The sequence below is a fragment of the Juglans microcarpa x Juglans regia genome, chromosome 5S, assembly GCF_004785595.1.
Source record: "Juglans microcarpa x Juglans regia isolate MS1-56 chromosome 5S, Jm3101_v1.0, whole genome shotgun sequence".
Classification (NCBI taxonomy): Eukaryota; Viridiplantae; Streptophyta; class Magnoliopsida; order Fagales; family Juglandaceae; genus Juglans; species Juglans microcarpa x Juglans regia.
In genome coordinates this window covers 21,432,280-21,504,368 of record NC_054603.1, presented here as the reverse complement: position 1 = coordinate 21,504,368, position 72,089 = coordinate 21,432,280, and the positions used below count along the sequence as shown (strand labels likewise).

The following is a 72,089-nucleotide window of genomic DNA, read 5'->3' as shown; positions in this document are numbered from 1 at the left end:
TCCTTTTAGTAATGATGGCCATTGTTATAAAGTTTGTAAAATCATCACTTGTCCTAAAAACTTAAGCTGATAGGAAAATATAGATTTTTATTATTTATTTTATATCTTAACACTCTCACTCACGTGTGGGTCAGACTCTCCCTCAATGGGTGACCCAACATGTGGAATATTTAATTAAATGGAATAGAGTTTAGAGTCAGGATTCGAACTCAGAATCTCTACTCTAATATCATATGAAATCACCACTTATCTCAAAAACTTAAGCTGATAGGAAAAAGTAGATATTATTATTTATTTTATATCTTAACAAATTTCACCTCTTTCTTCGGAGTAAAGGACACACAATGTCATCCTCTTGCACCAAGTTCACAGTACTAATCACATGATCAAGGTCACATCTTGAGGTGAGAGTCTTGGATGTTTGAAGATCTTTGTGCCCGTCTGATTCGTGGGAATGTGCATGCAGGTCGATCAATAGTAACCCACCCAAATTAAGGATCTTATCCGCGGCCAAGGCCAATGGCCCTAGCTAGTTGTATTTTGTATTCTTTCATGGATTTCTTTCGTACATAGTTTGCCTTTGGGAGCTAAGAGATACAAAACGAGCGTGAGGGCTAAGCTTCGATGATACAAGACCCCATTCACCATGGTGTATTTTCTAGGTTATAACCTTCTTGACTTCACTCAATCTATGGGCAGCATTCTCACAAGTATTCATTCACGAGTGGCTAGGCTAGGTGATCTTTAACTCAAGCTGGCTTCTCTCCTTATCTTAGGATAGAGAATTGAATTGGGGAGAGAAAGATGGAGAACGTATATGTATTCAATTATTTAGTTATAATACGAATTAAAGTTCTACATTTTGCAACTAATAATTACTAATGCCTCTTAAGACATCTACATTTCCTATATTCACGTACATGCATGCTTGCATGCATGCACCATCATTTATATTTAGGGGTTTTGATCTTCATGATTTTAGGAAGTTTTTCAATAGTGTGAGTGAAACTTTGTGTATTGGCCTGGTGTGCTATGTCTATTAAGCAAGCACCACATATTTAACCAAATTTGTTACTGTTCGTAGCCTTTCAATAAACCTATATATGCATACACACATAAATATAAATGTATGTTGTAGTATGTGGCTCATATTGAGTGGAACACGTATATAGAGAAAGCAGGTAGATGTCGAGAGTGAAGCGGAGTGGAGCGAGTGGAGCGTAGGATGTAATTTACTGTTTTATTGCTAGGGATGATTAATAGGTTGGGGGTGTGGGGGGCAACACCCCCTTGTACGGTACAGAGGTATTATTGAAATTTTCTAATATCTTTGTACAGCTAGAGTTAGTATAAAAACAACATTATGTAACCCTAATTTGACAGTTAGTGAAAATTTAACCATCACTCCTGTGGATGTAGGCATACTGCCGAACCACATTAAATCTATGTTTTTTTGTTTTATCTTTTCCGTACTATTCATCATAATTGCCGCACGTAGCACAGCAATGTCTCTTATAGATGTTAAATTGTTTAATCTCATGTCATTTTCTTTTTCACAGACAACTTATGAGAATTTTCGGTACCGCTATGATAAGAACGAAAACCCTTTCACCATGGGTGTAATACAGAACTTAAAAGAGGTCTTCTTTTCTAAGATCCCACCTTCAATGATCAATTTTCGAGCTTGGGTGTCTGAAGATGATGATGTAGCGATGGGATCTTTTAGTTTGGAGCTAATTAATGGTGGTCGAGCCTTCGACGATAGATCATCAAAAGAGAAATTTGATATCCAAGCTGGAAACAAGTTTGAAAATGTTGGAAGTTTGAGGGTTGTAGATATTTTACAGAATTTGGATTACAGTGGTATTGATGATAATTTGAAGCAAAAGATGGAAGATGGAGATCATACTGCTTGATCATGATTTGATCCATTTTTCCATAGCTACTGACTCAGTATATAGTCAGGAACAAAGATATTCACAATGAACCTCCAGTACTGTTGGAGATACCATTAATATTGGTAAGATCTTGTCTTAGTGGATTCTATTGAATTACGTACGTCACTAACTTCAGATCGATCGGATACCAAGCTAGCACTGCTTTCTCTTTGTTTTCCGAACTTTGTATAAATGTCATGTTATTATTTAAATAGATGTAACAGATAACAATACTTTTGCATGAGGCGTAATGTAGTTAGTAAGGAAAATATTTGTAGTTTGGTAAGAATATCGAATTGTCACTAATCATTTTAAAGTCATAAAAGCCATCTCAAATTATGTCAAAATTACTGTTGAAGAAAATGCACCCCATTTTAGAAGAATGATTAAATTGCAAACTTAGACTATATTTTCTTCTATCAATTAGAATTGGAAAAAAAATGAACTAATATTGAAACCTTGTATACATACTACAACATGAGGAAAGGCATTTTCCGACCATTATTTGCAACGAGATTTTTTTCCTCGCTAATAATAGCCTTTTTTGCAACGGTCATGCGCCCATTCCTCTTGCAAATATATGTAATTGCAAAGAAATAATTTTTTTGCAAAATATTCATTGCAATTAACATCAGATCTAGTATGAGAATTTATTTAGCAGTGATTTTGAGATAATAGCAACAACATATATGCGTTGTAAAATGTTTCTAGATGCCAACCGCAAAAAGATGACAAATACTCAATAGCAATGGTATAATTTCATTGCAAATATATATATTTCCTCATTAGCAACGATTTGAGATTCCTTGCAAACTAAAAAATGTATTTTATATAACTTCCTACAATTACCAACGAATATATATATATATATATATATATATATATATATATATCATTACCATTGAAAGTGAATCACTACAAATATATCTTCCCTCATTAGCAACGATTTGAAATTCGATGCTAATTAAAATTAATTTTATATAAATTTGGTCAATTTACCAACGATTTGGACTCCTTTGCAAATCAATTCCAATGGTATAGTTTGGTTGCAAATATATTTTCTGTGATGACCCAGACTTAGCCAATGAGGACTACTCTTAGAACCATGGGTCTTATTCTTGTCCATAGTGCATTGTTGTCCACGCCCAAATGGCCCATAGGGTTTTCCGGCCACTAGAAGGGACTAGGGTTGAGAAGGGAGGCGACACGTGGTGGGGGAAGACCTTTTCGTTTCCCTAGAAGCTCATCATTTGAAGACCTAGGGAAGTGGTACCTTGATTGGCACACAAATGACACTTGTCCAACATACACCTAAGGTTCTAGAAAAAGAATATAGATTGGGAGAAGAGAGAAGGCGAGAAGGCTTAGTCGCACACCATTCTCACCAACCCCATGTCACGTGTCTCACATGCACAACTCACCTCTAGGTTTCTTTGCATTTGGAAGTAAAAATGGGTAAGGGGAGTGAGAGAGTTTAGGGTTTCGATAACCTTGAAAGACCCACACGCCTCCCATAGAATTTTGGTAAGTTCCAAGAAGAAGGTGCAATGATTTGAGAAAGGGAAGGGGTGCATGGGAACACTACAAATTAGAGGCACAAGTCTCCAAGAGACTTCTAGGGCTTCAGCCATAGGGTTTGCATGCTAAACATGGAAAAGCCAACAACTCTTTTGACACTTGTCACACATGGAGGGAAAGTGATGAGAGATTTTGGAAGAGGCACATGGGGAAGAGTAAGAGACGCATGGGGAAGGCACATGCACACACTTACCAAGATTCTAGAAGAATCTTTGTGAGTCGAAGAGTAAGAGGTAAGCAGCTATGGCAACTTGCCACATGGCAAGCATGCACATGCTTAAGAGGACCTAGTCTAGAATTAGGGTTTCATGAAAAGACAAATATGCCCCAAAGGTTCAATGAACCTGGACCACATAAAGAAACACACCCTAAGGGCATTTATGGTTTTGGATTTTTTAAGCAAGAGGACAAGTCACTTGTCACTCATGTGTGAGGGTTACTTGGATTTCTTAAGGAAGAACAATCATGAAGGAGAAGGGGAAGGGGGTTCGGCCAAGCTTAGAGGACTTGTGACACACGGCACTCATGCATTCAAACTCTTGAGATTCTTTATGTCATAGGAAGGTGGGGCTAGCATGGGAACTCGAGGAATTATATAAAGGGGAGCTTAAGGGCTGGCACCTAAGGGGCACACCAAGGGGTCACTCTGCCATTTTTCATTTTCAGATTTACTTCTCTCTCTCTCTCTCTCACACACACACACACATAACCACCCAGGAAGGAATGCCACTTTCTCATTCTCTCACTTTTTCTCACCAACCAAACACAATGAATGTCTAACCCATCCAACCAACACACACACCTGAAAGGAGGAAGCTAAGAATTCATCCAAGGAGAAGGAGCTCACACGGTAAGAACCACTCGAACCTCTACTTTGACCATTTCACCTTCATACATACACAACTACATGGAATGGAGGGTGAAGAGGGGCTCGGATTTTGAGTGTCTCACCATGAATTTGAAAATGGTGTATGGTTAAATCCATGTGTTAACTTGCACAAGACATGTTCGGGAAACTAGGGTTTTCACAAGAAGGGGAACCGAACCTTCACTAGCCAAACACGAGCGAAAAGGGACCTTAAAGAGGATGAGAGAACCAACCACTGTTAGGGTTGAGTTAGGATTTTCTTTTGAAAATGCTTCAGCTAAGAGAAGAAACACCATGCATGACGCTACACACACATACACCCACACATTATGCACAATTAGTGAAACACCATGACCAAGCCTTGTAAAGGAGGGGTGAACATCATTCGGCCTATGCCAACTTCTCTTAGGCTGAGCATGTGGAGAGCCATTCTAGCCACGGGAAAAGCTTTACAACCGTAAATGAGTAAACCCTAAACATGTCACACACACATACTCGGACTAAGGTTTTGTGTTGCCACTAAGTCTAATAGTTTAAACTACATTTTCAGCTTGCTTGGTCTTTTTGCTTCGGAATTTTGTATGTTGACTCTTGACCTACTCTCGGATAATATTTGTATATGACATGTGAACTTTGCATTGTTTATTTGTATAGTGTAAACTTGGCATTACTTGTTAAATCAAATAAATGAAGAGATATTTGGTATAGCATGCTTTGTATTCGGTTTCATGTGATTCTTGCCTTGTCTACATGCTTGAAATGTTTCGGCTACGTATAGTTGCCATGATTAGGAAATTGTCTCTTGCCATGATAAGCATCAATTGTTATTGCCCATGTTTTTGTGATAAGTAAATTGTAAGTTCTAATGCTTTGAATTCGTAATGGGAGATGTTTTGACGTGTTGTTTAATAACATGACATGATTACATAATGCATGGCATCTATATGTTCAAGTTACATATGAAAGAAAAGAGTCCCAGGTACATGTCACATGCATTTCGGGTTGTGCATAGTTTTCAAAAGAAAAGTTTGTTACACGATTTGTCATGACCCCAAATGTTAAGACGGAGTAATGTTCTAGTAGAACTCCTCTGTCCACTCTGGAGTGCATAAATTGGAAGTGGTAACCGCTGGGTTGATGAAACACAATTGGCAGACCTTGAATGGGTTCTTTTTAAAGGACTACAGAGCAAGGTAGAACCTAACTCTAGTGTGTGCCATAAGATGGATGCAGTGAAGGCGAAATGCAAATTGCCGCATAATGATAAGAACTCTGACGTAGTCACCATGGTCAAGTGGGTTGGGAATGATGCGGTAACTAGCACGGAGCCCACGATGTGTAAGGGAGCCATGAGATGTCCACTTATATGTTACAAGAACTATATGGCTATAAATAATATATGTTATGAAAAGAAGAAAAGTTTCTCTCCGAAACGTCTAGCATGATTTTCTGTAACATGATTTTCTGTCACATAAATGCATAGGTCAAGCTTTCATGTAACACCTGGGTCCAACAAGAAATTTGTGGCCAAATTTTTTTTTTTTTAATATGGATGAAAAGCCCACTTGGGTTTTAACAAGTAGTTTTGAGAATAGGTTACGAGCCCGAAAAATTTATTTCAGCGATTTATGAGTTTTTATATTTTATTTGGTTTTCGGTCCGACAAGTTATGTAATGAGTAGGCTAGTTGAAATATGAGTCGAGGCTAGTAGTATTTAGAATATATTCAATCGATAGAAATACGAATAAGCTACGAAGATGCTTTGGACTACTTTAGCTTGTCAAAACCAAGTTTTGTTAAGCCCCATGACATGCACGTTTTCTTTCTATTTCTTTTTCCTAGGGTTTCAACCACCTATTTAGGCATCATCTCATGCACGTAGAACCTCCCTCAACTAGGTTCACTCTTGACGTCAGTTTCTCCACGGCATGCACGTTCCGATCCCCACGACATTCACGGCAATAGCTTGCATTAGGAGTTATACTTTAACATTATACAGTTTTTCTCCCTCTTTTTTTCTCTAGGGTTTCTAGTCATATAGATATAATATAAGTGGGGATCCTCTTCATAGCATATAGAAGATAGCCCACGACTCCTCCGTCGCTACACCTGGATGGACCAAAAAAAAAGGAAGATAAGCCACATTCAACGTTGCACCACAGCCCCTCCCTCCATCGTAAAGGAGCAACACCAAAGCCCAAGACCACCACCGTTCCAACCGCCAAAAGTTTTGAGAGAGTACTCTGCTTTTGCTTCACCGAAATAGAGGAAGTGATCTTTCCCACCGTGAGCCTCAAGTCATCCACCCACACCGCTAGCCGCCACTCCGTCATCCCCTCACGACACACAAAAAGTGCCACCCGACACCTCTCGCCACCCTAAGTCGCCACCCCAAGTCACGTCGTGCCACGTTTCCTCTCTGATCTCTCTCACCATTTTTCAGACTCTCTCTCCCACCACTCTCTCTCTCGCTCATCACTCTCTATCTCTATCTCTTAATGCTCTGCCACCATGTGGACCACCTGCGACATCCGCCCAGCCCTGCTGTTGCGTCCCTCCTTCCTCCTTGGTAAGCATGGCCACTGTTACATGTTTGTAAATCCCACCTTTTGTTTTCAAAGAGCCATGCAGGTTATGTTTTCTTTTTTTTCCAAAAATGCCCTTGAATGGGTACTTATTGAACATGTTTTTATAAACATGTTGTGCGTAGTATTTGTTTGTAGTATAAGATTTTATATAGAAAATATTTTAGGAGTCTAGATGTGATATCTCGTATTTTAGTGAAGGACTATTTTAATTAATTTAAATATTAGTTCTCTTATTTTAAATTTATCAGATTTCTCGTTGAATTTATTTTATAATTCTTAATTTGTGAAATTTACTTTGATGTGCTTTCTTGATATTAATTAGTGTTTGCATTTAAATTGCTCTTTGCTTTAATGAATAATTTTATTTTTGGACTTTAATTATTTTATTTTATTAATATTGAGTTGCAGTGTTTTTATTTGACTCTTATTTATTTTTATTGTGCCTTTTTCTTTTGTTGTACTTTTCTATTTTCGGATTGAGCTTATTTGGGTGTGTTTTATTTTTTTTTCTTTTCTTTTGGGCCTAGCCCATTTGGTCCCCAACCCAACCCGTGAGCCTTCAACCCAGCCCACTTTTCCCCCCCAAACGGCGTCGTTTGGTCCAGCCCTTAGGGCTTCTTCATCTATTTTTTTTCCTTCTCCTGTATCGTTGCTCTTCACCTTTCCATTTCATATTTCATTTCCCCTTTCTTCAATCCATGCGGCTGCTGCTTCTCCTCTTCTCCTTCATTTTATGTCATTCTTTCCTCTATTTTTCATTGAGTTGCCGTCTACAGTGTTCCTTCTTCCTCTCCATCTTATTTTTGAATCTTCCCCTCTGCAAGTCAGCAAACGCCACCACGCATTCCTCCATCTTCGGCTGGTAATGTTTCCTTTTCCATCTCATTAATTTTTGGTTTCCCTTTTTGCTGTAAAACCATGCATATCTATTCCACTTTAGCATATATTTTTCATCTATTTTTCTCTCCATTTGCAGTTCAGTCCATGAGCCTCCATTGTTGTGCTTTCTCTTAAATCTTCCTTACTAATTTCGTGGCTCATCCTCATGATTTATTCTCATTGCATTCCCTTTTTGTTTGGTCTTTAACTACTCTGTTTTGCCTTTTTTCCGTGCCCTGTTTTTGCCATAAAAGCAATGAGCTTCACTCGTTTCTTGGTGATTTTGGTGCTTGCCGTGAGTGCATCTTCTACCTTGCCTCTCAGTTTTCCTTGGGTAAGTCTTTGCCGCTGCTCATCTCCTGATTTTCTTTTGTTTTGTGGTAGTTTTCTTAAGAAGGAAATATACATATGTTTGTGTATCTCAGTTACTCTAATAATATTAGGTGTTTTTACCATTTTGCCTTCTTTGAAACACATGAGTTAATATTATGTTTATTGAATCTGAAAGCTTGACTTTTGTTTTACGTGGGTTATAGTCTATTTTGGGCGTAGATGTATGGGCTTATAAACTAAGTCAGTATACTGGTGCTTTTAACAAAATATTTATAAGTTGATCATATTGTAGTTTTTATATGTTAAATTCACTTTGTATGAGTTTTGTTTTAAATACAAATTAAATAAATATTTGAAAGATAATATAAGTATTAATATTTTTAAAAGTACATAGTAGTGCAAGATTTTTATTTTGAACTCTTTAAAGAGATACTAATTAGTCTATTTTTATTAAATGAAATATTTGCCCTCCTACTTTAATCAATTTTGTTTTAATGAGCCTTTAAACCAGAAATGTATTTTACGACATAATTGTATCTATTACTAATATTATTATGCAATTTTAGAAATATTCTGAGTTTTATAGTTATGTGGATATTGAGGAATTTAGGAAGTGATAGTATTTTAGAATTAAGAGAAATTTTAAGTTTTTGAGGAATTAAAATAGGTACTTTAGGTGTAATATGAGATTTATCTGTTCATTGGAGATATATTTAAGTTACATGAATTTTTATAGGTGAAGATTGGCAATTGTTCAATACTATTGTGGAGAATTTTTGAATAAGCTAAGAAGCTCAGGTAAGCGGGGTTCCTATGCTAGGTTTTATACGAATTATTAAGACTGAGGTTGACTTTCTAAAAACTTTGCACATTTTGTGATGAAATGAAAACTTGGGAAAAACCAACATCAGTCTTTTATTTGCATTACTCATGAAATCTATACGAAAAAGAGAAAATATTTTCTGACATGCATTGTGTAGACATGAGCTAAATTTTGTCATGCAGTCTTTGAAATCTGAAAAAGAACAATATTGAGAATACGAAAAATTGTGCATTGATTTAGAAAGACGCTCCAACATTTGTTTCAGTATGTGAGAATGATCTGAATTTCAGTATTCTGTTTTGATATGATGTGGCATCCGAAAAACCTTTGGCATGACTTTTTGATTCTATTCTGACTTTGATTCTGATTCTAATTCTATTTTGCTCTGATATGTGGCCCTGTCACGGGATATAAAAGTAACCTTTAGCCCTGTCACGGGATATAATAGTGACCTCTGGCCCTGTCACGAGATATAATAGTGACCTCTGGCCCTACCACGAGATATTATAGTGGATTTCTGTTCTGAGTGCAATCGCTTTGATATTCATGGTGATTTATGTTCTGCTTGGCTTTCCGCAGAATGCACAACTCTACCACGGGGATTAAACATGGTCTTTATTCTGATATGATATGATAAGATGAAGATGTTCAGTCATGTTGTGCCAAAGGAGTCTTTGAATAAGAAAAGTTGTTTTCTGAATATGAAATGTTTGAAATATCGCTCTGAATTTATGATCATATGTATTTTTGAGATTTTCATATTAAAAACTGAAATGTTTTGTTTCTGCATTCTGAACTCTGTGAAAATGTTCGTGTTTACATACTAGCATATTTTCTCTGCTTACTGAGTTGTTGATAACTCACCATTTATCTCCATAACATTTTAAAGATATTTTTATGGTCCAGCTAGAGAACAAGAGTAGGAAGTATTGGAAAAATCTGATGATCATAGATGAATGAGTGCTAAGGGTACAAGATTTTGGAGGATCATATTTAGTAGTTTTATCTCTGGCAGTTATTTTGGTACGTCAAGTTATGAATAATTTGAGTTTTTGTGGAGATGTTATTTGTTTTATTGTGGTTTTTCGTTTAGTATTTCTGTGGAAGGACACTGGTTTTTGGATCAAACAAATAAGTTAAGTATTTTGTGGAGTTTCTGTTTATTTATTATTAATTATTGGAGATATTCTTGAGTAATAAGAGCTAACTCTCCAGACCTCCTGGAACGGAGCGTTACACTAGATTAATGAATTAATTATTTTTTTACAACTAATTTCAGTAAGTAAATAGTAAGTATGAAATTTTTATGTTAACCCTTTAATAAACTAATTAGTCTATTTTTATTAAATGAAATGTTTGCCCTTCTACTTGAATCAGGTTTGTTATAATGAGTCTTTAAACCAGAATTATATTTTGTGGCTCAATTGAATTTATTACTAATGTTATTATACAGTTTTAGAAAATGTCTTAGAATTTAATAGCTTAGTCCGAGCATTTTAAGTAGTTATTGATGGATTTGGAGAAGTGATGGTATTTCAGGATTATAGGGTTTGAGGAATTAAAATATGTTATTTTAGCATCTTATGCTTAAATTTTAATACTCGGGCCCAAGGCCCAGGCCCACAAAATTGTTTTTCTTTTTCAGCTTTTGAAGACCTAGGATACGGTGTCGTTGAGGTGAGTGGTCTTCCCTTTTCTAGTTTTTTTTTCCTACTTTCCCAAATAGCCCTTCCCCACACCCAGAATCCTTATTCCTTCTCCCTCTATCAATTTCTTCAAGCGGAAAATCACTCCACCCCGATCTCCATCTTCCCAACGTCCACATGATTCTGATTTTCTTCTCTTCTTCAGTTACTCAAATCCCTCTCACTAATGCCTATTCATTTTTTTTGGCAGTTTGTATTTTTTCCACCCTCACAAAGCCCGTCCTTGCTGTTATGAGGCCCAAGAGGAAAATGCAAATCAGTTGAGAGCCAAGTACTTTACTACAATATCGGCCCATTACCTTAAACCTTGGTGGCAAAACGTAGCGTGGAAGGAGATTGGATAAGTGACGTGCTGAGAGAATGGATCATTGTGTTTAATCTTTTAAGTGTTCTATAAGCTAGTTAGTTATTTTCAAAATATTACTTAGTTACCAGTTTGCCTTTTTGTAATTCAATATTTTACAGTACTCGTGTCTTTTATTAATTAGTCTAGGTTGTTATTCTTGAAAAGTATAATAGGAGGGAAAAGAGGTTGAATGGGGAATCTGAAGATTATTGCTGAACCAGTTTGTATTTTCATTTGGGAGGAATTGGGGACCTCGAATACCCCAAGGTGTAACCATTTCCATCTTCATTTTCTTTGTGACTATCTTGTTCATTTTATCAAACAACAAGCATTAATTCATTATCCTACCATTCCTTATTACAACACAGTATAGATTTACTAGGTCCACTACACTTGCAGAGCAGCATCACCCTCTCACCCTGTTGCACACCATCACCACCAAGGCACCGTCACAAGTGGCCCTTGTCGACACCGTTGCATGTTGGTCAGTCTGCCAAGGCTTCCCTCAGACAAAGCCAAAACTTGGGGCCAAGTGCAGCGAACACTGCACCATAGCTAGTAACCACCACGATCCCAACGTGAGGTACCTTGCTCCTTCACAGCAGCCAACTTCCGGAAACCACTTCCCACAGGCATGGCAAACAGCAACCCACAGTTTTGCCAAGCCAAAACACCCCTGTTTTACTGCACCCGAAACAAAGCTTCTGCCAATGCCATAACTGAGAAGCCAGCAAACCTAGGTTGCCTTTGCACCATCCCGAGCAACCATGCCCAACCTCCACCATGATCAAGTGACAGTTTTCTCTCCATCTCCCTCTCCCAATGCCATGCTACCGTGCTGACCACCTTTGACCTCCACCCACCACACTGCCCGTCATGCCTCTCCTTCTCTCTCAGTGAGTAGAGACTTTCCTCTGTAGTCTGTCGCACGATTTTGGTCTGGAAGTGTGAAAACCTTAGATTTCTTTTTGTTTCCTTGTTCTATTTATGGATTTTTCCCAAAACACCCTTCTTATTTAGATGGTTTCATGATATTTATAAAGAAATTGTTTTAAGTATATTTATATTACTGCATCTAGTTTATAAGACAATATGCTTTCTTTCCATTTGATGTTTATTTTGATATTGAGTTTGGTTTATATGAGATGTTTCTTGAAAGTACATATCCATGCATACATCCTCATGGTTTGCCGTTATATCTGATATTACTTGCTTGTATGTTATGTGTTAACTTAGTTTTTTGAAATCTCACTATGGTAGTTTATACTTTCATTTCCCACTCGAAATGGTAAAAGTTGTGACATGTCAAGAAATTGATCATAGGGAAAAGCAAGAAGCCAGATCCCCCGCAGTTAAAGAGGCCCCGAAGAGCCCTAACTGCTTGATGGAGCCATCTTTGGAGGATAAGCTAGAGGCAGCCAATCAGTTCGTCTGTGAAGTGCTTAAGTTGTTTGAAGACTTGCAAAAGATTATCAACAAGGACAAGGCGAAATAGGCTCAAGAGAAGGGCTTGTAGGGATAAAATAAAAAATAAAAAATAAAAAAAAAAAAGATGGGAAACGGTTTATTTTGTTTTGAACCCTCTTGTATTTGGGAGGTTTGAACAGCGATGTTATTTTGGGATCTATAGTTTTAAATGGTACCATGATACTTTTAAAAATTGCTTATAATCTTACTTACATTTGTGAATTATTGCATACTACTAGAAATACACTAGGTCCATTACATCTTAATTGTCATGTACTGGGGTATGTAGCCCTGAGTTACATGTGTTGACACTTTAATCACTATCCAATCCCAAGTAGGGGCTAAGGGTGTCACAGATGGTGGTATCAGAGCAATTACGGCTCTGGGTAAACCCACATGTTATTCTAGGGAAACATGGTACCAAATGCTAGGCTTGAATTCTCTAGCTATAGGCTTGAATCCTCGTAGTATATAGTGTGGAAAGGCGTGTGTTATGGGCCAAGAAGCGAAGCTAAGCTTTACCTTATCATTGGAATAGGATTGATAAGCATTGGCTTTATGCGTTTTAGGAGGAAACGACTTCATGGCATGTGGAAAACATAAGGAAGTCTCTCCGAGATCAAGGGATCAGGAGGGAAGGAGCCCTCCGTTGTAAGGAGGAAAAGCAATCGCGAAAGTAATCCTTCAAATGACGAAGATCGTATAGCATCAAATAGTGCAAGTGGAGAATGTTAGACAAGAACTACCTAGAGGAGAGAATTGTAGACTCCCGTTTGAGGGATTCTTAGTATATTGGTACCCAAACTTTATGGGCACGAAAGAAGCCCTGAGGACCAATAAGTGGCCTATCGATTTGAAAATGAACTTTGATATTAATTGGTGTACTGAAGAACAGAAGGTCTTGTATGCCAAACATGAGGATGTATGCATGGATATGTACTTACAAGAAACATCTCAAACTCTACCATGACTAAGTAGTTAGTTCTGATTTGAAACCCTAGATCACCTTAGTTATCTTGATAGGTAAGGTTAAATTGTAGCAATGCATGGCTTGTGCTTTGTTTGATTCTAGAGCATCACAGTCTTTCGTGTCTTCTAATTGTGTACCGATGTGGGTTGAATGTGTTGCCTTGACCTCAGAAGGTTCTGGTAGCTATTCTGGATGGGAAGATAGTTGGTTATACCCACATAGTTAAGGATTGTCCTTTGGAGGTAGCAGGCCTAATGCTGAAGGCTGACCTGATCGTTTTCCATTTGATGGAATTCGACTTGATCCTAGGAATGGATTTTTAGGCATTATGCCAAGATAGATTATTGAATGAAGAAGGTGGTATTTGACCCACGTACCAAAGATAGGATTTGTTATGTGGGGGAGGCGATCAAGTTAGCTCCATTGGTAGCCACGACCTGCCAAATTAAGAAGAGCATGTTGAAAGGTGCTACCACATATCTTTTGGTTGCGATGGAAAAGATAGAGGAGCCAAGGGGAGTATAGGGAATACCTGTGATAGAGGATTTTCCTAAAATATTTGCCAATGAGTTGCCCGGATGACCCCCGGACTGGGAGACAGATCTCGAAAGGTATTCCCTGTACTCCGCATGGGAACTGAGGGACCTATGAAAGCTAACAACTGGCTATTAGATCTCGACAGGACCTTCGAGATCAGCGATTGTACTGAGGAACAAAAGGTACAGTACATGGGGCACCTACTACATGGTGAAGCTGGAATTTGGTGGGACACCAAGAGGCAACTTCTAATTAGAGAATTAGGAAATATCACCATTTTGACCTGGGAGAGGTTTAATGAGGAATTTGACAATCATTCCTTCCTAGAGTCAATGAAGACTCAGAAGACCCAGGAGTTTGCCATGTTGATACAAGACAATCTCACTGTTGAGCAGTACGTTGCAAAGTTTATGGAGCTAGGAAGGTTAGCCTCACACTTGATTGCTACTTAGAAAATGCAAGCCCAGAATTTTCAATCTGGGCTAAATCCTAGAATTTGCAGTTATGTGGCTGGATTCCGCATCCACAACTTCTAAGAGTTGGTTAATGTGGCTGTAATAGCGGAGGCGAAACAACGAAGTTTGACAGCTCAGATCAACCTTGAGAGGAAGAGGGCTTCTACCTTCACTGCTGGCGGGAATAATGCTAAGAAGAGGATTATTCAAGGAGCTAACAAGGGAAAAGGCATTATAATAGCTCCACCTGTCACCTGCAAGAAATGTGGAAAGAACCATAATGGTGAATGTCGTGTGGGCCTAGGAGTGTATACCGATGCGGACAGTCAGGGCATATGATTCGGGAATTCCCACAGAATGTTCAAAGAGGAAAGAACATTCCTAACAAATGACCCAATCAGAAGCTTCCTGCTCAAGCCCGCATTTATGCCATCACCCCTGGTGATATCAGTGAGGAAATCCCCAAGGACAAGGAAACATATGTTATCACTACTATTTTCTTTCAACACCCCTCTTTAGAAATTAGCTTTTTAAATAGTTGCTTAATAATTAGTAGTTGATTACACCTTAAGAAAAATCGCGTTATACGAATATACGGCATGCGCTTTATTTGACTCCGGTGCCACAAAATCATTTGTATCCGCGACGTTTCCGCGTACATGTAACCTGCCGACTCAGACACTACCTCAAGCTGTAATAGTGTCTATAACAATCCGCTAGAAATTCACTGGTGGAATTTCTATTGACTTTAGGAACCTCGTAAAAACTATGGAGGTTTTACGAATTGACCAATCGCACAGATTTTAGTCTGTCAACATAGTCAGCGTTGTCACTCACTATGGTGCTAGAAATATGAGTTTGATTATTTGAGGTAGTTAGAAGGGTCAGAATGTGTTTTGGTCTATGCCATTAGACTTAGTTGATTATTTAGGATTTTATGACGCAATAGCCTATTTTCATAATTTCGGGCGAAACGCTTGTTCGAAATTGTAAAATTATTTTCTAGGAGCACTTCAGGGTTGAATTTCTGTAAACAATTTTCACTATAGGTTAATATGAATATTTAGAATTTTTCAGTACTAAGGTTATTATGCATTTTTTGGAGTAAATAGTAACTTCGATAAACACACCCAGTGTAGTGTTTTCAAAATTACAGTGTGGAATGTCCAAATTAGGTTAGAGAAGTTTAATTTGGACACCTGGAAAGATCTTAACGACGCATAGTGAATAGTATTACACACTTGGCCATGAGGAACCATTGGATGCATTTGTGAAGGAAATCATTGTGTGAGATCATGTCATCCAAGCAAAACTTTGTTTCATCTAATTAACCAAATTGTACCAGACCAAAGAGGGTTTCAATCCCAGCGAAACCCTAAATGGTTGGAATTCAATTGAAACCTCCAAAACTTGATTTAAGCCGAAACCATAAACGGTTTCCCCAAACCCTAAAGTTGGCCTCCAAACCTTTTTTAATCCGATTTCTAGCATTATGTTTTATCACTTGATTAAATCACTTCCATATGCTATTAATTAATCAAATCCTTGTTATGACATCATTATCCAACCTTTTAAACCTTGAAAATTTGATTGGGGCAAGAAAAAAATTAGATTTGGGCTTGATAACACCTCAAACCCTAACCTAAACCCCAAATTGAAGCCCACTTGATTGAGGCCCACCATTGCCCACGAATTTGGCCATCTTAGCAAAGTTTCTTGAAAAAGTTTCCTCCCCCACATGGCAAACCATTCACTACCATTGGCTGCACCCAATAGTGCCTTGATGTGAAGGAGAGATCCACCCCATCAACCTCCATATCTCACAGCTGCTGTAGGCAGTCCTTGCTCCTCTCTATTCTCCATTTTATGTCACATAGCCACCTCCAATCAAGGGTCATTCAAGCCCATAACTTCCCCCTCCAGAAGTCTATAGTCGTGCAAGGCACATTTCACTCTCTTTAACCACTTCTTCACCCCGTTCTTAGAGAAAGACAAAAAAGAGCTCTCTTGAGCAGATTCTTGGGTCTTATTGCATAGAGATTTTAGATCCCTTGTAAGTATTTTCGCATGATGAATCCTCTGAAAAGATGTTTTTCTTTGAGTTTAGTTTCCATGGATATCTTATTAGTCTCATTCCATACTTATTTGATCGGTCAAAAGTATTTTTAACCATGGAAAGGTCATTCTAGGAGTGAAACTGGAGAGTATGTTATCTTTTGGGATTTTTTACCAAGCTAATGAACATATCTTGGTCCAACAATTTTATGGAGTACTGTTAGCATGTGTTTATAAATTTTTATTGGGTTTTTTTTGCATGAATAAAACTTTTGATGATAGATTTCCTTAGATTTAGAAACTTGAAAACTAGAAGTGGAAAAACAGTTTTTGTTTTTTTGTGAAAGTTGAAATATTTCATGGTTTAATCTTATTCCAATGGCTTTAATATTTTTATTTGATGATCCTAAGCCTCTATATACATGTTAGGATATTATTTTAAAGATATTTAGTATTAGTTTTAAAGATATGATTTTTCTATGCAAGAGGGTTTCGGTTAGGCTAAAGATTTGATATTTTTGGGTTAGATCCATGTTTTAATAAGTTTCAGCCATGTGATTTTAAGTTTGATGACTGGAGCCTCTTTAGGACACATTTTCTAAACCATGTGTTGTTGTAGTTTGAAGATCACATGTCTTTAAGCCATGGAGCAAAAGATTAATTGAAGTTAGTTGAGAGAAAAGTTTATGTTTTTTACTAAGTGTAAAACCAAAAACTCCAAGTCTTGTTTTGTGGTTTTTGGTGACTTTTGTTTGATGATTTAAAGCATGGTTGATCTTAGGATGATTTTATGAATATGTTAGATTTGATGTTTTTGGAATTCTTGGAGATGATTTTATTAAAGTCAAAACTTGTGATTTAAGGGTTTACATTTTATTAAAAAGTTTGGGTCTTTTTACAAAAAGTTTGGTGTTGATGATTAGTTTTTTCTTAATAGATATTTTAAATGTGTTTTTAAACTTAGGATAGGAAGATCTTTGTTACAAAATTTTAGTTTAATCATGGGTTTTGAAGATGGAAGAAATTGCAACCAAAATCAAGAGAAATGGCCTATGAATGTGGTTTTAAATTTTTCTTAGTTGATATTTGAGTCTAGGTTTTGGTAATTTTTTTAGTTAGGATATGAAATTCTTATGTTAGGGGTAAAATACTCATTTTCCCACATGTGGAGGGTAAAATACTCTAAGTTGTTCATTTTCACATTTCTAATTATTAGTTTTAAATTTTTAACTTTTAGATTACCCTCTTACAGTTTCTCGTGTTTCGCACTTTATTCTCGTAGAACGTGACGATCGAGGTAAGTTAGCTCTTAACATACTATCAATTTACTATGGATAAGGGAACTACAGTTTATGTTCATATATTGTTATATATGTCATGTCATACCATGTCTTCACATGTTTATCTATTACACCAATTATTTTGACATGAAAATCTTATCTGTTACATAATATATTCTATCTCATATTACTATCTGTTGCAAGTATGTCACATTATGTATGTCGTCTGTTACATGTATATCATGTCATGTAATATTCACTATCACATATTACGCCATGTTATGAAATGTTGTTTTTTACATGGTATGCCATGTTACAAAATATTGTTTGTTACATGTATGCCATGTTATGGAATGTTGTCCGTTACATTTATGTCTCAAAGTTTGTCATGTCTATCTTCTTACGTTCATGTCACATTACGCTATGTCAAGACTTTTGTCTTTTATGTCACGTTCATGTCACGTCACGTTATGAAATGTCATGTATGCCAGTTAAGTTATTCTTGTCAATCACGACCCTAAGCGCTAGGATAGGGTAATATCCTAGTGGAGCTCCTTTGTTCATGCTGGAGTGTCTAAATATGTGTGAAATTCCCTGGGTTGACAAAGTACAGTCAACAAGTTGCAAATGAGGCCTAACTAGCTGGTCACCGGAGTGTGCCAGGCACTAACACCGATGGGGCCACACTTTATGTTACTTGTGTTCACAGCAAGTGTGACACAAGCAATTCATGGGGTCACAACAACTGTGCAGCATGAAGTATGAGGCCATAACAACTGTGAAGCATACACTACGTGAGACATAACGATTGTTACACATAGAATACGTGGGGTCACAACAACTGTGGAGTACGTATTAACACACTCACAGGTGGTATGCACACTTGTGTTATGATGCGGTAATCGGCAGGGACACTGCGCTCAAGGGGACCCGTGTAGCACCCATATGGTCACTTTATTAATTAAGTCTATTGAATTAGATTCCAAGTTCATGTATTTCACATTCAAGTCATGTTTCACATTATATTATGTTTAAGTTCACGTTCATGCTATGTTTCAAGTCTATATCATGTTTCAAGTTCACGTTCATGTTATGTCACGTTCACATTCATGCTATGTTTCAAGTTCACGTTTATGTTATGTTATACTCAAGTCATGTTATGTTCAAGTTCATGTTCAAATTATGTATGTTCACGTTCATGCTATGTTTCAAGTCCATGTTATGTTTCAAGTTCACTTTCAAGCTATGTTGCTAGTCCATCTTATATTTTAAGTTCACGTGCATGCCATGTCACATCAAGCTAAGTTTCAGTTTCAGTTCAAATTATGTCATTTATGTCATGCTATATATCAAGTTATGCTATGCTTACTTATGACTTTGATTATGCATTCATGCATTTACTGCCATGCATGCATCATTAACCTGTTTAGAAGTTTCCTATTAACTTACTGAGATTTGTAATCAAATCTCACCGTGGTAGTCTCAACTACCATTAGCCTCAAATGATAGGAGATGTGTCAGGATCAGAGTAAGGAGCAGAGACTAGCAGACTGGAGGAGGTTAACTAGACGACGTAGATACAACACGGAGCTTGCTGCCCAGCCTCCATTGTTAGGTCTTTGGATAGTATTCTGGAATCATTAGTCGAGTTACGCGAGTTACTCAACGAACTAGCCCAATAGTGTATTTTGGCAATGTAATTATGGTGGCAGGTCTTCGTTGTTTTGAGATTACAGTCTTCTGAGACCCGTGCTGTAATCGTGAATGTTTATTTTGTTAAGTATGCATGGATTATATTTTAACTATTTGGGATATTATAAATTTGGTGCAAAGTATTACTAAAAAAAAAAAATTATCTGCTGCGAATATTGCATATTGTTATATGCATGTTAGGAACATTGCATCTTATATGTCATGAACGGGGGCAGGTAACCTTGTGTTGCATGTTCCGACGCTTCGGATGTCCGTCCGATCTCAAGCGGAATCTGGGGGCGTTGCAGGATGGTATCAGAGCAATACGTCTCTGGGTTTAAATCCACATGTCCTTAGGAAATGCACCAAATATTAGGCTTGAAATTTTAGTCTTCATTAGACTTGAATTTTTTGAAGTATGGAGATAGTACATGGTTGTAATACGGGTACTCGTGTGTTTCAGGAAGTGAGACATGACTCACGGTAGGATACCTCGAGACCCTGATGGAGCCATAAATCATGAGAACCAGAATCCCCTGACAGATGGAGGATTAGCTGAAGATGTACGTCTGCTGGCTGATATGCTTAGACAACAGCAACAGCAGCAAGTGCACGTACCCAAACCTAAAGTCAGGGATTGTCTATATGAGAAGTTCTTGGTCCATCATTATCCAAACTTTTCTAGTAATGATGAGCCACTGAAAGCTGAGAAATGAATTATGGATCTCGAAAGGACATATGAGATCTATGGATGTACTAAGGACCAGAAGGTTCTATTTGCTGGATTCCTATTCCAACGAGAAACTGGAATATGGTGGGATATTAGGGAACTTGGAAGTTTGGTTGTACTGTCTTGGGAAAGATTTAAGGAAGAGGCCAACAACAAATTCTTTCCAGATTCTATCAAACAGCTAAAGGCACAGGAGTTCGCGACTTTAACTTAAGGCAATTTGACCGTAGAGCAGTACGCCGCTAAGTTTATGGCGTTAGGAAGGTTTGCACCACACTTGATTTCTACTCAAAGGATGCAAGCACGAAATTTCCAAGCTGGACTTCAGCCAAGGATCCATAGCCAAGTAGTTTGCCTAAGAATAGAGAATTACCAAGAGTTGGTAAACGTGGCCACGATAGTAGAGACAGACCAGAAGGGTTTAACTGCCCTGATCATTTCAGAAAGAAAGAGGACTTCATCATATACTGCTGTAGAAAGTTTGGAAAGGAAAAAGATATTTACTAGATCAGATAAAGGAAAAGGCATTGAGACTGGGAGCTCAATGTCGATCACATCTCCACCTAGTGGAGAGTGTAGTAAACACCATGGAGACAAGTGTAGAATCGCATTAGGAACTTGTTTCTGGTGTGACCAACTGGATCATATGATCAAAAACTGCCCCAGTATTGCTTTGAGGAATGAAAAAAATGGGGTTTCTCTCAACAGTGGCTACAAACCAAAGCTGAGGCAGCACGTGCCCATGAGAATGTATACTGTCACTCAGGGAGATGCAGATGCTGACACCCCAGGAAGTGAAGAAGCTTGCACCGTCACTAATATTTTTCTAAGACCTAGGTATTGTTAAGCTTTTGTAAGGTTGATTTGATTGCAATTGATTGTATTGTTGCATTATTGTTATTTTGGGGAATGTCAAGTCATTGAAGTTTGTAACTTATATGATATTGATTCAAGTTAGTCCCTATTTTTAGTGATTGTGGTATTATACAAGAGTTTAGTTCGGAAGTCTAATTGTTACCTAGGTGGTAAGAGTAATAATTCTCATTAAAAGTATTATTGTTCATAACAGTGTAGATATAGAATACCCTTTAGCAGTTGAAGAAAGGATATTGAAGGCTGATAAATTAGTATTCTGCATATTTGGAGTTGTTTTGATTTTGAGGATCCAAAGGAATTTATGTTTGGAAGATTAAGGTGTTTGGGAGAGGCTTTGGCCATAGTAGGATTCCCTTGTGATGGTAGTTTTATCGAGCTGCCATAAAGTGTCTTTGGCAAAGCATTGTGTTTGTGGAAAACGTAGATTGCCATTATATTGAAGACTTTTATATGGGTAGTAAATATTGGTCTTGAGGACTTACATGAACAGTAGGAAGAATCCTTTCGTTTAGAGTCAGAATAAGAGGCGGCTCATGATGGATAGGAGAGTTATGCCAATCATAAGAGAGAAAGTCTTGAGTTGAGGTTATTAGTCGATCGTTTATCGAGGTACCACCTAGGAGGAGGAATGATTTGTTGTGATTGTGAAGGAGTAAGCTAGTCCTAGGTAGATAGAATTCCTTGAGAAAATAGAGAAAGTGAATTCAATTGTGTATGGATTAAATTCTTCCAGATTGAACTGTGTGAATACTTGAAGTTTTAGATTTAGAGAGTATGCTAGTACGACTTGACCTATTTTGAGGAAGGATTCCATTACAAATTGATATGATTTGAGAGAGAGAGAGAAAGTTAGAATGGTAGATATATATACCTTGTGGATAATTCTTTGAATAGTAAAAAGAATAGTGATTTTATTTAAGCAAGGATTCAGTATCCTAGAAGGTCAGCCTAGAAGTCATTAAGTTTAGGCAGTAACCTTTGGGAGTATTATACCCTTATGTTATAGTAGTATTTAGTTTGTGTAACCATGTGATGGTTATAGTTATAGATAAGAATAGTGTTGACTACAAGAGGAAGGCACTACCTCAAGAAGAACGTTACCTACCCCTTGAGCATGATGAGGCATCCAATGATAGACAGTTAGTTGGTAAACAACTTCTTCTTTTGAGCGTGTTTTATGTTTGTACTTGTGTTGATTTCGATGACGAAATCTTTTTCTAGGAGGGGAGGATGTAACAGCCCGCTAGATATTCACTGGTAGAATTTCTGTTGACTTTAGGAATCCACCAATCGCACAGGTTTTGGTCTGTCAACATAGTCAATGTTATCACTCACTATCGTGCTAAAAATATGAATTTAACTATTTGAAGTAGTTAGAAGTATCAGAATGTGTTTAGGATTTTCTGGCGACTAGCCCAATTTCATAATTTCGGGCAAAACGCTTGTTCGAAATTGAGAAATTATTTTCTAGGGGCACTTCGGGGTTGAATTTCGGTAAACGATTTTCACTATAGATTAATATGAATATTTAGAATTTTTCAGTACTAACGTTATTATCCATTTTTTTGGAGTGAATAGTAACCTTGATAAGCGCACCTAGTGCAGTGTTTTCAAAATCACAGTGTGAAACGTCAAAATTAGGTTAGAGAAGTTTTATTTGGACACTTGGAAAGATCTTAACTACACATAATGAATAGTATTACACACTTGGCACCATAAGGAACCATTAGATGGATTTGTGAAGAAAATCAAGGTGTGAGATCATGTCATCCAAGAAAAACTTTGTTTCATCTGATCAACCAAATTGTGCTAGACCAAAGAGGGTTTCAATTCTAGCGAAATCCTAAATGATTGGAATCCAATTGAAACCCCAAAAATTTGGTTGAAACTAAAACCCTAATCGGTTTCCCCAAACCCTAAAGTTGGCCTCGAAACCCTTTTTAATCTAATTTCTAGCATTGTGTTTAATCACTTGATTAAATCACTTCCATATACTATTAATTAATCAAAACCTTATTATGGCATCATTGTACAACCTTTTAAACCTTGGAAATTTGATTGGGCTAAGAAAAATTGGATTTGGACTTGATAACACCTCAAACTCTAACCAAACCCTCTTTAGACTCCAAATTGAAGCCCACTTAGTTGAGGCCCACCAAGGTCCACGAATTTGGCCACCTTGGCAAAGCTTCTTAAAGAAGTTTCCACCCCCACATGGCAGACCATACACTGTCATTGGATGCAGCCAATAGTGCCTTGATGTGAAGGAGAGATCCACCCCCATCAACCTCCATATCTCACAGCTGCTGCAAGCAGTCCTTGCTCCTCTCTTTTCTCCACTTTATGTCATATAGCCACCTCCAATCAAGGGTCATTCAAGTCCATAACTTCCCCCTCTAGAAGTGTAAAGTTGTGCAGGACACATTTCACTCCCTTTAACCACTTCTTGACCTCGTTCTTAGAGAGAGACTCAAAAGAGCTCTCTCGGGCAGATTCTTCGGTCTTATTGCGTGGAAATTTTAGACCCTTGTATGTATTTTTGCACAATGACTCCTTCATAAAATTTGTTTTTCTTTGAGTGTAATTTCCGTGGATATCTTATTAGTCTCATTTCATGCTCATTTGATCAGTCGAAAGTAGTTTTACCATGGAAAGGTCATTCTGGGAATGAAACTGGAGAGTATGTTATCTTTTGGGCTTTTTGACCAAGCTAATGGACATATCTTCGTCCAAAAATTTTATGGAGTGTTGTTAGCATGTGTTTATGAATTTTTATTGAGGTTTTGTTGTATGAATAAAGCTTTTGATGATAGATTTTCTTAGATTTAGAAACTTGGAAACTGGAAGTAGAAAAATAGTTTTTGTTTTGTGAAAGTTGAAATATTTCGTGGTTTAATCTTATTCCAAAGGCTTTGATATTTTTATTTGATGATCCTAAGCCTCTATATACGTGTTAGGGTGCTATTTTGAAGATATTTAATATTAGTTTTAAATATATGATTTTTCTATACAAGTGGATTTCAGTTAGGCCTAAGATTTGATTTTTTGGATTAGATACATGTTTTATTGAGTTTTAGCCATGTGATTTTATATATGATAGTTGGATTTTCTTTAGGAAACATTTTTTAAACCATATGATATTGTAGTTTAAAGATCACATGTCTTTAAGCCATGGATCAAGAGATTGATCAAAGTTAGTTGAGAGAAAAGTTTATGTTTTGGACTAAGTGTAAAACCGAAAACTCCAATCCTTGTTTTAAGGTTTTTGGTGACTTTTGTTCGATAATTTAAAGCATGTTTGATCTTAGGATGATGTTATGAATATGTTAGATTTGATTTTTTAAGAATTCTTGGAGTTGTTTTTATTAAGGTCAAAACTTGTGATTTAAGGGTTTACTTTTTGTTAAAAAGTTTGGGTGTTTTTACAAAAAGTTTGGTGTTGATAATTAGCTTTTTCTTAATGGATATTTGAAGTGTATTTTTAAACTTAGGATAGGAAGATCTTTGTTACAAAATTTTGGTTTAATCATGGGTTTTGAAAATGGAAGAAATTGCAATCAAAATCAAAAGAAATGGCCTATGAATATATCTGTCACTGTGAGTTTTTCATAGTTGTGAATGGTTTTAAATTTTTCTGAGTTGATGTTTGAGTCTAGGACAAAATTTACATGATGAATGTAAATTTTGGTAGTTTTTGGAGTTGGGATGTGAAATCCTTAAATTATGGGTAAAATGGTCATTTTTCCATACGTAGAGGGTAAAATGGTCATTTTACTCTAATTTGTCTCTTTCCACATTTCTAATTGTTAGTATTAAATTTCTAACTTTTAGAATACCCTCTTACAATTCCTCGTGTTTCGCACTTTATTCTCGTAAAATGCTATGATCGAGGTAAGTTAGCTCTTGACTTACTATATAATTTATTGTGTATGTGTTATGGGTAAGGGAACTACAGTTTATGTTCGTATATTGTTATATACGTCATGCCATACCATGTCTTCACATGTTTATGTAACGCTACGTTCCCGGAGGTCCGGAGATTTAGCTCTTATTACCTAATATCAACTTAAATAACACAACTATAAAATCTAGAAATTCCATAAAATATTAATTCATTTAATCAATCCAGATATCTAAATTCCTCCATGGGGACAATAAAGAAATTCTCAATAACATAAATTAGAAATTCTTCAAAAGCTCGAAAATATCCTTAACTCATCAAATCAAAATACCCGAAAATTAAATCAGTTTACTACTATGACTCTCAAATAAGCACTTGTACCCTCAGGCACTTATTCCACTACGATCATCACACCTTACTAAAACTTTCTACTCTTGTTCTCCAGCTGAACCATCAAAATTATCTGAAAAAATAATTGGAGATAAGGAGTGAGTTCTCAACAACTCAGTAAGCCGAGAACATATACTAGTGTGTAAACATGAGCATTTATAGAGTTCAGAATGCAGAACAAAATATTTTCTTTCAGAATGCAGAATTAGAATATTGTTTTCAAAATGCAACGTCAGAGCATGTTATCAAAAATATTAGAGCGAAAGTTCGAAAATATTCATAATCAAAATCCCTTTGGCATAGCATAAACTGAAACATTACATCTTATCTTATCATATCAGAACAAATACCATGTTTAACCCCCGTGGTAGGGTTGTGCAAACCCCGGTAGCTAACCGAGTAGAAACAAAATGTGAATCTTCCCCTTATTCATTCTCGGAGCCCCGAGTGTGCACATAGGAAAGACTACGCAGAAAACTACTTTGTTTCCAAAGTGGGTGCACCAGAGAAAGAAAACGTTAGTACCAACCAGAACAGAGGCCACAGTTTTACACCCGTGGTGAGGTCAGAATGGAACAAAAGCAGAAACAGAATGTTATGCCAAAAGTTTTAAGAAATCACATCATATCATATCAGAGTACAAAAAATCTTTAGAGCAGAACAAAATCATATCACAAAACATAATTTATGCACAAAATTTCATATTCGCTCTCTTTTCAAAGTTCAAAAATAGAATGTCAAAAAAAAGTTCATGTCTACACTAGTCATGACAGAAAATACTTTCTTCTCAAACAGAATCTGTAATGCAGAACAAATAACTGAGGTAGTTCAAATTTATTTTCATAACCAAATATGTATATTTTTCAAAAATCAACCTCGGCTCATTTTATTTTAATGCAAAGTCTAGTATAGGAACCCCGCTTACCTGGACTTCTTAGCTTTTTCAGAAATTTCCTCAAAAATGTCGAACAATAATTAAGCGTCACCTATATAATAATCACGTAATTCATGTAAATTTTCAATTAATCACGTATTTCGATATTTAATCCTAAACTTCTAAAATAACCTATTTAATTCCTTAAAACTTAAAATTACAAATCATCACTTTCTAAAATCATCAATGTTGATTTAATAACTTTGACCAAAATATTTAAAAGTCAGACCTATTTATTATTGAAAACTAACTATAAAGTTTAATACTGGATAATATAATTATCCCAAAATATTTTAAAATAAACCATAACTATTTTTCAAATAGACTAAACCATATCTAAAGTGTAAAAATAACATTACACTAATATTGTTTCCTCTAAAAATAAAACTTTACTTAATAACATGTTAAAATACTTAAGTGATTTTTTGTAATAATAATTAAAATGTTCAAAATAAAATTTTACACTTACTGTAAAAATAATATGCTACCATTAATACAATTTACAAATCCTATGTATTTCTCTGTACAATATCTTATAATTCCCACAAAGACCATGTAAAGCAGATTTAATAAAAACAAAAATTTCAACTACAACCATCCAATAAAAGGGCAATATTGTAGTTTCATACCAAAATAATATGTAACAATATATTTACGTAGCCACTTAGTATAAGAAAAACATGCTACGTAGTGCAACTATTGGCTAGGTAGGGGCGCGAGATACTCACCAAGAAAGGGGGAGCTGCGTGCGGTGCGGAGAGGAAGGTGGTTGTCTCGGCGGCACAGTTGTGGGCGGCAGCAGAACACTAGTTAGAGAGAGAGACCAACTAATGAGAGAGAGAGAGATAGAAGAGACGGAGAGGAGAGTGGATGAGTTCGGCGGAGGCTTACCGAGAGGAAAGCGACGGATCTGGATGGAGTGTAGCCCCGGCGAAGCTCCCTGTGCGGCGGTGATGTCGAGGAGGAGGTTGGCGGCATAGGGTGGTAGGTTGGTTGCACACGATGGGGAAAGCAACTTCCTCTATTTTGGAGGAAAAAAACAGAGTATGCCGTGGGTGTTTTTCCTTCCATGGCTGGGCGACGGTGGTTGGCTTTCCGTGGTGGTAAGGATGGCTGGAGGGTGATGCACTGTTGCACATAGGAGTTGTTGTCCACGACTTCGTGTGGCAGGGCAGCGGCGTCACGAAAAGAAAAAAAAATAGTGTTGCATTACGGCTTGGCTAGTGGTTGGGGTGCTGCATGGCTTGGTGTGGGTTTGCGTGACCAAGGCAAAGGAGTGTTCTGCAGTGGCTATCTTACGGGGTTAATGGTTTGCGGTGGAGGTTTATGGTGGCAAAGTTGACGAGCATAGAGTCGAGAACACGGAAAGGCAGTGAACGAGAGAGAGTTATGGGTGGGTTGCGTCGATTTCGCATGGGGGGAGTGAGAGTTCTGGGCGGTGCACGGTGGAGGCTTTGGGCCCTAGGTGCTGGTCGTGTACGGTGGAGGGATAGGCGTCGGACTAGGAGAGTCTGAGGAAAAAAAATATGGTTGGCGGTAGAGAACGTAATAGAGCAGTTTCTCTAAGCATGGCTAATGTGTGCGTATATATATGATGCGAAAACCCTAGAGATATGAGGAAGACGTGCGTGTGGAGAGAGCTGAAAATAGAGTCGTGTGTGTGCATGGAGTGGATAAAAATACACTAGAAATGTGTATGATCATGCATGTCGTGGACGAGAGGAAAACTTAGGGGTGAAAAATAGACGAAAAAAATAAAACGTGACGAGGAAGTTAACGTGTGAAAATAAAATAAAATAAATAAATAATAATAAAAAAAATTAAAATTGAGCTTGACTGAGTCCTGGTGTTACATCTATTACACGAATTATTCTATCACGAAAATCTTATCTATTACACAATATATTCTATCTCATGTTACTATTTGTTGCAAGTATGTTACATTACGTATGCCATCTGTTACATGTATGTCATGTCATGTAATATTCACTGTCACATGTTACGCCATGTTACAAAATATTGTCTTTTACATGGTATGTCATGTTATGAAATATTGTCTGTTACATGTATGTCATGTTATAGAATGTTGTCTGTTATATTTATGTCTCAAAGTATGTCATGTATGTCGTCTTACTTTCATGTCAGTTACGCTATGTCAGGACTTCTGTCTTTTATGTTACATTCATGTCACGTCATGTTATGAAATGTCATGTATGCCAGTTAAGTCATTCATATCAATCACGACCCTAAATGCTAAGATAGGGTAATATCCTAGTGGAGCTCTTTTGTTCACACTGGAGTGTCTAAATTGGTGTGAAATTATCTGGGTTGACAAAGTACAGTCAACAGGTTGAGAATGAGGCCTAACAAGCTATTCACTAGAGCGCGCCAGGCACTAAGCTGATGGAGCCACACTTTATGTTACTTGTGTCCACAACAAGTATGGCACAAATAATTCATGGGGTCATAACAACTGTGGAGCATGAAGTATGAAGCCACAACAACTGTGGAGCATACACTATGTGAGATACAGCGATTGTGACACGTAGAATACGTGGGACCACAACAACTATGGAGTACGTATTAACACACTCACAGATGGTATAAACTCCTGTGTTGTGATGTGGTAATCAGCAGGTGGTCACTTTATTAATTAAGTCTATTAAATAAGATTCTCAGTTCATATATTTCACGTTCAAGTCATGTTTCATGTTATGTTATGTTCAAGTTCACGTTCATGCTATGTTTCAAGTCCATATCATGTTTCAAGTTCACGTTCATGTCAAGTTATGTTCACGTTCATGTTATGTCGCGTTCACGTTCACGTCATGTTTCAAGTTCACGTTTATGTTATGTTATGTTCAAGTTCATATTCAATTTATGTATGTTCACGTTCATGCTATGTTTCAAGTTCACGTTTATGCTATGTTGCTAGTCCATGTTATATTTTATGTTCACGTACATGTCATGTCACGTCTAGCTTAGTTTTACTTTCAGTTCAAGTTATATCATTTATGCCATGTTATTTATCAAGTTATGTTATGCTTACTTATGATTTTGATTATGCATTCATGCATTTACTGCCATGCATGCATCTAACCTGTGTGGAAGCTTCCTGTTAACTTATTGAAATTTGTAATCAAATTTCACCATGGTAGTCCCAACTATCATTCCCCACGAATGGTAGGCGATGTGTCAGGATCAAAGTAAGGAGCAGACACTGGCAGACTAGAGGAGGTTGACTAGACGTCGTAAACGCCACGGAGCTTGCAGCCTCTATAGTTAGGTCTTTGGATGGTATTCCAATATCGTTAGTCGAGTTACGCGAGTTACTCAACGAATTAGCCCAATAGTGTATTTTGGCAATGTAATTATGGAGCCAGGTTTCTGTTGTTTTGAGATTACTGTCTTCTGAGACTCGTGTTGTAATCATGGATGTTTATTTTGTTAGTATGCATGGATTATGTTTTAATTATTTGGGATATTATAAGTTTGGTGCATAATATTACAAAAAAAAAATTATCTACTGCGAATATTGCATAATGCTAGATGCATGTTCGGAACATTGCATCTTATATGTCAAGAACGGGGGCAGATAACCTTGTGTTGCATGTCCTGACGCTTCAGATGTCCTTCTGATCCCAAACGAAATCTAGGGGCGTCACAGTGTCGATTCCCGATGGAAGCACGATCACCTGCACCCGTGTGTTGAAGAAATGTCCTCTAACCCTAATGGGAAGATTGATGGATGCTGACCTGATTGTCTTTGATCAACTAGGGTTTGATATTATTCTAGGGATGGAATAGCTGTCCAAACACTACACTAGGATAGATTGTCGAAATAAGGAGATAATCTTCGATTTGCCCGAGAGTAGACATATTCATCATACAAGAGGGACGGTGAAGGCTACCCCCTCTCTGATTTCAACTTTGCAAGCAAGGAAGTGCATCGCTAATGGTGCCACGGCCTACTTAGCCCTCATAACGGAGAGTTATGGTGATGATAAGGAGATATGAGGGATACCTGTAGTTGAGGAATACCCTGAGGTTTTCACTGATGATCTAACCGGACTACCCCCCCAATAGCGAAATCGAGTTCACCATAGAACTAGAACCCACAGTGACCCCTGTCCATAAAACCCCTTACCGTATAGCCCATCTATAACTGAAGGAGCTAGAAGAGCAAATAGAAGAGCTACTGGAAAAGGGCTTCATTCGACCTAGTTCACCACCTTGGGGTGCGCTAGTTCTATTTGTATCAAAGAAGGATGGATCATTGAGGATGTGTATTGACTATAGGGAATTGAACAAAGTAACAGTGAAGAACAAGTACCCGTTACCACGTATCGATGACCTACTAGATCAATTGCAAGGAGCATCGGTGTTCTCTAAGATAGACTTAAGGTCTGGTTATCATTGGCTCAAGATTAGGTAAAAGGATGTCCCCAAGACAACGTTTCGAACCAGATACTAACATTACGAATTCTTAGTAATGTCCTTTGGTCTAATCAATGCCTCGGCCGCCTTCATGGATATGATAAACAGAGTATTCAAATCATATCTAGATAGCTTTGTTTTTGTATTCATCAACAATATATTGATTTATTCAAGAACCGAAGAAGATCACAAGTAGCATCTCCATTTAGCATTGGAAAAGTTGAAGGAAAACACCATCTATATGCCAAATTCAGTAAGTGTGAGTTTTGGCTTAAGGAGGTAAAATTTTTAAGGCATGTGATTTCAAGTCAAGGAGTATCAGTCAATCCCAACAAAATTGAAGCTGCAGTAAGCTGGAAGCGACCAATGAATGTGCACAAAATTTGAAGTGTTCTGGGATTAGCTGGTTACTATCGGCGATTCATGGAGGGATTCTCTAAGTTGTCAGGACCCTTGACTGCCCTAACTAAGAAGAATGCTAGGTGTGTTTGGACAGAGAAGTGTGAGCAGAGTTTTGTGGGACTCAAGGAAAGGCTCACAACTGCATCGGTACTAGCCCCACTTGAACCCCATAAACCCTATATAGTATTTAGTGACACATCCAAATCAGGACTTGTATGTGTGCTCATGCAAGAGGAATGAGGTGTCACCTACGCTTCATGGCAATTGAAGAACCATGAGCAGAACGACCCCACCCATGACTTGGAGTTAGCCGCTGTAGTTTTCGCCTTAAAGATATGGATGCATTATTTATATGGCGCAAAGTGTGAAATCTACACCGATCACCAGAGCCTCAAGTACTTGTTTAGTCAGCAGAATTTGAATATGAGGCATAGAAGGTGGTTAGAAACTATTAGCGACTACCAGTGTGAGATTAAGTATCACCTTGGCAAAGCTAATATAGTGGCGGATGCGCTAAGTCAAAAGACACGAAGGGATAATTCCACAGGTCTTGCCTTGGAAGTAGAGTCTCTTCTATATAGTATGAGAAGGTTGTTGATCAAGGATCTTCCTACCTAAGTATCCCTAACCGCTATACAATAAATTGTACCAATGGAATGGGAAGAAGTGAAGAAGCGTCAGATGGAGGATCCCAAATGGGTAGAAATTTGATGGAAATTAGAGAAGAAGGAAGGACCCGAAGGTTTCGCCCTAAAAAATGATGGGTTGCTATACTACAAAGACTGGAAAGTTATCCTAGCTGATCAAGAGTTTAGGGATAAGATACTGAGGGAAGCACATCAGACTCCATACACAGGAGCACCAAAATATATCAAGATTTGAAGCAACACTTTTGGTGGGAAGGATTAAAAAAGGACGTAGCGGATTATGTTAATTAATGCTCGATTTGTAGAACAGTCAAGGAAGAGCATCATAGACCCGCTAGAGATTTACAGCCATTCCCATTCCCAAAATAGAAATGGGAGGACATATCCATGGATTTTGTAATTGGATTACCAAGGACCTCATAAGGAAATAACTCTATTTGGGACGTGGTCGATCGTTTGATGAAAAGTGCCCACTTTTTTGTAGTTAAGAATACCGACCCCATGGAGAAGTTGACTCGGCTATTTGTTGCTGAAAAAGTGCGGTTACATGGAGTCGCTAGGACGATTGTATCTGATAGGGATACACATTTCACTTCTGGGTTTTGGCAAAGCCTTCAGGATGCTCTAGGCAGAAAGTTGAAGTTTAGTAGTGCCTATCACCCTCAGACTAATAGGCAGACTGAACGGACGATTCAAACCCTAGAGGACATGCTAAGAGCTTGTGTTTTGCAAGAGAAGGACGAATGGGAGAAGCTCTTACCACTAATAAAATTTGCCTATAATAATAGCTTCCAAGCCACCATCCAAATGGCACCCTACGAGCGTTATACGGAAGGAAGTGTAGATCTCCCTTATATTGGGACAAAGTAGGAGAATGAAGGATCTATGGTACAAAGATTCTTCAAGAGATGAAGGATCTGATCCACCAAATAAGGGGCCCAAGATAGGCAAAAGAGCTATGTTGATCGTCGAAAAAGGACCCTTGAGTTTGAAGTTGGCAATTGGGTCTATCTTAAAGTATTGCCCATGAAAGGAGTCTCTCGATTTGGAAAGAAAGGGAAGTTAAGTCCAAGATACATAAGACCATATGAGATTCTGGTGAAAGTAGGAGCAGCCGCTTATAGGCTGGATGTTCCCATTGAATTCCAAGGAATCCACAATGTTTTCCATATATCTTCTCTCAAGAAGAGTTTCGAAAAGCAAATTCCAACCGTTGTTAACACGAGGGATATTTCACTTCAACCCAACCTAACCTATGAGGAAGTTCCAATTCAGATCACTGATTGGAAGGATAAGGAACTATGGAATCGTAAAATCCCCTTGGTTAAGGTTTTGTGGCGAAATCTTGATGTTGAAGAAGGCCACATGGGAAAAAGAAGCTGACATGAGAAGCAAATACCCTTATTTGTCTGGCATGTGACTTGTTTGGCATCACATCATGGCATTCGCATTCATGCATGGCATAGCCCTGAGCTATAGCGCGATTGGTGAGTCAACACTCAAATTCTTACCCATTGCACATTTTATTTGACTTCGATTTCGAGGATGAAATCTTGTCTTAAGGGGGGAGGATGTAACACCTCGCTTAATTAACCCTTGATTAACCCTTAAGTACTCTATATTAGGCTTTTAATTATAGATTAATCACTTTCATTAAGGTTGATAGTGGGATTTGCATTAATGTTGGTACTTGTTGTTAATGAGTTAAGGATTAGAGAGGCAAGCTCATTAGTAGTTTTGGTGAGGCTTTTTAAGACCCAAGTACATTCATGGGCCTAGCCCAAGAAAACCTTGAACCAAGCCCTTAGGAAATCAAGGCTAGTTTTGGCCTAAGTATAGGAAGGTATAAGGCCTTTGGTGTAGATTGGAACCCTTGACCTTTTTCAAGCCCCTATGGCCCAAAGTCATATTTAGACTCATTTCACCATTCAAATACCAAAGGCCAACACACCATACCATTGATTTTCTTAAGCCCAAATCACACTCAAAAGTACCCAAATTAAGTTTTGAAAATTGGCTAAGCTATTAACCATCATACTTGAGGTTAGTGCACTTTAAGCCCTGTTTTGAAGCTTAATCATGCTTAATCTTTTCTTAAACTTTTTAATTTAAATTTTCTTGACTTAATACTCCCTTAAACCATGATTATACCATGTTAATACCCTAGCTAAACCATCCCACATGTCATTAAGAAAAATGACATAAAAAGTCCAAACCATGCTTCAATCGGTTTTGTGTATTGCCCTTGAGCCCAACATTTTTGTGGTTTGTCCTCAAGATTAATATGGTCCTTAAACACCTCATGAGACTCTCCCAAACTCAATTTGAGCCTTGGACGAAATTAGTTGCATCAACCAACTCAAAGAACCAAATTGGGTGCACCTTGGTCTAGTTTGTGTATGAACCATTTGGATTGAATTTGAACCAGCCTCCTGCCATGGTTTGCACCACCACCCCATGCCACCTCCTTCTCCACCCAATCACTAAGAGGTCCCATGACCATCATGAAGGATTTTGACTCATTTGGGCTGCCCAAAAACAACCAAAACCGAACTGAATTTTCTGCCACCACAAAATCACCTCCATCCACCTGTTTTCAAGGGTGGTTTGAGGGATCTTCTGCCACACAAATGATGCCCCACAAGCTAAAGTCATCTACAGAACCCTTGCAGGTATTGTGGAGAGGAAATGATGGTGGTTTGGGGGCACTATTTCATTCTGGACAAGTGACCTAAGCTCATGCAAGCAAATCTGAAAATTTTCCAGATTTGAGCACCTCCCACTTCACCCAATCACCAAGCACCAAATTCAACGTCCCTCACCCCTTGTCCACCTATAAATACTTCCCTCCCCTTCTCATTTCACCCACACCACAACTCTAAGCATCCTCTTGAGCCTTGAGAGCATTTCCCTCTACTAGAGATCAAAAGAGTGCAAACTGAGTGAATTTTAGTGAGTTCTTGAGTGTTCTTGTGTAAGACAGTCTAGAGAGCTTGGAAGACTACGAAATTTGTAATTTTTCTTCCTTTTGATCTTACTTAGCATGTCAAGCTTTTTTTTCAAGTGTCGGTATGAAATTTGGTTGAATTTTAAGAAGGTTATGATGCTTAATGCAAAACCGGGTCAATTAAAAGAATGTTTGAATGATTGAATGTTTTTAATTGAAAATTTAGCTATGGCATGTCGTAAGCATGATTTGATATGATCTAGAATTGTCCTAACATGATTATGGAAGGTTAAATTTGTGATTAGAAGCATGCCATGATAGGTTTTAAATCTATCTTGTTTTGATTATCAAGCATATTGGTGATTAAGGATTTCTTAGCTTTGATTAAGTGTTGGGATGAACTTAATTACTCAAGGATTAGACTTCATAATGTTCCTAATTATTAAAGATTGAGTTAATGATCATTAATTATTAAAGAAAATATCATATGCATACATTCATAGGGATCAATAGTTGAAAATACACATAGGCATCAACTAGGATGCATGCCATGGGTTGGGACTGATTGAACAAGTTCCACTTTGAATTTTGAAAATCCAAGAGAATAGATGGTTTTAAAATGCCAAAAATATGAAGTCCATCAAATTTGGTTAAATTTGGAATTCGTTTGCAATTAGTAAAAATTTAGGGGCTATGGCAATTTTTAAAAGTCTAGGAGTATTTTTGTAAATACTCAATTTTTGAAGCCTTTGATTTTGAGCCTATCCATAAGAGTATTAACCCTAACTTAGTACACACACGATTTATGCAGCTGCGACGCTAATTTCGAATTTTTCCGGAAGTTTGTAAGTTGGCCTCTAACTTATATCATGATAAATTTCTTATAAATTATTGATAAATATTTCATTTATTCTTCAATTATCATTTTGGGTATAATTTATCATGTTATATGACACACTGAGTGCATACTTATATAACATATGACATTTTCACCAGTTTTGCATATTACATTTATAAAAGGCATTTTTTTTTTTACATTAAATTTACTTCATTTGCACATGTCATGAAAAATATTTTTTCATGACCCCAAATGCCAGGATGGAAAATTATCCTGGTGGAACTTCTCTGTCCACTCTGGAGTGTTTAATAATGGAGTGGTAACCCCCGAGTTGACGAAGAATAGTCAACAGGTTTCGAATGAGTTCTTTTTAAAGAACGCCGGAGCGTAGTCAACATGTTATGACACCTAACGCTAGTGGGTGTACACTTAATAATTTTTATGATGTTATATTATTTACCAATGCATTGAGAACAAGTCTATAGATAACGTAGTTTCAACGTACGTATATTACAGTCACTGGCAGGTACTCACAGTGCATATGAGGAACTGTGAGATTACAACACGTTATGTTATTAATTAAGATGATGATGTAAGTCTATGATGATGAAATTTTTATTAAGAAGTTATGTCTTTTCAAAAATGATGATGAAATTACTTATTGAGTAAAAACTCTTGTCTCCATATTTTTAAGAGATGTTGAGGAATCTAGATGGGAGATATGCATACTGATTTTCTGCATCTCATGCATTACATATTTATCATTTTTCATGATTGATTTATCTTTGTGTCAGTTAGTTGTTTAACTCATTGAGATTTCGAGTAAATCTCACCCTTTTATGGGACCACACTCGGAATGATAGAAGTTGTGTCAAAGATCGACCAAGACGAGATTGATGGAGTACTAGATTCGCATGAATGAGGAGGAGCTAGATCTGGAGAAGCAATTGGATTTAATCCTGATATTCATAGCCCAAGTTGTTTTATGTTTTAGATCGCATGAAGAGAATGATATGACTTTGTATATAAGTCTATGCTACTTTAGTATTTTGAACATGTGATTATCTAATGAAGTTGAGATGTTTGAGTTATTCTGGCATATTTTTCACCTTAACCTTTTTATTTCTGCTGTGATTATTGCATACTGCTAGTTGCATACTAGGATGCATTGCATATTAACTGTCATGAACGGGAGTATGTAACCTTGTGTTGCATGTCCCAACGTTCTAAGTCTCCATTCCATCCCAAGAGGGGATTGGGGGTGTCACAGCTGCAGTAGTTTTCGCACTAAAGATTGGAGACATTACTTGTATGAGGATAAGTGTGAAGTGTTCACTGATCACTAGAGTCTTAAATATCTTTTGAGTCAGAAAAACCTGAATAGGAGGCAGAGGAGGTGGATTGAAATGATTAGTGACTATCAGTGCAAAATAAAGTATCATCCGAAAAGGCTAATGAGGTAGCTGATGCCCTTAACCAAAAAGTTCAAATAGACCCACCATCTCTAATTGTGAGCATGAGGAGTTTATTAATTGGGAATCTGCCAAGAGATGCCGTGGTGGCAACAGTACAAGAGATTGTACCCCTTAACAATGTGGAGATCCTAGAAGGACAACAAAGAGATGAGACGCTTGATAGATTAAGGCAGTAGGTCGTGGAATCAGAAGGATTGCAGTAGTTTAGCATTAGAAAGGATGGGATGTTGTGTTATAAAGAAATGAAGGTAATTCCCGTAATTTCGGAGATAAAGGAGAAAATATTAAGGGAAGCACATTGTACCCCTTATACTACCTGTCTCGGTAGTACAAAGATGTATCGAGATCTAAAAGGACATTTCTTGGTGGGATGGGATGAAGAAGAATGTAGCAAACTTCATGGCAAAATGCCCAATTTGCCAACTAGTGAAGGCTGAACACAAGAGGCCAGCAAGAGAATTGTAGTCGGTACCCATCCCAGAGTGGAAATGAGAAGATATATCTATGGATTTTGTGATGGGTTTGCCAAGGACATCAATGGGGAAGAACTCCATATGGGTTGTAGTTAACAGATTGACAAAGAGCACACACTTTTTGCCTATAACCAACACAGACTCTATGGATAAACGCTCCAGGATCTATGTTAAGGAGATAATTTGATTGCACGGAGTACCCAAGTCCATAGTGTCAGACAGGGATACGTGGTTCACTTCGCATTTCTGGTGGAGTTTGCAAAGGTTACTAGGCACCAGCTTGAGGTTTAACGCTGTGTATCATCCACAGACCGATGGAAAAACTGAACATAAGATCTAACACTACAAGAGAAGTCACTTTTCCCAGCGATTATTTTCGCTAGGAAAAGTCCCTAAATCGCCATCATTGACCTTTTTCAGCGATTTAAAAATCGCTGCATATTTGCCTGTATTATCCCTCCACTTTTGATCTACTTCAACGGAAGTCAAAAATCGCTGCGAAAAATGTTATCTTTTCCAGCAATTTTTTTCGCCGCAAAATTCCAAACAAAACACTGCAAATACCCGTTTCGTTTGTTTATTAAATCGCCGGCAAAAATTTTGCGGTGAATTATAGTTGTCGTTAAAAGTTTATCAATTGCCGCTAATAATCAGCTCTATTCCAACGAAAAACTTAAATCGCTGTAAAACTATTTGCGGTGACTTATATTCGCCACAAATTCTACAAAAATCGCCGATAAAAAGAATTTTCGGCTATATTATATCGCCGCAAATAATTTTACTTTGCAAAAAAAAATTTCGGCGACTTTTAATCGCCGGAAAAGATATTTCACAAAATAATTAAAAAAACAATCCACAAGATTAACCCTGATGAACTGTACTCAAAATATGCATATTAGAGATCCATATACCGTTCCAAATAAAGGAATGGGGCATGCAGCAGGCAAAGTTCCTTGCCACTACAACTAAGTGTATTCACAGTATGAGAGAGAGAGAGGACCTTGGGATTAATGAAAGGAAGGTTGGTTGTTATGGTATATCCAAGCTTTTAGAAAGTATATTTGTAAGTGGCAGGATTTAGGTACAATACATGCCATTTGCCTAGTAAAAAAGACTGCCTCTTTTTATCTTCCTCTACTGCGCTACCAGACAAACCAAGAGCTTCTCTTCTATTCCCTTTCCCTCCCACCTCTTCCTCTCCCAAGAACACTTTCATATGTCATCTTCACCGTCAGGGAATCTCAACTCATGAAATCCTTTTTACCTCGTTCTCCCTTCCAACCCTAATAATTACCAAACCTTCTTTTTCATGCTTTTCTCTCTTTCACCACCACCACACCCCCCCCCCCCCCCCCCCCCCCCTTTTCAGCCTCAATTCCCCATATAGAACTCTCTTTAGCCTTTCCCACAAACTTCAAGAGAGGATTATCACATAATAACACATTAAACAAACACAGGTACATTTTCACAAAGTTACTAATTATTAATAGCCTTTTTCCATCACAAACTCCATACTTCTAGCCGTAACCCAAGAGTGTCTAATTTTGAACAAGGCCACTGGTAATGTGTAATGGTTCCACCACCAATTTCTCCTCATTGTAGCCTTCTCTCCTTAAACATCTGCAATGCCCATTGTTTAAGGCAATTTCAGTCCCCTCAAACAAGTTATGGCTCCCCAAGGATTTGAAATAAACAATAAAAGGTGTGAATTTAGGTCGTAAATACAGCAACATGTTTGCACCATTTCAATAAAGATTTTATGCAACTAGCATTTGCACATGCCTTCTATCTGAATTACCTTAAGTTATTTTAACTATGAACTTTTCTTTAAATATGTAGAGTATTCATGGACCATGTTGTATCTGACATGAGGGAATGATTTCAAGGAGTTGCATTGCAAGAGATGCGCAACACCAGAGAACCATGTCCAACACCAGATTCCCACCAAAATACAGTGTTTTCATCTGTTGGGACACGCTGCTGGAGTAAACAATGTGCAGGTGTATTTCATCACAATTAAAAGAACAAAATGACAATATTATCAAATCAGATAATCCTAATCTACAAAGACAAGAGCTCAACATTACCCGGAGGGCAAATGACTCTTTGCCATTTAGAATGGCATCCATTGCAGTAAATTGATCATCAAATGCACCATAAAAGACCCGGTAGAATTTGTTCCTAAGATCATAAAGATGAAATAGCCAATCAAAACCAAGGCAAATCCTTTAATTTTTTATGCAGGGTAAGTGAAATTAGTAAATACCGATCTTCCTCAGAGATTTGTTGATCCACCTCATCAAATTTCCGTGTAAGAACTTCTGCCCCCACCGATGAAAGCATATGAAGTACTAGAGCCTCTAAAGTTCTTGGGAAGGTGTGCTGATGAAAAATGAAATGTATTTAGTTTGACATACTTGCAGGTGGAATAACTCTAATGTTTTGAGTGCAGAAAAAAATTGAAGTACACAAGTATACAAGAGATTCCCATAAAGAATTTACAATTTAAAACGTATGGGATCTACAAAATCAGAACAAGAAAAAAAATTAGCCCCATCAATTCCACTTAGCCATTCTTACAAAGAATCACAAAAAATCATATGAAATCTCAACAGATATTCTTAAGGCCATCAAAAGTATGATATTTCCTTCTCTCCCTGTAATCCACAGAAGGCACAGAGAAGCAATCCAAAAAAAACTATAATTATGCCAATCAAACAATCTTTTCCAGCTAAAATATTCGTGAACCACCTTTCTAAGCATCAACCATTTAACCTCAATTTTCTTTAAATATGTGTAGGACCCAATCTGATCTTTGGTTTGAAACTTGTAAGTGTAGTTCGAGTTTGGTTGGATAGCGCAGTTGGTACCCAATACTCCATCTTGCCATGAGTTCTTCCTTTATTTAATACCATTCCTTTTTTTCATAAAACAGGTTCTCAGTAAACCACCTTATTGGTTTCAATGCCGTAATCAAATACTCAAATGTGAAAGCAAAGAAACTGCAAATGTGGACTTTGAGATCATCCTACTACAAACCTACACCGTTAAATATATACTGTAGGGAATTTCTTAATTTAATTTTACAAAGCTAAGCAGCAAGGAGGCAGAGACCAAGTAGGGAAAGAAAAGGGGAAATTTTTTTGAAATGGTCCGAATTTCTTTTTTCATTCAAGGTCTTGCCATTGTCACTACTCATCTGCACAGTATCCAGGGGATGGTAATTTACTAATAACCTTCATATACAACCCATCAAGAGTATGATAGTATCTTCCTCTTTAACATCACGGAAGCATATACTGAACACTTTGTTTTTCAATACAAGACCATGTGTAGCTTTAAAACAGGTGATATACACAGGAAAAGCTCACCATGTCAACAGAAATGGCTGGTCTAACTTGTTAATGAGGTTGAGGATGATGTTGTCGTTAGTCACCACCTCGAGTCTAGGTCCAGGAAACTGATCATTGATAAGGATTACCTTCAAAAATCAAAGACCAAATCTTTAGAAACCAAAATTTCCCTATCTTAATTCTTAGCCAGTGGTACGAGACTATATCTAAGAGCACAATAAAAGTAAAATTGCCTACCTGCTGGGGGACACCCAAAGGAGAACGAGTTCCATAACTGACAGTCCACGTATAGTACCTATATGGGTCGTCTACTTTCACCAGAGAAACAATCAAAACAGCCAAGATTCCACAAATCACATAAAGCAAGACTGCTTTTCCCATTGAATCTACAAAAAGCGCAATGAAGAAAGCCATCATTAATCACACATTGCCAAATCGAGATGGTTCCCATAACAAAATGAAACTTCACACATTGTACGAGGAGCTTGAGCGAGATCCGTGAGGACGAGAGCAGATCGACGGTGAGAGAGAGGGAAAGCTTCGGTGGAGGGGTTGGAGACCGTTGGGGGGGTAGATACGCCGGTATATGGAGGTGGTGTGGCGGCTGAGGACACAGCGACACAAGGAACCCGAGGGAGAAAGGACTTCAATCGTGAAGAGCGAGGGAGAACTGCGGAAGAGATAAACCGCGAGGAAGGGGCTTGGCTGGGTTGGCCGGCGACGGTGGAGGTGGACGGTGAGGGTGGGTCGACTGCAGTGACTGCTGCGTGGAGGCATGAAGAGTGGGAATCGGGGGAGAATAGGGATTGGGAAGAGACGGGAGGGGGAGGAGACTGCTGGAGGGAATTAGAGGATTGAGGGGAAAACGCGGGGGTTTTAATTTTATTAGTTTTTTCCGGCGCTACTGATTCGTCGCTAATAAGAAAATGACTTTTGCGGCGGCAATAATCGCTGGAAAAAGTATCTATAGCGGCGATTTTTAATTCGCCGAAAATAAAAAGTCGCTACAGTTACAATATTCTATTGCGACGACACAAATCGCAGCAAAAAATACAAAAATTCGCTACAAAAAATAAGCAGTAAATTCTTCTTCCGCATTCGTCAACTTTGGGCTAAAATTCAACGGCGATTTAAAAATCCCCGTTAATAAGTACTTTTAGCGGCATTTTTTTTTTGCAGCAATCTGGAAAAAGTCTAATTTCTTGTAGTGTAGACATTGGAAGATATGCTCCAGGTATGTGTATTGGAATTAAGTGGTGACTGGGAAGGACACCTACATTGGATAGAGTTCGCTTATAATAGCAGTTACCAAGCCACGATCTAAAGGGCACCATACAAGACCTTGTACGGGAGAAAGTGTAGGTCTCCATTGTATTGGGATGAAGTAAAAAGGAGGATACTTGGACTCGAATACCTACAAGACGTTCGAAAAAAAGTAGCCTTGATTAGAGAAAGGATGCAGACAACCCAAAACTGACAGAAAAGTTATGCCGATAACCGAAGGAGAAATTTGGAGTTTGTAGTAGGAGACTGGATATATGTCAAGGTATCATCGATGAAAGGAGTGATTTATTTTGGTAAAAGAGGGAAGTTAAGTCCCCGGTATGGAGGACCCTATGAAATTGTAGAACAGATTGGATCCATAGTTTAACGATTGGACTTGTCGGTGGAAATGCAAGGTATGCATGATGTATTTCACATATCTTCTTAGAAGAAAAGTTTTAGAGATAGATGACCAAATGTGATGGAGCCCAATAGTATTCAGCTCTAGCCCAATCTATCTTATGGAGAATGGTCGGTGCAGATTGTAGATCTAAGGAACAAGAACTAAGGAATCGAAGGATACCTCTAGTCAAAGTACTCTAGAATAGCCCAAACTTCCAAGAAGCAACCAGGGAAAGGGAGGATTCCATGAGGACTAAATACCCTCATTTGTTTTTATCTTAGACTCGATTGTTTGCTATGAATTCAATGTCTGATTGACTGTACTCTTGAATGTTTGAATAGAAAGACTTTGTGTGGATTTGTTATTTCAATGGTTTGTTGGTAATGTCACCTATATATATATATATATACACACACCATACCTGCGATAATAGGGTATGGCATGAAATAGGAAGACCGCACGTACGCCCACATTATCAGTATCCAGAATTAGAGAAATATGAGAGTGTAGTCGTAGAAATTGGCGTGAAGAGATCGAATCATGGAAGCAGTAACACCCTACCTATTTACCCTTATAGATTAACTCTTAGACCAACACTATAATTTAGAAGACTAGTTCGTTAGAGTAGTCCACGACCGTTAGAACTTTAGAAAGAATTAAATTATGTTTAGAATCTTGGTTAAGAGCATTGATCGATCACCATGATTAGTGATCTTGAAACCATGTTTAAAACTTGATTTTTTATTCTTATAATTTATCATCCTTTTGTTCTAAAATTTTCTTGTTTGGGTATCCATTTCTATTATTCTTAGATAATATTAGGACTTTAGTTAAACCTTTATACATGTCATTAAAGGTAATGACATGTTAAAACCCGAATTCACACCAATCGGCACCCATGTGCACTCTTGTGTGCAATGGACTGATGTGCCCCTACCTCAAATCTTTTTGTGCCATTTTCTCAAAGGAATTTCTGTCTTTTAAACACCTCGTTTCATTTCTTAAAATACAACCAAGCTTCAGTCACATTGATTTCAAGAACCCTAGCCGAAACCCCAAACCAAGTGCACCAAGTATTAGGCAACCGAATGACATTTTTTTTATTATTAAAATTTTTTCCATGGAAGAAGCACCACCCCACGCCATCCTCTTCTACTTCCATTCATCAAAAGCCCCTCTAATTATCATGAAGAAATTGAACCAATCCGAATGCACATTTGAGTATCTCGACAACCACTATTAAATCACCTTATTCATTGGGCTTAAGGGTGGGCAGCGGGGCCCCGCAACCCGCTGACCCACCCAAGTGAAACAGTTTCACTTTTAGTTAAGGTCCCCCCCCCCCCCCCCCCCCCGCGCGCGCGCCGCGTCCTCTTCCTTCTCGAACTCTCTTCTCTCTCACTCTCAGACTCACTCTCTCTGTGTCTTGATCTCTCTTGCGCTCTCTCAGTCTCTCTCGCTTGATCTATTCTCTCTCTCTGTCTCGCACGACTGCACGAGCAGCACCACTGGGACTCCAGTCACTCCTCCGTCGTTGATTCGTGCAAACTTATTTTGAAACTTCACATTCATCGCCACTCAAAGGTAAGAAATCCGAAACCCTAGATTTTATTTTTTTAGTTTTGGATTGGAGATTGGAGGAAGGATGGGTTGAATCAGAGATGGAGGATGGGAATAATTATGAATTTGTGTGCTATGGAGAAATTTGTGCATGTGTTTGATTCGCTGTGTGTTTTTTTTTTTTTTTTTTTGTAGTTTGTATTTCACTATTTCTGACCTCCAGGTGTTCGAATTTGGAACCCTAAGTCAATTTAGGATTTAGGGGTTCAATCTGAAACCCCAAATCCACCCTATTTGGCCCAATAGGGTGCGGAGGGGGCAGACGGAGGACCCCCTCCACCTGCACCCCGTTATCCGGGACGGGGTCCCCACCCCCGCACTCCGGGGGTGGGGGCAGAGTCGAAAATCGCCACTCCGCCCATGCGGGGGTGGGTAGCACCTCTAATTGGGCTGCCATTTCATCGTCACTTGGCAACCAATCCCCCATCGTCTATCACCTATGTAGGGCACTTAAGAGTGACTTTAAGCTAGGCATAATAGCCATAGAGAAGACTCCAAGTGAATAAGACAAAAATAGTTGGCCTTGGGAAAACACCCTACCCGACGGCATGATAGTATGCCTTCATGCCATGCATTTATTCCACCACCCTTTCTCCACTCCCACACGACAACTCTCCCTCTTCCCTAGCCGAATCAACCTACATAGATGTCATCAGGATGGAGAACAACTAACCACATCCCATGGTAAGGAGGATCTAGGCGCATCATCAGTAACCGCCCAAACCCCACAATGGGAAGCCACCATTGCCGCACCCTTTCACCCCTTTGAACCCTATATAAACTCATCTCTTCTTCACTTCTTCCTCACTTCATTTCCTCAAGCTTTCTTGAGTATTCTTGAGAGTTCTCTTCCCTTGTTCTTTGAGTGTTCTTAAGTATTCTAAGTGAATTATTGAGTTTGTGAGTTTTGAGTGGGAAGGTTAGGAGGACCACGAAATCATTGTATTTTTCTCTCTAGACCTTAGTTTATGTGTTAAGTTTTGTCTTTGAGTGTTAGTATTGGGTGAATATAGCATGAGATACCATGTTTAGCTAGAAGCCAAAATATTGGTGGATAAGTTTAGTGTTCAAATTATTTTTGGTGAAGATATTAGTTATGGCATGCCTTAGAATAATTTTTGAAGGTATAGTTTGAGGTTAGAAACATGCCATAATAGGTTTTAATCTCTATCTTGTGTTGATCATCAAAGAATGTATGGTTTGACTTTTAATCGTGCTTTATTTGAGAAAATTAACTTATTTTACTTAGACTTGAAATATGAGCATTTAGAAAACCTTCTAATTGGGATAAAAAGAATGCATAATTTAATTCTACCATGTCATTGATAGAAAGGTCATATCATGCATCACTTGAGGTTTAGTTAGAATTTAATGATTTTATTAGGCATGACTAAGTGTTGGGATGAACTTGCTCAAGGTTAAGTTTTTATTTCATCATTAAGGATTTCTTGTGATCATCTTTTTATTTGAGGGATTTTTCATGCATGCATTCATGAAGATCAATAGTCAAAATTTCATATAGGCATCAACTAGATAGCATGCCATGAATTGAGGATGAATGAGCTAAGATCCTTTTGATTTTTAAGGCATAGACGATCTTAGAACGTGCAAGATATGAGGACTATGGGTTCTGGTTAAGTTTGGATAGCATTTGCATTAGTAGTAGTATTTGGAAGTTAGAGGTATCTTCATAATTTCCCTTTATCTAGACGATTTTATTTTTCTTTAAAATAGTACAGATTCTGACTTCGTGCAATTTTTATCACAACCACTACCTCACTTCCAACTTTAACAGTCTATAAGTTGGCATCTAACTTACACTTTGGTGATTATTTATGATTTATTGATAAATGCCACATTTAATTTATAACTGTCATTCTGAGCATGAAATGTCATATCTTATGTTCCATTTTGTCATTTTTCATACAACTATCATTTTTGAAATGTGCCACATTTATGCATATCATGAAAATCTTATTTTTTTAAGTATTGCATAAAAAATTATTTTTATCACGACTCCGAATGATAGGATGGAGAATTATCTTGGTGAAACTTCTCTATCCACTATGGAGTGATTAAATAGGGAGTGATAACCAATGGGTTAACGAAGAACAGCCAGCAGGCTTCAGATAGGTTCTTTTTAAAGAACGCCGGAATGAAGTCATATGTTACGACACCTAATGTTGGTGGGTGTACATGTTATGATTTTACCAATGTTATGTTATGTTATATTACCAATACATTGAGAACGAGTCTATAGACAATGTAGTTTTAATGTGAGTCGTACTCGGACACCGGAAAGTACTCACAGTGTATATGGGGAACTGTGATGATACCATATGTTATGTTAATTCTATAATTTAATGTGATTCTTGATAAAAGACTAAACTTTTACGATGGAAGTGAAATTATGTTCTCTGTGAGAAAATGTACATCCAAAACCTATATTCTTGAGAAATCTGAATGTGAGACAAATATAGTTTTTTTCTACATTGAATGCATTTTATGTTTATCATTCTTCATGCATAGACTATCTTTGTGCACGTTAGTTATCTAACTTACTGGGATTTCAAGTAAATCTCACCCTTTGTGGACCCACTATCATTTCACTCGAAATGATAGAAGTTGTAGATTCAGATTGAACCACTGGACCAGTGGATCAAGAGGATTGAGGAGGAACCAGACGTTGACAAGAGACTTGATCTTATTTTGATATTTTTGAGCTAAAATCACGATCAAACCAAATAAAGTTCCTTTTGAGTGAGCTGATTTCTACCTCTTCAAAAATCATGCCAAATTATTTTGGGAAAATATTAACATGCTTTGAATCCAATCATAACTTATATATAATCATGTTGAAACTTCATCATAGCAAGATCTACCCAAAATTTAACCAAAATCTCACAAAACTTTCAAAGTTCATCACAAACCTCAAAAACTGTCAACACTGAACCTTTCAACCAAAAACACTAACTTTCATCTATCAAAACTCCAAGAATAATTCACCAACACACACCCTAATAAACTAGACTCAATGCTAGATAAAAAGTAAGAGGTTACAGCTCAATAAAATACTTGCCCAGTTTTCTATCAAGCTCTCTCTAGGTTTCTCTCTTGGAAAACAAGTAAAAAAATTCAAGTGTGAGAGGCAAATGGATGAGATGGTGGCATATAGAGGAAGGGGTTGAGTTGGTGAGTGAGGGAATGATCAATTGATGAGAGGTTGGCTTGTGAAAGTGGAGGAGAAAATGGTTGAAGTGTGCAGCTGTTTTCTACTGCTGCAAGTCGAGTGGGTGAAGGGTGATGGGGGCTTGATTAACTTACCATCAAGGCCCTATTTGGGCTGTTTATGAGGTAGCATGACAGCCATGATATGACCTTGTAAGGATAAAATAATATATCAAGGTTTAGATCACATGCTATACACGTTTGTTTTACCAAGAGAAATACTTTAACCACAAAAAATAATATAAAGGTAAACTTATAAATTGACGTGATTTGATGTGGTGTATCAAATTGTAAAATTATTTTTATTATAAAATAGATCTAACGAATGTCATAAAATCACATTAATTTATGAGTTTATTTTTATATAATTTTTTTGTATATGTAGTAATTCTTTAAAATATATATATATATATATATATATATATATATATATATGTAAAAGCTTAAAACATGTGGACGACTATATATTAATTCCTTTGGGCATAAAAGAAAAGGAAATAAAATAAGATAAAGACGCGTGTAGACAATTAGACAACTTCCAAAAAAATAAGAGCTGGCCGTGCTTGCACGTTTGCTAAGCTGCCGGTCGTTAGTTTAATAGCCTGTCCACAGTGTCTGCGAGGAATTGGAACATCCGCCGCCCAACTCATGGTTGCCAGCCTTTTGGAAGAAATAAATAGAAAAATAAGAGTTTTTGAGACGCAGAGAGAGAGAGAGAGAGTTTTACAAACTCCAAAGAGTAATGGACAGAGAGTGAGAATCTTTTTCGGTTTTCGCTTGGTATAATCCGTCTGAAACAAAAAAACATTTTTGGGTGAGAGGAGAGGTAGCTGGATTTGTTATTCCTAGATCAAACAACATTTTTCTGTCTCTCTCTCTCTTTCTCATCACCTGTCTTTCTAACCCCCACTACAGGCACCATCCCATCAAGTAAATTTGTATTTCTTGTGGAGATATTTGGGGGCTGGTCTGGTTATGCAATGGATGGGGAGGAAAAGAAAGTGGGGTTCCGATAAGAACGAGGTTTTCTTTGGTTTGGAACAGAAATTCTAATCTTTGTTCTGGGTTGTTTTTCTTCGTGGTGAGAGTATGGATTCGAATGATAAACCCAAGAGGCTCTACGAAGTTTGGAAGGGAAGCAATGTAAGTTTCTCTGATTCTCTATGTCAATTGAGCGTTACTCTAAATTTTCTGTGATTTTCAAGTTCATAAATTGAATTGGGTCATTTTTCCTTTACTATGTTTGGGTTGGTATACTAAAGATTGTGACAATTTCATCTTTTTCATTTTCCTTGTATTGGGTTCCATTCTTAGTTGCACGTGTCTGGTTGGTGATTATTTGGTTTTAGATACGAATTTTATTTTATCTTTATCGCGATGAGTGATTCTCTATTACTACTTTTTTTTTTTATAGGTAATCAAGAAGTTTTATTCATAGAAATAGGCACAGGCCAAGTACACAGGGAGTATACATGAGAACCTCTATTACTGCTTATCAAGGGAAAAAACATGATCCTCTATTACTGATAACTGACAGTATAAAATTGTAATAGTTAGGGAGTTAAGAATATAGGTGATTGGGGACAAGCAAATGGAAGAGTCGACGCTGATTGTGGAAGTCTCTGGTTGTAGGTTTCTTTTGATTATTATCTTACCACGCTACCAAAGCATAACTAGTGACATTGCAGCATGATTTGTTCACCAGAAGAAAAAAAAGAAGAAGGAGAGAAGAGTAAATCTTAAAGTTTTCTGTTTTTCCTGTTTTGGTTTGTCAAGGCCCAAGGATGGGAGAAAAGGTTGGAAGTGTGAAAAAATAGCTGGTCCAAATTTTCTTTTGGGAATAAGTGTAAGGAAATATTCTAACACTACATTTTATTAGTCCATACAACAGAGAAAAGGCGAGAAACATTTTGTGAGTTCTCTTATTTTGTGGAATAAAGGAAGTTTCAAAACATTCATTCTGAGGCCTACTGGAACTTTCCCTCAAACATAGGTGACATTTGGAAAGAAATTTAGAACTAACTAAGAAAGTATATTATAATCTCGTTTGCTCAATATTGTTTTCTCTTCACTTATTTATTGGCAACAGAAATAGAGAATGATATAATTTTCTTTTCTATTCTTTTCTATTGTTTCTTATTTTTATTTTATCTTGTAGAATGTGAACCAAAATGAGTGTAAAGTTCTTTTCCTTCTCTTTATTTTCTCCCAACTCTCTTCATTTTATTCATTTTCCTTCTTTGCTCTTCTTCACTCTGTTTATTCTTCTAAAATGGGAACCAAATGAAGGAAAGGGTTTATTTGATTGAAACACCATTTATTACTTGACTTTACGTTCATGTCAACCAGGGTAGTGTTTCTTTTGATCTCTTGTCCCTTCCTTTTTGTCATTTCCTTCTTCTTGGGGGTTGGGCTGCTTATCTAATAGATGGGCTATTTCCCATAATGTGGATATTGTGTCCATGTTTGGATTCAAAACATCTTCAATTTTTTTCCACTTTCAATTGAAACATCTTTTTACAGAACAAATCTCAAAAAATGATTTTCATCTATCATTTGCATCGGTCCTGTGATGAAAAAACACAAAAGTAAAAAAGCTTTTACAAACCTCCCCCCTCCCAAAAAAAGCCTTTTGGAGAATTTTTGACCAAACATCTTCTCAATGCGGCGCAGAATTTTTTCAAACAGCCTAATAAAATTATATCTCAAAAAATTTTATTAATCCATATGAATTTTATACAGGCCCCTCCAGTTAAAAAAAGCCATCTCCAAAAGTTTTATCAGTGGTAGTTGTATTGGCAATTTGATGAAGTTCTTTATATTGATCTATTTATCCATACAAGTACCTTTTCTCAAGTGCATTACTGGACACAGTGGTGCCTATATACAAGCTGATTATCCATGGGGGATTCTGAATTTAGCTCATGTTCAAAGGATTTTGCTTATGCCAATTATTTGCTCTCTGTCTCTTGCTGTCTTTGCGAATGTGAATGTGGGTGTAATGAAACCTTTAAATCCAATTTATTTATATCAAGGCTTATTGAATTGGTAAACTTTTCTCAGTCATGTCATGCCCCAGAAAATAATAATAGATTTCTATAACTTCTAATAATAACAATGATGCTGGAGAATGACTAAACACACTACTTACACAATCTATCACGTCGTGCACAATTTTTGCCTCCCTCTCCCACATTAAATTGTTTTTAAATTTTAAAAATATGAATCTAGTGATCATTTCTTGAGTGCCTACAGAATTGTTTGCTTTTTCAACCCCCCACAAAAAAAAAATCTCCCAATCAGCACATATGATTCTGGTGTATAATTTATGAAATTTTCTTCCAATTAATAGTTGTGTGGCTGGAATGGATGCTTACACTTTCATGTTTTTGCAGTCTATTTATACATTTATTTTTTGCGTAATAGTGAGGTGGAGGTCTTCTTTTTTATTTGCTCTTACTTGATGTGTGTGTTTGTGCACATAAAATTCTAGAGAATTTTATTTTGGCTGATTAAAGAAGCTACCTGTTAAAGTATGCCTGCTACTTTTGCTTTCTAATTGAAGATCTGGAATTAATGTGCCATACTTGCACTGATGGAGCCTTTTCATGGTTTTGTCAGAAATTTTTATGTGGTGGGAGATTGATATTTGGTCCTGATGTTGGCTCTCTGTTTCTATCCACGTTCCTTATTGGGGGCCCTGCAATTGCTTTTTGTATAAATGTATATCTTAAGATCAAAGATGACAACGAGAAGAACCATGGACTTTGGTGTTCTGTGTTGTTTGTGGGCTCGATCCTAACTGTTTTGGTAAGTTTTTATATTTGAGTGCATCTCCTAGTAGTGATGATGGTTTCCAGAACTATGCATGGTCAAAGCCAGAGACAGTTAGAAAGGGGGGAGTCCTGTGTTGTTGACTCAATTCATACAGGTGGGATGGCAGATGAAATTTTCTCAATTAAAATGAATTGAATATTCAGGTACCGCATAATGTTCAAAAACAGGGAAAAGAACCATAGTGAATGCCCACATGGAAATGGACTGCCTTAGCCTTTTTCTATGCCCCTTCCCCAAAGGTACAAGTCACAGAGACAACTAGGAGTAGTTTCATAAAGTTTTTTGATATGGCTATACTGGGGATTGCCCTCGGGTAGAGATCCGGCGTAGTTAGGGCTGTGCCTGCAGCTAAGAGGACTAGAACATGCGACCACAGATCATGGGTGCAGTGGTTCAGTACCTCCTCCCCCATAACTGGCCAGTTAGCCTTGGAATGAGTCTGTTTTGTTTTAGTAGCTTGTACTGGCTGTTGCAAGAGCAGTTCTTTTTCTATGGATTTTACAAAATTACTCTGATATTCTTTTACCAAGTTTCTGTACAATGCCACATATGAACCTTCTCTAGGATATGATTCTATTCTAAACTTTGGACAATCTCCATCACTCACTATAAAAATCAAGATGCAGTGATGTCAATTCCATATTTGTGATCAAATTGCTGTGAGAGAATTGTTTCTTCATGCCTTCTCTATGCTTAATATGACTGCTCGTGCTGCACGTAGTATCCCTGACTCTTGTCAACCTTGGTGCAGGATTTAACATTTCTCTTCTTGACCTCTGGAAGAGATCCTGGAATAGTCCCTAGAAATTCAAGGCCTCCAGAGTCAGATGAAGCATGTGAAGCAACTACACCATCTATGGAGTGGGTTAATGGTAGAACCCCTCACATGAAACTTCCCCGGACGAAAGATGTGATTGTGAATGGTCACACTGTCAAAGTGAAATACTGTGACACTTGTTTGCTCTACCGCCCACCTCGTAGTTCACATTGTTCCATCTGCAACAATTGTGTCCAGAGATTTGATCATCACTGTCCATGGGTTGGTCAGTGCATTGGATTAGTAAGTTCAAATTTTCAGCTTGCAGTATCTTCTTAAAGAAAATATAAAAGCCTAGTACATCTTAAAGCAATGCAGTGGAAGTAGGTAGAAGGCTAGTACATCTAATCACTACGAATGCACCAGGTTGAAAATGGGAAGGGTAAAGTCTTCCCCGTTGTGTCCCTATATTATATTTTATATCCCAAGCTCTTTCAAAACGTGATTTAGGACATCTCTCCCAACCACTTATCAAAAACAAATTATCTCCCAACCCATCGTACTCAGTTGGAAAAGCCTTAGCCACCCCAAACTTATCTGTTTTCTTCAATGATCTTGCTTGGAGAAAGATAAATCAAATGAGTCATTCAAGGATTCACGTTACAATGAATTATTTTTTTTTTCCATTATTTTTCCCTAATTAAAAGCATGTGAATCTCTAAAATTCTTTTGAAACCTCTTGCACTATTAAGTATTAGTTTGATCGTTTTTTAAGAAAATACTGTTGCAATTTGCAAAAATTGTCTAATTTCTGGAGTCTATACCGAGTGCATACTATATGTTGCATTTATTTTCTCATGCATTAATAGGGCATTTAGAATTCTCTCTCCTGGGACCCATGTTTTTGGAAGAAAAATAAAATTGGTCGCAAATGACACTGATGTTTGATGTCAATCAAATGCCCAAGTTTCTACGATGGAATGGAGTGAATTTTAAAATGTTATCACCTATGAGTTGGATAGCACCATCTGTGGTCTCTTTGTTTGGGATAACTGCCCCTCCAGCTCCTCCAGTCACTCTTTGTTAGAGGACACGCCGCTTCAGATTTTATTTCTGTCAATTGTGAGGCTACCTAGGTGAACTGTTATAAACCAACTGTACCGGGCTAAACCCAAGCACTGGCATTGTGGTGCCTGTTTTGGAGACCCGCCAATTAGTAATCTCACAATGAGAATGTGCATGCAACCATGTAAAATGCAGGGAAACAACAATTGTCCAATATTAGAGCAGCAATGCTTTCAGACCTTTGCAATTAGTATGTATCCTGATACTAGGGAAACATTCTTATGACGATATTAATTAGCAATCCTGGTCTGACTTGTAAAGTTTGAAGAAAAACATAATTTATGTAAGAAACATGGTGCAAGTAATTTTTTTTTTTTTATAAGTAAACATGGGGCAAGTAATTTAATTGATAGGAAGTGTGAGATGTAAGGTTTTAAATTATATTTATTGTTTCATCATGCCTTCTCCTTTGGAAACTAACAGTACATCTAAATGTTGATCTGGTTGCAGCGTAACTATCGGTTCTTCTTCATGTTCATTTCAACATCAACCATCTTGTGCATACATGTCTTTGTGTTTTCTTTGATCAGCATTCGTAAAAAGGATGACAATTTTTTGAAGGCTATACCACATGATGTCCCATCAGATTTTCTTATAGTCTACTGCTTCATAGCTGTCTGGTTCGTCGGTGGTCTTACAGTTTTCCATTTCTATCTGATTTGCACAAACCAGGTAACCTTGTTACTCAAAATACATGACTGTGTATATCACTTAGGTGCTTCATCATCTTTCAGTCAAATGCCTATCCATGAACGTAGCTGATGTATAGGGTATGAATAGATTCTGAAACAGATCCTAACATGTATAAGGCATTTTTTGATTTGTTATGAAATATGTTCCGGAGAGCTTTTTCTAGTTTACTTATGTTTGGTGAAGCTGAAATCCCTAGTCAGTAGAAAATCTTTCTCTGGTCAGGGGAGAATTACACCTGAATGGGAGTTAACCTGCTTAATGAGTGTTAACCTGCCACCAATGGACTATAACCTTCCCTTCCAGCCTACCACTTTTCTCAACGATTGAGAATTCATCATAGAAGTAATCTTGCCATAATGTAATGGAATTTCAAGAAAGAAAAGATAAATGGAAAAGAACCCTCCCATTAGCCAGTAGGAATTGAAATGATCTCCCTCCTAGCTCTAGTTATAGCATGATGAACAAAAGGAACTGTTACTAAGTTTAACCAGCTGGCCTGATGTTTGTTCAGAACTCAAAATAAATTACAATGAAGTCTGCACAGATCTCTTAGAGCCGTTAGTGAGTATGAGATATAATCAGCAAAAAGGAGATAAGTAATATGTTGAAGGTTCACACCCTCTAGAAACATGGTTCCTCCCCAAAACATCCTCCTCCATCAATTTGGGCCGCCTACTAAATTGATCTTCGCTTGAATAAAAAGGAGGTAAGAAAGAGGATCACCCTTCCTTGGTTCTCTAGTGGAAGAAAAGAATCCCTCATGAATGCCATTAAGCATATAGATAAATTAGGATTTGTGAAACACTTCTGTACAGGGTCAATCCTGTCATCACTAAAGCCAAAAGAAGAGAGAACCGGAGACGAAAAAGACCAATTCACTAAGGTCAAATGCTTTGGCCATGTCAAGTTTAAGAACTAACTTACCCGCTCAAGGTTCCTTGCTTTAAACCACCCATTAAAAGAATAGTTTTCTTGCCTGAACTATATAATAATTTTAAAGTGAAAACAATCTTCTCATAAATCAATCTTCCCTCCACAAATGCCCCTTGGCTATGAGATACATGTTTAGGCAAAGAGTAGTCTTAGCAAAGATCATGAAAAAATAAATTCTAGGAAACTTAGCATAAACTAATTTGCCTAAAAGCTGTAAATTCCTTTGGATTCTCAACCTTTGCCACCAGTATTATCAAAGTAGTGTAGGCATACGAGAGATCACCACCCTTGGAAGAACTCCAATTCTGCAACATACATCTCCCTCAATGATAAACCAGCAATGATTATATAAAAAAAAAGAATATAATCCATCGGCACCAGCAATGATTACAGTTCGGATTCTTGTTATCTGTCACAAAAGCTTAGAGTTGTATAACTAAACTGCAAAGGTACCTTGGTCAATTCTCGAAAGTTAACTGGTCTTCTGTTATCTAGTCTCACAGACTCACATATGTAATTATCTTTAATTTTGTCATCTCCTACCATTACGATCTGAATCTTCTTGTCTTTGTAATTTGATTCTATGAACAAATAATTTTCTAACTTATTTTTACAGCATGACCACAAAACACAGCTTCTCTTATATAGGTCCTGTAATGAGTTTTCATTTCGGACATCATAATATATAATGTGTTTTACTTTGCGAGTAATGTGTGATTTCTTTAGAAAATAGAGAAAAGGAAAAAAATTATCCCAACTAAGCCTTAACTCAAAGAGCGCATTGTTAGACTTTTATTGTGGAAATCCGTATTTTCATTGAATCCAGGAAATTTCTTAAAATCCTTGATGTTTAAAATAATATTTGATATTGCAAGACAAGCAAAGAAATTTAGCCCATTTTTTCAGGAAGGGTTGCCTAAATGCAAGTCTATACCAGGCTTCTACCGGGGCCATCATGTATCTTTTCATATAAAGTTTCACTAACTTGCGTATATCCGATATGTTGTTCTTTTTCCTTTTTTCTTTCTTTGTTTTCCTAACAAAAAGGTCATATGTATCTACTATCAGCTTCTTTTTTCTTCTTTTTTTTTTTTTTCCAATTTTAATAGCTTTTCCTCCAAATTGGATGAATGACAATTGTTGAATTAATTATATTCAATCCATTATTTTTTTGGTTCTTTTCAGACAACGTATGAGAACTTCCGTTACCAATATGATAAGAAGGAGAACCCATACAACAAGGGAATGAAGAAAAACCTCAGAGAAGTTTTACTCTCTAAGATTCCGCATTCCGTGAATAAATTCCGATCATTTGTGGAGGAGGACGAACATGCGGTGGTGGCGTTTGTGACTCCGAATCTTGGGGAAGCTACTATTAGCCCAAAGGAGAAAATTGACATTGAAATGGGAACTAGGTGTGCAGAGAGCAGTGGTTTCTCGCTTCCTGAAATTTTGCGAAATTTGGACTATGATGATTTGGAGGAGAATATGAAGAGTATGGAGGAAGAACAAAGACCTGCTATTGATGCTTTGCCTGTTCAGCGGGAATCAAAACAATCTATTCAAAGTTCCATTGGTGAAGATGGAGTGACAAAATTCATGCAAAGCTCATTAATTGCAGATGAAGTGACAATGTCTATTCAAATATCCTCTTCTGGTGATGGAGCTGTAGAATCTGACCAAACGTCTGTGGCTGTCAATGGAACTAAAGCAGTCGAGACTGATGAAGGAAATAACCCGCACCAAACCATAACATCAGTTTTCCAAGCATAAAGGTTTTCCCCTATTCTGACTCTTCTCAACTTCTATTTTTATTTTCACCTAAGCTTCTGTTGTTTTGGAACATAAAACTTGTTCAATCATAACTAATGTTAGTGTTAAACAATGCTTGTTTTGACAGCAACCATCAGAAACTTGGTCCATCTACATCATACCCAAAAAATATCATCCCAAGTAGTTCTAAAGCTTTGCTTACAGATAAAAGCAGCTTCCAATCAAAGTGCATAGTTGTAGACAAATGGAACGTATATTATATTTGCTTCTTGTGTTTTATTACATAATATGTTTAATAAATGGCATGTCTCACCATGGGCTAGATCTGCTTTGCTCTCATGAGTAAGTTGAAGTTGAAGTTGAGTGCCATTCCATGGGCAAGATTTACTATAAATCACCTTTAAAAAAAGGCTGCTAGAAGAGTGTTTCTATTTTGTTTTTTTTTTTCTTGAAGTCGTAACTGGTGTAAATCTTAACAGGTTTAACTAAATAGTCAATCTGCTTTAGCCATAAGAATTTGTAACATTTGGATTGTTGCAGGACATTCTTCTGTGGCTTGTACATCTAGAAGCAGACAAGGATTTCTTTGTTTTTCTAGGATTGTGAGTTCCCAAATGCAGCAGAGGTTGAAATGATGCGCAGGAATGTTAATTTTGCTGGAAAAGAAGAGGAGATTGTTGGTGCATAGGCTTTTTTCGTCAGTTAACGTTCCACCTCTTCTGACTAATGATTGTAAAGTGTTGTTGGTTGTAAAGAAAGAAAAGGAAAGATAATAATACCATTTGTATTGAAAGAAAACCCGAGAAAATTCATGCAGACGCTCTCTGATTTTTTAAGGAAATTAGCACCTCCATAAGTTTCTCTCTTTTGAATGAATTCTTATGGCGTATACTTCCCCTTGTATTACAACAAACAGGCTAATGACCGTCAACTGTAAATTCTGTAATTCCCAGCTAAAACAGCGTGCCCAACAACTTATTTGACAACCCAGCCTAATGGCCCATGACGGCAACAACTTAACAACACTTAAAAATACACTTGGGCTACTTTGGATAGTGATATTCATTACTTTTTCACTACTATTTACAGAATATCTGAGATCATCTTATTACCCAAACGCAACCTAACTCCCACCAGCAAAGAAAAACACTACGACATAGTATCTCATGCAAGACAACCTCTACGCACATGTGCTCCACTTCAGTCTTCGTCCCGAAATGTCATCACCTACTTTACCAATTCTTCACCTCACTTTTTGTTAATTTCAGATGGTATGCCGGCATATTCTTAGGACTGTTTAGTCTAATTGAATTGAAATTATATTGGGTGAAGTTTATATTGAAATTGGAGCTAAACCCGCAAGAATAGAAAGCTTGTTAGACTTGGCAAGATCAGCCTGGTCGAAGTGAAATAGTCATATCTTTTGATCCCAAACATTGGATAAATGTGATCGTGATGGTGTTGGCTAACCTCAAAGTACTCCAAATTCTGAAGTTGACGAGATAAAAATAGCTCAAGAATGAAATTCGCTAAACACGTGAAACGTCTCAGTCAAGCAAACTACTTCATACAGAAGTTCGCTAGACCCAGACTCAATATTGGCTAAAACAAAAGTTCTGGGATGAAAGTTTTACTTGGATTTGAACTCTATAAATATCTTGTACAAACCCTAATTATATATACATTATTAAACAACATGATTTTAAGAGTTAACTGAGGCCATAACTGCTATTTTTATTGTATTCTTGAGAAAAAATCCTAAAAGATCCATTGAACTTTCAAAACACTCTTTCATGATATAATTTTCTCACTTCATATTAGTATTCGATTGCTGGCGAGTCTATCAATGTGAACGAGTTTGTTGGCCAGAAGTTCCTCTGAAGCTGTCAAGTTGTAGAGATCGAGTAGCTACTCTTGGAAAAGCTATGGAAGAGGCTAGAGGTCTAGACTTGCCAAGGTGCAAATATCAAGTGGGTCACTTGTATTGTATTGTTGTAAGCTAGATTTAGATACTTTTAGGATTTGTAGGTGTCTCTAAATTGTTTGTAACGAACTAAACTTCTTTAGTGGGTTCTAATGGAGACTTACACCCAGAATCGTAAAACGATTCAGAAGACTCCCTCGAATGAGTTTCTACTTTGTTACCAAAATTGTTGTATGATTCTCTTGCTTGAGTTGCTTTTAATTATTTTTTATTTGAGTTATCGAATGAAATTTTCTAGATAGTCAGGAAGCACCTATTCACGTATGACGCACCCAAATTCCGGTTGAGATTGGACAAACTTTGAAGTCTCAGGACATGCAACACAAGGTTACCTGCCTCCATCCATGGCAATTAAATATGCAATGCATCTAGCAATATGTCATACTTACAACGAATAATTTTTTTCTTTAAACAATACTATGCACCAAATAAGATATATCCCAAAACATCGAAACATAATTCATAAACTGAATGTGATAGACGTTCAAGATTTTGGAGTAGCTCGCAAAACAATCGAGTAGCTCACACAACTCAGTCAAGGATACCATAATACTATCGATAAATTGGAGTATTGAGGCTTTGAGCTCCGCGTCATGCCATCGTTGTCTAATTGACCGTCTCTAGTCGATCAACCTCTAGTGTGTCTCTTGATCCTGACATATGGTCTACTATTCCAAGGAGAATAGTAGTTAGGACTATTATGGTAAAATTTGATTACAAATATCAGCAAGTTAAAAAATACTTAAAATAACAGTTTAAAGATGCATGCGTGACAATAAAAGCATGAAAATTGTGATCATAAATAAAATTGGCCTCACTTGATAACTAATATGGCATGTGCTAACGTGACTTGAACTAACATGAAATGAACTGAACTTGACCCAGAACTGAACATGAACTTGAACTTAAACTGAAACTGAACATAAACATGAACTTGGAATCTTGTTCAATAATTAAACATGGTTAATAAACGTGAAATATGGATGCTAAATAGGTCCCCTTGAGCCGTGTGTCCTTATCGATACCGCATCACATCAAGGGTATCTGCACCAGTTGTGAGTGCATTAACATACATATCAGTTCACAGGTATCTGCACCTGTTATGAAAAACATAATGTACGTATCCCGTGACAGATATCTACACCCGCACAAGTATGTATAACATAAAATTGAAATGTAGTTGGTACCATCAGTGTTGGTGCTCGGCTTCACTCTGGTGACCAATTAATTAGGCCTCATTAGAAGCCTGTTGACGGTACTTTGTTAACCAAGGGAATTTCACACTAGTTTAAACACTCCAATATTAACAATGGAATTCCACTAGGATATTACCTCATCCTAGCACTTAGGGTCGTGATAAACGTAAAAGACGTTACTGGTGTGAAAAATACTATTTTCAAGACATGACGTGGCATGAAACAAAAGAACAGATTACCTTCCATAATGTAACATGACATGTGGAAGAACATAAGAACAAATGTATATGTTCTTATGTTCTTATGTTACATGAATGACATGGCATAACGTGAAACAAATGTACATTTCATGACATGAGGTAACGTGTAATATATAACATTTTGTGACATGACATAACTTGTAACAAATGAATATTTTGTAACATAGCATAATGTATAACAAATCAACATTTCATAACATAACATAATGTGTAACATATATGCATTTCATGACATAATATAATGTATAATAGATATACATTCGTGACATAGTAAAGTGTGTAACAGATATACGTTTCATGACATGGTATAGCTGACATATATAAGAACATAAGAACATGAACAACTGTTCACTTACCAACACTCATACACAATATTTTGATAATAAGTTAAAAGTTAACTTACAGTGAGTGTAGAGTGACGAACTAAATGCACGAATAAACGGGAAACTATAAGGAGAGATTTCTAAATGTTAGAAACTCCTCACTAATAACTTAGAATCATAAAAATATTGACTTAGAGTAAAATTACTATTTTACCCCTCTGTATGTGGAAAATAACCGTTTTATCCCTAACTTAAGAATTTCACATCCTGACTCCAAAACTCACCAAAATTTACATTCCTCATGTAAATTTTGTCCTAAATCCAAATATCTAATTATAAAAATTTAAAACATATCACAACTAGGTCAAACATGCATAGGCCAAAACATATATAGGCCAAATCTCTTAATTTTTGTTGCAATTCTTTCAAACCCTATCTTTCATGCTAAAATCGAAATTGTAACGCCCGTCCTTGTGGTGGGATTTTTTATAAAATATTTTGATAAAGGACGACGGGAATTACCGTCCGATTTAAAACTTTTTACTTGCATACCCAGGGTGCAAGACTCAACGTTTATATCATAAAATGTGCTTTTAGAATAAAAGAGGTTTACAGCGGAAAACATTATTCTTACAATAAAAGGGGTCCCTCGTACGATTAAAACCCATGCCTAGACTTCCGTGCTCTTCCCATGGGCCGTGTCTGTCCTGATGCGTACTTCTCATTCCGTCCCTGTGAGGGGGGGAGGGACATGCATAAAAAACTAAAATGAGTCGAAGACTCGTAAGCATTACTTCATACAATTAAAATATAACAACAATAGGTTTTTATTCATGCATTCATCATTCATACATACTATACGTGCATGCTTACCTACATACGTACGTTCTTTTGAAAACGTCACTGGACGGGATTTTCCTTTTTAAAAAAAATGGACTTTCTTTTCTTAAAACGTTTCCCCCGTCAGTGCCTTCATTTCTGCAAGAATGCGGTGCATTCTTGTATAAGTGCGTTCATTCGAAAACATCACTGGATGGGATTTTCTTTGGAAAGGGACTTTCTTTTCGTAAAACGTTTCCCCCGTTAGTACCTTCATTTATTAAAAGTTCGTGCGTTCGTGCGTACGTGCATACATGCGTGCATACATACATACATGCATGCATTCTTTCTTATCACTTTCATAGGCCAGTACACACTGTTGCGCCCCGTGTGTTGGGGTTAGCGGTCTTCCTTTGGACCCGGACTCCGCCCGTGGCCACAGGTTGGGAATCCCTTTCATAGGGGGCAACACTGGGTGCACTACCGGTACTACTTACCCGGCATTGCAATCTGCCCATTCATTTGGTACCCTTTCATTCATTCATGTGGCCATTACGTGTCTTCATACATTTCATGCTTTCATGTCTTTTCTTTACTTTTCATTCATTCATTCATGTCAGCTCTAAAGAGCTGGAGCTTTCATTCATTCATGCCAGCTCTAAAGAGCTGGGGCTTTCATTCAGTTCTTTCTTTCATTTAAGATTCAGTTCATGAGAAAACATTCATTTTCGTGAAAAAACATTTCTTTTCGTGAGAAAACATCGTTAACAGTTCGTTCGTGGAAAACTTCATTCTAAAACATACATGAGCTTAAACGTCGGCTTTCGTGGCATCCTTAAGCGTCACCTTAAACGTCGTCTTTCACGGCATCCACGAGCATCACCTCACGGCGCACATGAAAGCCTCGATTTGTAGGATCCCTAAAAGCGTCCATTTTTCATGCCTTTCGTGCAGTTTGTGGATTTTCTTAGAAAATACATACAATAGATACATCGTATAGTCATCCATTCACATGCGTACAATTAATACTTTCATTGCGTAAAAATGGGCTGCCAAGGAGGGCCGTACATACGTATACCATTGAACACTTAGCATTTTCTTTCGTAAAACGTCTTTCTTGTCTTTTCGTAAGACATCGTGAGGAAAAATGTTTCTTTTTGTTTCTTTACATATTTTAGAAAGACTCTAGAAGAGTATAAACGTAACACTTACCTGGACTCCATGCTACTTGCATATGATGCAGTCCATTCATGTGCGTGTTAGATGGCAATCTATATGCATACACATAACCTTAACGTCATTCTATATCTAATGCATAACCAACTTAAACTAGAAATAGAACTATGCTTTACTTAGAACACTCTCCTTCTATCCCGTGCACTTACGTGCCCTTTACTACGCTAAACCCTTCGGGGACCACTTACGGTCACCACATCTTCCAACTCAAGGTCTTGTCTTGAGTGCTCATTCACTAAAGTGAACTCATGATTCACCTCAGGATTAAGACACTAAGACCTTTGTCTTACTCTTCTTACTAACCACATTCGACGCATGATTCCAACTTATGGAATCACGCATCTCAATCCTAACGATACACCCGTCACTACCTTCATGCACCTTAGCTCATACTAAATCCTCATTCCCATCCATACAAGCTACACGGCTCTAAGCCAACTCTGAGGCTTAAGCACTGTGTAACTGTACTCAGGACAGAGTACCCATTACATACGGTGAATCCGTCCGGCACATGTGTCTAACCAGATTACACATGTACCTTACCCCCCCTTTATCACCTGAAACCAACATATAACATGTTGATCACCTGCTCATAGGGACAAGGACCATACTCTGATACCAACCTTCTCTTAACCCGGCTAGCATGACTCTTCACGCTACCCGTCCCTTTTGACAGTTCATCCCAACACTTAACATGACAAGGCTCCATTCACCATCACGCCTTATGTCACGTCATATAGCTCGAGACTACACCCGAGCTATACCATGACCTTGTCACGTCACCTAACAATCCCGCTATGTCATTCTTACATCAACTCCTTAACTCATCAAGAGTACGGTTCCTCACGTACTCCTGTCACATCGTGACATCTCGTCACGTTCCTGCTACACCATTTCTACAATAACTCCTCACCCATCATAAGCAAGACTGTCAGGAACCATATCACTTTGTGACGTTGCCCAGTCATGCTTCCACTGCGCACTCTTACACTTATTTTGCTACTTCACGCATACTCCTAGCCATAAGTCCATCACAGTGACACTTGTCACCTCAGACTACAGGCTACGCTATGACTACTTTGGGACACTGTTGCACAGTTCTCGACACTATTCATCATGTTCTACGCTCATCACCACACAACAATCCTTATCTCTGCGACACGCCACACGGAGTATCGCTGCCTCGTGGAGTACACTCTACTTATACTCCCTTTTCACATGCTACAACCTATCATCAATATGGCATACCCGCCATACGATGCATCACTCTGCCACATGGAGTACACTCTATGCCATATCACCACTATGGCATACCCGTCATATGGTGCATCACTCCACCACATGGAGTACACTTCACGCGTACTCCATTCACACACGTTACGCCACATCACCATTATGGCATACCCGCCATATGGTGTATCATTCCACCACATAGAGTACACTCCACGTGTACTCTTCCCATTCCACAATACACCAGGAGGGTATATTTTACATATACTCCCCTTATTCCACACTACGTCACATCACCATTATGGCATACCTGCCATATAGTGCGTCACTCCACCACATGGAGTACACTTCACGTATACTCCATTTTCACATGCTACAACCTATCATCAATGTGGCATACCCGCCATACGATGCATCACTCCACCACATAGAGTACACTTCACGTATACTCCATTTTCACATGCTGCAACCTATCATCAATATGGCATACCCACCATACGATGCATCGCTCCACCACATGGAGTACACTTTTCGTGTACTCCCTTTTCACATGCTACAACCTATCATCAATATGGCATACCAGCTATACGATGCATCACTCCACCACATGGAGTACACTTCACATATACTCCATTTTCACATGTTACAACCTATCATCAATATGGTATACCCGCCATACGATGCATCACTCCACCACATGGAGTCTCGTGTACTCCCTTCATACATGTTACGCCACATCACCAATATGACATACCCGCCATATAGTGCATCACTCCACCACATAGAGTACACTCCACGTGTACTCACTTTCCACACTCTACAACCTGTCATCAATATGGCATACCCGTCATACAATACATCACTCTACCACATGGAGTACACTCCGCGTATACTCCCTTCATACACACTATGCCACATCACCACTATGGCATACCCGCCATACGATGCATCACTCTACCACATGGAGTACACTCCGTGTATACTCCCTTTATACACACTATGCCACATCACCACTATGGCATGCCCGCCGTACGGTGCATCACTCTACCATATGGAGTACACTTCACATGTACTCTATTCACACACCACGCCATACAAAGTACACTCTACGTGTACTCTTCCTATTCCACATTACGCCAGGAAAGTATATTTTACATATACTCTCCTTATCCTACACTACGCCACACACACAGAGTACACTCAGCGTGTACTGTTCACACTCCACATGCCACGACACCAATACGGCACATACTCCACAACTGCATTACACGGCACAACCACACCATAATTACAGCACAACTCCATAATCACACTTCACAGCACACTTCACAACATAGAATGCCCAACACTTCACATACACGGCACATCACATCACCACACTACACAGATATGCCCAACACTTTACTACACAGCATATCACAATACAACAAACTCCATAATAGTAATAGCACAGTCCACAACCTAATCAACTAATCAACATCTAACATAAATAATCAAGGGATAAAGGGTTATACCATCGACGGGAAAACCCGTGTGTTGCTTGCCGATCGTCACAGTCGATGATGCTGTCGTACGTGGCGGCTAACCCACGTACGATGACTGTTTGGGCGTTTGGATAGCTAAGTGTGGTTTTGGAAGGGCTCGTGAAGGCCTTGTGATGGTGGCAAGGAGCGTAACACTGCGGATCTAGACGTGTACAGTGGCGGTCAGTCACGCGCAGTGACTGTCCATCACGTGCAGTGGTTACCCACCACATAAAGTGGTGGTTTGGGGCCTTGGGTTCAGCTAAGGGAGGTGCGGTGGAACTCGTGGTGGCGTCGAGGTGGCGCCATGGTGACTCACGGCGGCGATTCAAGGCCGTGAAGTGGATGAGAGGTCGTGGGAGAGTGAGAGAGAGTGTGCGTGCATGGGTGGCAGATCGGGGTCATGGGTGGTTGGATTGGCTTGGTGGTGGCCTGAGGAGGCTCATGAGGGTGGTTACCCGCCATAGGTGGCAGCGCACTGCGGTGGATGTGTGCAACCTGTGCACTTGAGGGAGAGGGAGAAGCCATGCGTGGAGAGAGGCTTCTGGCCATGGGTCACGTGGAGGAGGAAGGGGGAGGCTAGGAGGTGCCTGTGGTGGTGTCCGGTGGCCAAGGTGGCCGAGCACGGCGGCTCTAGGAGCATCGGTGGCCTTGAAGCCGTGCGAAACCCATAAATGGGTTTCGTGCGTGTGCTCGACGGAGGAGGAGACGAAGGCTGAGCTTGCTAGAAGATGATGGCCGGCGGAAAGAGAAGCTGTCGTGGGAGTGGTGGCGCCGTTGGGCGGCGCACGGCGGTGCAATGGGCATCATACCCATTCGGGCTTTGCACTTTCGAAAAGGAGAAAGGGAGAGCATGAGGGAGAGAGATCGGGCTAGGGAGGCTTGCCAGCGTGAGGTGGATCTGGTGGTGCCGGTGGTGAGGTTCACCGGTGCACGGCGGCGCCGGGCTGTGCAGTGGAAGCTTCGGCATGAAGGGGCCACGTACAACGTACGCCGAAGGAGAGAGGGAGAGAGAGAGAGCTGGGGAAAAGTGAGGGAGATGGAAGAGGGGTCTGGGTATTTAACCCAGTCCCTTCGTTTGGGGATCCTCAAAACGATATAACGATAAGATATTAAAACACTGATTTAAAAATGCGTAAACATTAACTTAATTAAAAGCACTTAGAGGAATTAAGGTATAATATTAGTTAAACTAACTTTAGTTTATAAAATAATATTCTTCATCATTAATAAATGATAAAGTCTTATTTAATATATTTGAAAGGATAAAACCATTTAATTAATTAAAGTTTTCAACATAATTTAAACCCCATAATATTTTAAATAACTGAAATCATTTTAATAATTAATATTGAAATGATTTTCAACAATTATAATATTTTTGGAGCTCTTCAAGAATATTATAATTGTCGTATTTAAAATCAATCTTAGTTCAATAATACTGGAAATACTCCTTATAAATATTTCCAGTACATTTAAAACACTTGGCGTGCCTTAGAAGTCATCTAATATCTTTAGAAACACACCATCGGGGTTCGGCACGCATAATGGGGTTCGCAGTCGCTAGATGGAAGGGGCAGACAGATCACATAATCTCTGCCCTCGGGATTTGCTTACGTCATAAAGAGGAAACATACGTCAGAAAGAGAGAAGCATACGTAAGAAGGAAGGAGCAGGGTATTACAATGCAACATACAAAATCACATCCTATGATTAACTAACATGCTATCAACCAAAAAAACTCACATCACAAAAATTAGAAAACACCCCTTGACGCTCATGGTCTAACTCTTTTCAAAACACTCCTAGAACTCCAAAAGTTCAATAACATACTCTTCATACATTCATAAAACATTCCTAAGATCTATCATGCTTTGAACTATTAAGCCAAAACCACAAAAAGTTACAAAAATCAAACTTAACAAAATCAGTTTTCACCCTTTCACTAAAACTGAAAGCTATGTGATTGGGTTTTGATCAAACTATTAGACTCAAAACTTTTCATGAAGTAAATTGTGACGCCCCCAACCTCCACTTGGGATGGAACGGAGACTTGGAGTGTTGAGACATGCAATACAAGATTACATACCCACATTCATGATAATTAATAAGCAATGCAACCTAGTGTACAACTAGAAGTATGCAATAATCCCAGCAGAAATAAGGGTGATAAAAATAATTGATACCAGAATGAACTAAACATCCTAATGATTTATAAAGCATAAATAGGTACTTCCTCACTTAAGAGGTTCACTTGGGTTCAACATACTGTGGGAGATAGAATCTCCATAAAAATGGATCTACATAATTAGACTAACTCTCGCATTCGTTCTATAGTATATAGAGCCATTGCTACGAAAGTTAAAATCAAGTCAAGCCTCCTCTCCAGATCAGGCTCCTCCTCAACCATTTGAAGCCAACGATTCATCTTGTTCGTCGAATGCTAGTCCTGATACAACTTTTGCCATTCCGAGGGAAATGGTAGTGGCTCCACAAGGGTAAAATTTACTTGAAATCTTAGTAAGTTAAACAACCAACTTGAAAAGAGATAATATATGCATGACTAATGATAAAAATGAGATGCATGTTATACAGAAAAATCTGTATTTGTTTCCCGTCTAGATTCCTCAATAGTTTTTAGAAAAACTTTAATGCACATTCTCTTTCAGAGAACATTTTTTTTCACTTCCTTATTTAAAAAAAATAACATTTTGAAAGAGAACATTTCATCATTTCAAAAAAATAACTTCTTTTCTTATTCTTAACATCATTAACATAACATATGGTAGCAACATAACGTATGGTAGCAACATGGTTCCCCATATGCACCATGAGCATTTGCCGATGACCATAGCACAACTCACATTGACATTACGTCTTTGTCTGCAGACATCGTAACCCAATGCATTGGTATCATAACATTTCATCATAACGTATGCACCCACCAGTATTACATGCCATATACGACTTCGCTCCGGCATTCTTTAAAAAACAAATCCATTCAAAGCCCGTTGATTGTTATTTGTCAATCCAGGGGTTACCACTTCATTCTTACTCACTCCAGAGTGGACAGAGGAGTTCCACTAGGATAATTCCTCATCCTAGTCTTTGGGGTCGTGACAAAAATTTATTTTTATGCTATGCTTGCAAAATATATTTCATGACATGTGCATATGTAATAAGCTTCATGTGACAATGACATTTATATGCAATATGCTAAAATGGTGAGTATTTCCTATGTCATATAGCAAGTAATCAAATGCTCAATGATGTATCATATGGTGTTTCATGCTCAAAATAAAATTTCTAATATGAATGTGGCATTTATACAATAATCATAAATAAATTATCTAAGAGTAAATTAGAAGCTAACTTACAAACTTTTCGGGTATTTAAGAAATTGGTGCAGCTGTAATAAGAGTTATTCTAAGTTAGAAATTGCATAACTAACAAAGATGTTCATAATCAAAAGGGCACATACAATATTTCTGAAATTGCCCCTACAATTTCTCAAAATTGCTACTAAGGCCCTAAACTTTCACTATTTGCAATTTGGCCCCAAAATTCACCAAACTTCACAAACCCCATATTTCTATGTTCTAAATCCATTTTGACCTGATAATTTCAAAAATAAAAAACTACTATGTCAAAATCATCCAAACCGTGGCATTCAATTTGGTGACCATTTTGTGATTTCAAACCTATAGCTTCTTTGCATGCATGTGGGATCCAATTCCATTAAACATAAATCCATAAAACTGATCTTGAAACATGTTTTTGACTTAGAATAATGCCACATGATTTCATCCCAACACTTAGGCATTGAATAACACCAAATCATTCAAAAACCTTCAAACCGTGTGTATGCATGATGTTTCTAGCTTCTCTTTGTCAATGTAAGTTTTAAAGCCTAAATAAATCATGCATTTCAATTCTTAACATGATGATAATTGGTTCCTAAAGGTTCATAAGGCCATCCTTGAGGAAATAGAACATGATATGCCAAGATCATTCTCATACAAGTGCAAACTGAATACTTAGATGATCAATTTAAGATATGGATTTATAAACCTATCATGATATGCTATTTTCCTCAAATTTAAACCTTCAATAAATCTCCCAAGGCATTATTATAACATATAAAATCATATTAAGACATGTCATGGCTAGAATTTCATCCCAATATAATTTATTCAATCAAAACTCTAAATCTGAACCGAAATGGATCTCTTCAAGTTAAACCTCATATAATTCAATCAAATCTTCATTCTCATACCATAAATCAAAGCCTAACAAGTTAATCTAACACCCAGACAGAGATAAGGCAAGATCACTTACCAAAAGTCATGGCCCTTGAGCTCTCAAAACTCAACTCACTTCAAGAACCTCACTCAAGCTACTCAGTTTCAGCCCTTCCTCACACATTGAATGCTTTACTCTCAAGAACACCCAAGTAAAGCTAGAAAGAGTTGTGTGAGGAAATGAGGAGTGAAGGGGGTGTTTATAGGACTCAATGGAGGGTGAGAGGCAAGAAGGGGTGTTGGTCTTGGATGAAGGGAAGTGTTGTGAGGGGTGGAGGTGGGAGGTGGAGTGTTAAGTGCATACTTTTTCATCGCTTGGTCAGTTGAATAGTAGCCTAAATCTTCATGATTGAACCTTGTTCAAGTACTAGAAGGTGTCCATAGGTGAAGGGGCTGCATTGGTGCAGAAAATAAAATTAAAAAAAAATCAAAAGAGAAAAACACAATGGAGGCCAATGGTTTTGAATAAAAAATGTCCAGATTTTGATTCCCTTCTTGTCTCTTCTTCTTGGTCTGAATTGGGGGCATTATGACCATAATTTGAAGGCTTTTTCAGGTGAGGGAAAGAGGCATGAGTGGTTTCCAATTGATCATGCTTGAACTGAAAAAATAAAGAGATGAAAAAGGAGGTGGTTTAGCCTAGTGATTCAAAGGTGTGCCTCTCTTTGAGCCAATCGGTTGGGCTACCTTAGGGAGGTAATTGGACAAGCAAGCACTTGATATCTTTGAAGCACTTCCAAGGGACAAAATGACGAGGGTGGTAGCATGGGGAAGTGATGCAAATAGGTGCAACCGGCTTGAATTCATCTAGCTTCCTAAGTGAACAGTTGGGTTTTTTTTTTTTGTTTCTTGGAACTACTTTGCACACTCACTAGGTATGATTTTATTGGACATCATAAGGTTTCAATGGTGCAGAAAATATTCAAGAAAACTTATGGAAGGGGCGTGGCTTTGGTGGCTTGTTGAAGGGGTTGCTTAGTTTTGCACCAAGTAGCCAATTGGTGGGTTGTGATGGCATTGACTTGTTTTTAGTTCATGAGGCATGAGTTGGGTTAATTCTAACCTTCAAGAGTCTTCTGAAGTGATGCAAAATAAGTTCATAAACAAAAATTTCATATTTGAAATTATGAAGAAAAGGATTTCAAGAAAACTATGCAAAATCATGATGTTTGAGTTACTATTCATGGGTGAGATAAATAGTGATCTTAACTCAAGTTAGGAGTCTTACCATGGTTGGAAGAAGACCCTAGGGGCATGTGGGATAAGCTTGGGGAGAAAGGAAACCAATGGTATGGTGTATGTGGGCCCCATTTGGAAGAATGAAATGAAAAACAAGGCTTGGGCTTCATGTGTTGGGCCTAAATGGGCCAACTTTTTAATCCTCTATGTGTGGGCTTGGAAATGAACCTTTTTATGGGCCTCATGTCCATATTTATTGGGCCTTTCCTTGGCCTCAAAAGTCCACTAGGTTAGGTCCCATCTTTGGGTCTTTCCACAATTGGGCCAATAGCTTTAAACCTTACTAAATTGGGCCCAATAACTTATGCTTACTATGTTGGGCCTAATTTCTTATATCCAATAAGTTAGGCCCTTAGTCTTGTGTCCAACAAGTGAGGTCTAAAGTCTTATGTCTTCCAAGTTGGGCCCAAGACCTTAATGTCTATCCTTAGCCTCCCGTATCTTTAGTAGGCTAAGGCCCTTATTAAACCACTTTTGGGCCTTCACAAATCCATCTAGCATTTAACCCAAATTACTAAGCCCACCAATATGCCATGTGTCCTTCTCCTATTGGCCTCTTGGCTTTATACACCAACAAAAATGATATTGCACTAAAGATCTCCAAAATAATGCTACTAAACTAATCAAGTTCCAAAAATTTCCTTTTCATCTAAATCAATATTGCTCTAGAATTTTCTAAAAATCTACTAAACCCAAAGCATACCGCCCTCTTTTCCAACTCAAGCTCCAAAGATGTTCTTACTCTCAAATAGCCTAGCTCCTAACTACTAGGATTATGGCTACCAAGGTCAAGGCCTAAGGTATTTTTAAGTGGGGTGTTACATAAATCATAAATGAACATCACATGCTTAATAATCAAGTCCTAGAATATATCTAAGCACCAAACCTAAGATCACATGGAAAAAATTGCATAAAAGCATAGATTTACCAGAGAACCCTTATCCTTATCATATACGATATCACACTTTGAGTGATGCGATGTTAGCCAAAACAAGATGCAAAACCAGATGCCACAGCCCATGGTTTTCAGCCTTGCTACTACAGAGTGAGAGGGAGTTGGTGAGGTGGCTTTTGGCCTTCCTATCAAATACTATTTAGTGCTGACTTTGGCAATGAAAGGGCACCCATGGCAGGGGAAACTTCCTCCACAAGTCTTGCCTTGGTGGTGCAATTTCGTGGGCCTTAACCGAATGGGCCTTCATTTGGGGTTTTAATGGGGTTTGGGTTCTATCAAGGTTAAATCCAATTTTGCTTGGACCAATGAAATTACAAAGGTTTAAAAGAATAAATCAGAGTGTAATAATATAAATTTGAGTGGTTAATAATATGTGAAAGTGATTTAATCAAGCGATTAAATACTAAGCTACAACCAGCTTCAATTAGGATTTGGAGGCAAACTTTTGGGGTTTGGAGAAACCATTTGGGGTT

At 37.8% G+C, this 72,089-nt stretch overlaps 3 protein-coding genes and 2 long non-coding RNA genes across 5 annotated transcripts in view; 4 read left to right on the top strand and 1 right to left on the bottom strand.

Moving 5' to 3' along the window:
* LOC121267430 (probable protein S-acyltransferase 1) overlaps nt 1-2,178 on the top strand; it is a 6,781-nt gene extending 4,603 nt beyond the window's left edge. Inside the window, exon 5 of the mRNA XM_041171292.1 lies at nt 1,560-2,178. Within this exon, the coding sequence (XP_041027226.1) occupies nt 1,560-1,916 (357 nt within the window). The 3' untranslated portion in view covers nt 1,917-2,178. The remainder of the gene's footprint in view (nt 1-1,559) is intronic.
* Nucleotides 2,179-11,109: 8,931 nt separating this feature from the next.
* LOC121267429 lies at nt 11,110-19,264 on the top strand. Its single transcript, XR_005940992.1, has 3 exons — nt 11,110-11,244; nt 16,315-16,319; nt 19,254-19,264. It is a non-coding gene; the product is annotated as an uncharacterized LOC121267429 (long non-coding RNA).
* A 13,594-nt stretch (nt 19,265-32,858) lies between these two features.
* Nucleotides 32,859-33,215, top strand: LOC121267194. Its single transcript, XM_041171055.1, has one exon. It carries the CDS (start codon nt 32,859-32,861, stop codon nt 33,213-33,215), a length of 357 nt encoding a protein of 118 aa, XP_041026989.1.
* A 7,133-nt stretch (nt 33,216-40,348) lies between these two features.
* On the bottom strand, nt 40,349-41,256 carry LOC121267428. The gene is made up of 3 exons (XR_005940991.1): nt 41,156-41,256; nt 40,937-41,046; nt 40,349-40,482 (listed from the first exon to the last, which is right to left on the bottom strand). It is a non-coding gene; the product is annotated as an uncharacterized LOC121267428 (long non-coding RNA).
* Nucleotides 41,257-47,980: 6,724 nt separating this feature from the next.
* Nucleotides 47,981-57,404, top strand: LOC121267427 (probable protein S-acyltransferase 4). The gene is made up of 6 exons (XM_041171290.1): nt 47,981-48,575; nt 51,054-51,242; nt 52,021-52,329; nt 53,602-53,823; nt 55,963-56,552; nt 57,091-57,404. The coding sequence occupies exons 1-5, from the start codon at nt 48,522-48,524 to the stop codon at nt 56,548-56,550; spliced, it is 1,362 nt and encodes a 453-aa protein (XP_041027224.1). The 5' UTR covers nt 47,981-48,521; the 3' UTR covers nt 56,551-56,552; nt 57,091-57,404.
* Nucleotides 57,405-72,089: the final 14,685 nt, after the last annotated feature.

Excerpts from the sequence above, each read along its gene's own strand:
- LOC121267194 (XM_041171055.1), top strand. The coding sequence starts at position 32,859 with ATGAAAGGAGTCTCTCGATTTGGAAAGAAAGGGAAGTTAAGTCCAAGA.
- LOC121267427 (XM_041171290.1), top strand. The coding sequence starts at position 48,522 with ATGGATTCGAATGATAAACCCAAGAGGCTCTACGAAGTTTGGAAGGGA. Across the intron at positions 48,576-51,053 it reads AAGTTTGGAAGGGAAGCAAT|AAATTTTTATGTGGTGGGAG; the intron begins GTAAGTTTCTCT and ends TGGTTTTGTCAG. Across the intron at positions 52,330-53,601 it reads TTGGTCAGTGCATTGGATTA|CGTAACTATCGGTTCTTCTT; the intron begins GTAAGTTCAAAT and ends ATCTGGTTGCAG.